The sequence below is a fragment of the Pituophis catenifer genome, unplaced genomic scaffold, assembly GCF_029215685.1.
Source record: "Pituophis catenifer annectens isolate HBS135680 unplaced genomic scaffold, rPitCat1.0.hap2 SCAF_7, whole genome shotgun sequence".
In the NCBI taxonomy this organism is placed as follows: domain Eukaryota; kingdom Metazoa; phylum Chordata; class Lepidosauria; order Squamata; family Colubridae; genus Pituophis; species Pituophis catenifer.
This window is the reverse complement of record NW_027256887.1, coordinates 54051751-54112698: the sequence shown is the minus strand read 5'-3', so window position 1 is coordinate 54112698 and position 60948 is coordinate 54051751. Positions and strand designations below refer to the sequence as shown.

Genomic DNA, 60948 nt, shown 5'->3' with positions numbered 1-60948 from the left:
ATAACAAACTTTTGTACATGAAGATCCAAATCAATTTCCATTCCTCTGAGAGACCAAATGCATGTCACTGAAGAGCAAGTTTTGATCTACATCTTAATTCTACAAGAATATTTCAATACTTTGACAATTTACAGAAAACCATGCTCTTTTTATTAGTTATAAAAGATTTTATCTTGCAAGAGGTCTTTCCTATTATATCTGACACAACTATTGCCCTGCCTATACTTGCAAATTAGTAGAGTACAGCTAAGGGTTTCTTTGGATTCAGTTTAGAAGAGGTGCTTTGGAACACAAGCTGAACACTTGTCTGGCAGCCATATATTTTTCGTAAACCAATTTCAAAGCACTGCACAGCCTGCAAATTATAGAATTAAAGAATGTTTAACTTTATTCAATGAACTTGTAAATTCAAGAAATTGAACGATGGATATTTCTTATCCTGTGTATCATGTTGCAAGAGAGATATCAGAAATCTGAGGAGGATGTAATTATTTTAAATTGCATAGGCTAAAGAGATCTGTACATCAGTGTAACTATGTGGCACGGCAGCCTGAAGTATTTATAAGCACTCACCTTTGATTTAGTTAGCGTAAACTGTACATTTTTACATAGTATATAATGATGAAAAGCAAAATAACCATGCATTAGTAATCTGCGATTTCTATTAGCTTAGATTATATTCCAAAAATGTTGAGATGAAGCTGTTAAGAACTACAGACTTGGCTTACTGTTCTGTTCATCACTGATAGTGTGAGACATTTTCTCACTTTTACAACTATATGGTCAATAAACTATTGAATAATAAATAGAAACATGGGCCTGAACAGCCAATTTAGGATTGTACATTACTTATAACTAATCACTTTCCCATTCCAGTTAATACAAGGTTTCTGTATTAAGTCTGCGTTCTCATTTTGACTTTACATAGGGCTCTTTGAAACTGATTGCGCCCTATGATTCCCACCATCATCTAAGCTACTAAAATTTCAATGTTCTTACCTATGATAGAACTTCATATCAATCCTCTATTACTACTATTACGTTCTTCTTAAATGAAAGCTCACAACTGTTCTTATATTTTACAGATGTTCCTTATTTAGATTCATACATATGGCACATTATCATTTCCATTTTTCTAGAGGAAAAATTATGACACTTTAAAAAAATTGCCAACAGTAAGTGGTTATTTCATAGCAGCATTACATAGTGTATAGTCCCCACCTGTTTTTAGGCATAACTGTTGTCCCTTTAACAGCTGTGTAATAAAAAACCAGAAAAATCTGAAGGTATATTAAAGAAATTGAGCTATTGAAATTCCTGCTTGTTATGTCACTATTAAGACATGAAAGTCATAGGTGGCAACCCAAATGGCTGAACAATTGTATTTACATTACATTTACTTTCCACTTTACACTTTACATCTGTTGAATTATTTACAGTGAATGTATGTTACATAGAAAGAATGAGAAGAGAAAAATTTTTACAACAGAAGTGGTTGTTTACCTCAACCAAAACTGTCTTTACAGAAAAATGGAAATTTAGTGATGTTTTTTTTTAAAAAAATGTGAAATTACAACTTGTTACTGTTTAGAGAAAAAACATGCATGTTTTAGTGGCAGATATGAAAACATTTCAATGTTCTGATATGACCTTGCCTCCCTTTAGCCCCCCAAACAGTTATCTTCCAAATAATATGATTCACATAATCTATAAAACGACTGAAAAAAGTTGGAATGGTCTCCAGTAATTAATTAAACCTGCTGGAACTGCAAAGAAAGTGAATACTAACTTTGGCAATAAGTAGCAAAAGTGAAAAAAATTTGGCATTTTGTGATATCTGCCTATTCGGCCAAAATCTTTAACAAGAGCAATATGAAGAAACGATAAAAGTTAAAAAAAAAACATCAATATGCTCTGATTTTTCTATGGAACATTTTAAAGGAGGAAGCTTAACACTGAAGGCACTTTGTTGGTTTCATTGCCTTAACTCCTCCAACTAATTTAATTTTGACTTTGGGAAACAACAATGAATGGGATAAAGCAATATAATTATTTGAGAAAGTTTAAGAAACTGAATTAAGTCAAATGTCAAGTTTCAAATTCACTTTTTAAATTAGGTACTATATTTAAAAATGAAAAAGGACCATTTAAGGCATCTTTAAAAATCCCTGTATGGCTTTGATTTGCCAAAATACATTGCTAAAAAGAGAAAAAAGTAAGACTGAACGCAAAGTATTCACGGACTCAAGATTTTGATTACAATACACACAGCACAGGATCACTAATACATTTCCACTTGTGATGGAAGAACATGAAAAAAGTAACTTAAAATTTATCTTATAGTAGATGGTAGCCCAGAGGTTTGTGCTGAAGTAACATAGATAGAACTATTATCAGGGTGGGAAGAAACTACAGGATTTCCATTGGTAGAGGGACACCCAAGTTTCAATTTTTCCAAATACTCTGCATGTACAGGCTTGTGACACTGAAGGACCTTGATTGCATCTTCAACTTTAAACCATTCTCTCTTCCTTCCTGTGAAGAAAGAAAGATAATATTTTAAGGTTCAGCTTGTTTGAAACTCCACTAATACTATATAACTTCAGTCATTTAGGTGAGATGGCTGGTACAGAAATTCATTAAGTAAACAAACTTCTGAAAGTTCCTTTATTTCATTATTTAACAATGTTGCATATAAAAATGACTTTAAACATTCCAGAAATTTCAGATCTATTCTTAAAATACAGGCAACACCAAGGTAACATAGTCTAATACAGGTAATCCTCGTCTTGCAACTGTTTATTTAGTGACCAAAGTTATGACAACATCAAAAAACGTTTTGACTGTTTTTCATACTTAAAGATTGTTGCAACTCCCCATAGTCACATGATCAAAATTCATACGCTTGGCAACTGACTCTTATTTATGACCAATGCAGTGTCCCAGGGTTATGTGATTACCTTTTGCGATTCCTAATAAGCAAAGTTAATGGGGAAGTCAGATTCACTTGACAACTGTGTTACTAACTTAAGAACTGCAATGATTCACTTAACTTTGCGAAGATTGTAAAATGGGGCAAAATTCACTTAAATGTCTTACGTAGCAACAGAAATTTTGGGCTCAATTGTAGTTGTAAGTTGAGGACTACCTGTATTCCACAGAACGTGATGGCCAAAAAGAAGAAGCCTTCAAAAAGTTATCAAACTTGCTTGTGAGATAGCTAGCCCTTTCCATATTCCGTAACAGGTATATATTCTGTATGATTCAGGCTTCAAGATCCATAGCCATTGATCAGCCAATCCTATTTAGTCTCTTTTAAAACTTGATGATACTCATGAAATGACTGAATTCTATATTTTAATAGTATGTTTATAATTAATTTTCCTGCATTTAGGTTTAACAGATAATTAGTTCTGATATTGAGGGAAAATGTTTATTCTTTAATGATTTTTTTTATTTGTCTTGTCCTTTTATTCCCAAGTGATGTTCTGAATGGCTAATGTATTTTAATAAATTACCTAAGACAACAGTGAAAAGCAGAGCTGTTTGCCGAATGACTGGCAAACAGTACAGGTAGTCCTCAAGTTACAACATAATGGAGCCTGCCAATTTGGGTCAGAGGTTTGGCCAATGTTAAATGAAGTGCCTCAATTAACAACCAGCTATCCCTCTCTTTCGAGTGCCTTTGTCAAGTGTTAAACAAATGCACAGATCTATAAGTGGAGTTCAGGGGTGGGGGAGATCCTGGGAAGCCTAGTAAAGTACAGGCCCACCTGCCTCAGGCCTTCCAAGGCCTCTCCCATCTAGAGATACTCCATACTCCTCTTCCCAAGCCTTGGGTGCCTTATATGCTGGCCTACTGCATAGTTGTCTTACCAAGGAGAAATGATGGGAAACAATGCTGGATACACTTGCCTTTCCTAATTCTGCCCCTGCCCTTCCTCCTGTCAAGGTGCTCTGCCTTTCTGGGGCAAAAAAAAAGAACCAGCTCCCTAGCCTTTTGCAGCTTTCTACCCCATTAGCTGGCCACTGAAAAATTCATCTCCAAAAGTGTAGCTGATTACAGGTTTGTGCAACAAAATAGAGGATGTTGAGCCTTTGCAAGCTTTAGTTGATTGCCTGCCTATAAGAGACAGTATACAGTCTAGCCTTTAAGTCCTAGCTAGGTTCCACAGGTGAACAGCTAAAGCTCGCAAATACTGCATCCTCCATTTTGTTGCACAAGTCTCTAATTGGCTAAACTTTTTCAGTTCAAGGGAAAAAGTTGCAGATAGATTTTTTCTTGCTTGCTTCTGTTCCTCTACTCTTCACCCTTGAGTCAAGATAAGGTTTTTAAAAGGGATGGGAGATTGGAGAGCAGAGGCAGGGAGATCAACAAGTGCTCCCTCCCAGCTTTTTTTTTTTTTTTAAATTGAAGAACTGTGGCTTTCTGGGGGAGGGAGGGAGTTAAACCAAGGGAAAGGTTTAACTTTCCCTTGAAGTTCATCCAGAAGCTGCAGCTTGTGTGCACACAGAAATTGGCTTCCTAAAACCTTGCAAAAGATGTTCAGACTCCTACTGGCCAGCTGATGGGGCAGAAAGCTCTGAAAGCAGCTGCTATTTCTACAAGGAATTGTTGAGGTGCTTCCACAAGAGAGGCAGGGGAGCACTACAGCATCCCCATGATCTGTTATAAGGGCAAATAATGTGGGAGCACCAAAGCCCTTAACTTTGAAACAAGGTTGTAAGTAGTTTTGGGTGTCGGTCATAACTTTGAATGGTCATAAGTGGCTTGTCTTTCTCGAGGATACCTATGGTATTTGCTAAATCCTAACCATATGGCCAGATTCTGGTAAGAAACTCCTAGAAGATGTATATATATTACTTATACTTTTACACACACACACACCTGTTAAATGTATCATCAACAATAAAAAAACAAAGCATGGAAAAATGATATAATCTACAAAACTCTAAGAAAACTTGATCAGTTTGTTTCCAAGTCTTTTTCTTTGACCTTCTGTCAAAACACATACATACTTTTCTCATTACGTTTTTCTAAACCTCTTTCAATGTCGCATGCTCAAGACTTTCTTATTTCATCAAGCTGGCCTGGCCTAAATCTTCTCCCCTTTTAAATGCAAATTTTAAATTTGTTTTTAAATTATTGGGTGTTTTAAATTTGTCTCAGCCAAATTATTTAATTTGTTTTTATTCTATTTTAAATTTTTGTATTTATGTGTTTTATTCTGTGGCTGTTCACCACCCTGAGTCCTTTGGGAGTAGGGCGGTATAGAAATCCAATAAAATAAAATAAAATAAATAAATAAATGTTCTACTTTTTCCTGAAGATTCTAGTGAATTTTTGTGCTCATATTTTGCAAGTCAGCACACTTATCTATGTGAGATCCATTCACTACATTTGGAGAAATCCTTCAGAGTACTACATAATGCCCCTTTTAAACAATTTAGTACCATCAGGAAATTTGGTCAATTTATTGTTTGCCTATAAACTTAGATAACTTGTAAACAAGTTTTACAAAAAGGTAAGTAACTTTTTCACACTATTTTGCTATACCAGGGATCAGCAACCTGTGGCTCTTTCACTCCTCTGCTGCAGCTCCGTCACTCAAAATATGTGTCACAACCGCTAATGTGCGACACCTGCTGGCATGCGATTTATTGAACTTTTGAACCCCCAGTAGGCCAACAATGGATAAATCCAAGAAAAGAAAAGTTTCAGAAGAAAACAGAATGTTTAGTTCAACTACATATGCTAGTTTTATGGCCGCTTAAGAAAAAGTCAGGCATGGGAAGGGTTTTGTGGCTCCTGGTGTTTTCTTTTCTGTGGGAAACAGGTCCAAATGGCTCTTTCAGTGTTTAAGGTTGCAGACCCCTGTGCTATACTTTTAAAATAATTTTTATTTAAGTATTTGTATTTTAAAATTTAAAATTTTAATATATTTAAGAAAAGCTTATAAATGTGAGAAATAAGGTTATTGCTTGCAAGCTGGCAAAATCTTAATCTCTATATGAAATGTTTATGTATATCTTAGCATTTTACTGAATAAGGATCTTTAACATTTGGAGTTATAAACAGACATACTATGAAAAACTAACCATTTGGGCTGTGTATGATTTAGGTTGCTTATTTGCTCCCTTGTCAGTAACACACTTGTACATTAGACACACACACACACACACACACACACTGCTTATAACTTAAATGACATAGTATCGTAACTTGAATGAACATTTCCTAAAAATAACATTCCTAAATGTAACATTTTAAAAACACTCATTTTGTTTTAAAAAGTTAGCATATATAAGGTAGAAAAAGTCTTGCCTATATTTACTGAATCTTCCCAGTCTTCCAGGATTTCAGTCACTGTGAGAACATAAACATAAGTCCTATGCTTCCGGTCTTGATTCTGCTTTAGTATGAAAAAAGATAACAGAAATATGTTTAATTTACATTTGCAACATCAGAGATATATTAACATTACTAACATCATATTTCTCCACGGTAAAACAATACTCAAGGTGACTGACATTCATGAATTAGCATAATTCCAAAAAAGCAACATTATTCTGAATTTGTATCAGGATAGCTACAATATGGAGCTTTTAGCTGGTAGGATGCAGATTTTGATATGATTAGGAATCGAAACTTTCATAGAATAGTATGAGCATGCTTGGAGTACAACTGAATTGGAGCTGAACTTGTTGTATATTACCAAAATGTGTCAAAACTATGTGATGTTTTTAATTTTAATAATGAGCGCTACATGTTGCACCAGTATGATTAAAGACAGGCCTAATCTATATGTACTACAGCATTTATGGGCCCCTTTGATGAAGGCTATAGAAGACTGTGACTGCAAGCATGAGAAATGTTAAACAGCATGAATTAACAAATGAAAAAAAATAGGTAGGTTGAATGTTTATGAGACTACAAGAAATGGGAAGAATAAGCCTGAAAGATACTGACCCATCTGTATAGAACAGAGTTGATGAGTCATGTTGGAAAGTGATGGCATAACTGTCCTGAATGAGAGGGTCGTTATGAGATATTATATAGATTATCTGGTGTGTATACAAAAACAGAAATCCACAGGTTGGTGATAATTACAAGTTAAGGCCCAGTGGGCAGTCATAATAGAAGAACAATTATTAGTTCTGTGTATCATTCTGAGGAAATTATATAATGTTCTGAGTTAATATAATAGGGTGGCGGGCAGTTTAATTAGATGATTTAAGTGAGTGGATAAGAAGACAAAAGTAAATAGGCCATTTAGAGGCCCTACAATGAATGAGAATGAAGATTTTTGGGGTAAATGTTTGCTCAGGGAAAAGTCTGAACGCGATACAGACTTATTTGGAGAAAAAAATAGATATGGAAAGAAATGAAAAAAAGCTAAAGTGAAAGAATGACTATTGAAAGAGAAAATTTGTGTCCTGTATAGAGAAAACAAATTGATAAAAATAAGAGGGATGAAATGTTAAGATAAAAGGAACTGATAAATATTGAAATGAATTTTATATACAGTAGTGGCCAAAATTGTGGAAACCTTTTGGGAAAAGTATTTTTGAGGTTTGATGGCTAATAATAGGAGCCTTGGTAGTACAGTGGTTTAAAGCACCCTGTAATTAACACAGCTGCCTGCAATTACTGCAGGTTCGAATCTTACCAGGCTCAAGGTTGACTCAGCCTTCCATCCTTTCTAAGGTAGGTTAAATGAGGACCCAGCTGACTTTGCATAAATATACAAAAGTATGAAGGCTATTGCTTAACGCATTGTAAGCCGCCCTGAGTCTCCGGAGAAGGGCGGCATATAAATCAAATTAAAAAAAAAATAACTTTTTTTTTGAGTAATACCATAAAATTATATATGAATGGAACGATAATTTAATCAAGAATGTAATGCAATCTTTTATGAAGGATTATAGAATCCTTCAGTTATAAAGAAGAAAAGTGAAACACGTAGAAAAAATGAGATAAACAAATATGATCGCCAAAGAAAAAACGAGATATACAAAAATTATCACGTCAGTTAATATTTAGTCGGGTAACTTTAGCATGAATTACGGCCTTACAACATCTTTCCATGGAGTGAACCAAGTCTTTTAGTTCTGCAGCTGTTATAATGTGAAACCAAGATTGAATGATTGCTTCTATTAAATGGGGTTTATTGCTGGGTAGCTTCTGACAAGTTTCTTTAGGCTCCATAGATTTTCAATTGGGTTAAGGTCTGGGCTATTCCCAGGCTACTCCAGCAGTGGAATATGATTATCTTGAAAGCACTTTTTGCATACAGCAGCAACATGACATGGAGATGAATCCTGTTGAAATATAAATGCTTCATTGTCTTGGAAAAGATCATGTGCGGAAGGCTTCAGTTGGGCTCAAGTATTTCATTCATGTATTTTTGTCCATTTATATTCCCATTAATCACACAAATTCTGCCCACACCTTTTGATATCATACAGTCCCAGATCATAACACTGACTGGGTGTTTCACGGTACATGTAATGCAGTCAGGATGCAAATCTTCTCCGATTCTTCTCCTTACGTATTTTATGCCATCACTACCAAACAGGGAGATCTTGGTCTCATCACTCCAAATAACACTGCCCATTGTTTCTCTGTCCAGGTAACATGGATTTTAGCCCAGTTTAGTCTTTTCAAGCTTTGTTTGAGAGATAAAAGTGGCTTTTTTCATTGAGTTCTAAATTTTAGGCCAAATTCCTGCAGTCTGCACCGAACAGTCCTTGCACTCAACTTCACACTGAATTACACCTTTTCATCTTGTATACACCGAGATGATTTTCTTCTGTCACGTAGGCACAATCTCTTAATTCTTCTATCATCACTGCTGTTGTGTACCTTTTCCTGTCTTTACCAGTGTGGTTTTGTAGTGACTGAATCTCCTTATACCTCTTCAAAAACTTAGAAATACCACCTTTGGTTAAGTTTCCAACAATTTTTCTTCTAATTTCTTTATCACTGTAGCCTTGTTCACCTAATACTACTATTTTACATTGCTTTCTGGGCGACCACTCAACTCTTTGCACCATCACTTTAATTTTATTACGTTTTACAAGCTCACTAAACGAAAGAACACAAAAAAAACCCAATAGTGGGTTAGACACAGTAACAAATGTCCTCCTCTCAGCTTCAATACATGACATCAATAACTGAATCCTAGTGTGATCTGATTGGCTCATTGCCAAAACAAGATGATACCTGATTGGCTCTCTAAACACTCATGCTCACTGGGTACAATCAGATGAGGAAAGCTACCTGATATTTACCTAAGCAAGTTGTGCTTCCTTTTTCTGGTTTATTTGGCTGAAACTTTTCATAGAATACAGATAATTAAACAACCTTTGTTGCATTATATTACTGATTAAATTATCTTTCCATTGATATATAATTATATGGTACTACTCCAAAAAAAGTGGCGTTATTAGCCATCAAACCTCAAAAATCCACTTTTCCGAAAAGGTTTCCACAATTTTGGCCACAACTGTATATAGGAAATGGTAGTGAAAATGGAATAGAAATAAATGCTATAAATGTTAATGTTCAGAAAATGATTATGAAAAATATGACAAACTGTGAGAATGTCTAAATATTGTAAGGTTGCAAATATAGTGTAATATAAAAAATTAAAATATGTATGCTTTTTGCTTATAGAATAGCTATGTTACTTGTTTATTAGGTTGTGAAAAATACATCTATGCCTGATAATTGTATAATGAGAAAGAATGGCATTCTTCCAAAAAGAAAAGTAACAAATCTGTATCCAAAACCTACAGTAAAATTAGTTTGTCAAGTGTGCCTCACAGAATTCTGGCTGAAAGGGTAAAAGAGAAAAGAATAAACAAAATTGGACCAGAGTACTGAAACTTTATATTGGGTGTATGATGTACATTCATATATTTGTTCTTGAAAAAGTAACAAGAACTGTACGAACATGAGGATATAATAAAATAAATAGGCATAGCAGGGAATAAAACATGGATGTGTGATGAGAACTTGACACTTTAATAAATCAATAACAATGTTTGTGATGTTAGAAGTATAAAGCATTTAACATAAATGCTGGTAGAAAGGTAATTGTTATGGTATTTGATAGAAGGAATGAATATTTGTCAAAAGAAGTAGAAGGGGCGTTGGTCCTACCTGACACGCACCTTCTCGTTGGGTGGAGACAGCAGCCAGAAATGGGTTCAGCTCGTGCAATCAGATGAAGGACTGAGCCTGTCAAAGCTAAATCCCACCCCCGTTGCTAGGGGCTCCCAGCTTTGTGAAGGATGAAGACAGGCTAGACGTGTGGAATAAAAAACAGGAGAATAAACACATTAATGTCCAGACTGACAGGGTGGGACTGGCTGCTGTCTCCACCCAACGAGAAGGTGCGTGTCAGGCAGGATCAACGCCCCTTCTCCATTGTGGGGTGGAGACAGCAGCCAGAAGTGGGACATACCCAAGATCAGCGTCCCAAGTCTAGGGAGGGTACAGTCTGGGCAAGCAACACCCCGTCCCCTCGAACTCCTTGGAGAACTCTCCGCCCGAAGGCAGCCTCTGCAGAAGCAAATTTGTCTATCTTATAATGATGAATAAAGGGGGAAGGAGAGGTCCAGGTAGCCGCTCTGCAGATTTCGAGTAGCGAAGCCTGCATGGACCAGGCCGCTGAGGTTGAAGCACTTCTCGTCGAGTGTGCCGTTACCGTGGCAGGAGGCGGTAAGGAACGAAGTTCGTATGCTGTAGCAATCGTGCACCGGATCCAACGGCCAATCGTCGACAACGATACCTTGGCACCTAGCGAAGCAGGGAGAAATAATGACTCAGACCGACGAATGTCCGCAGTCCTTGTCAAGTAGATCCGAAGAGCCCTCCGGACATCCAGCATGTGCCATCGACGTTCTAACGGATGAGACGGATGAGGGAAGAAGTCTGGGAGAACCAGTTCCTGTAAACGGTGAAAAGGAGAGTTAATCTTAGGCACAAATGTGGGGTCAAGTCGAAGGACAACCCGGTCCACATGAAAGACACACAAATCGTCCCTCATAGAAAGTGCAGCAATCTCCGAAATACGCCGAGCAGACGTTATAGCCACCAGGAAAGCTACTTTGTATGACAAAAAACGTAGACTGACCGTCCGTAACGGTTCATATGGTGGCTCAGTAAGAGAGTTCAACACAAGGGAAAGGTCCCAAGTGGGATATCTATGAAAAACCGGGGGAGACAAGTTGGTGGCCCCCCGTAGGAAACGTCGTATAAGCGGTTGGTGAGACAAAGGCTGGAGAGAGTTGGAAGTCAAAACAGACGAAATCGCTGCCACCTGCCTCCGTAAGGTGTTGGGCGAGAGCCCCTTGTCCAAGCCTGCCTGAAGAAATCTCAGGACTTGTATCACTGAAGCCTCCAGCGATGAGATGTCCTGGGAAGAGCACCAAGTACAAAATGCCCGCCACGTTGATGAATAGATTCGATTCGTGGAGGGATAGCGAGAAGCCTGGATAGTTCGGATTATTGAAGGAGGGACGTTGTCTCATTGAAGATCGCACCGCTCAATCTCCAAGCGGTTAGTCTCAGCCACAGTGGGTCCGGATGCAGAATCTGTCCTTGACTGAGGCAATCGGAGGGGCACGGAAGTGTCCAAGGAGGAGCCACTGATAAGTGCATGAGGTCAGCGAACCATGACCTCCGTGGCCAATGAGGGGCGATGAGAATGATCTCCACCCATTCCAGAACAATCTTTCGGAGGACCCTCGGAAGGAGGGGAATCGGCGGGAACACGAAAAGCAGACCTGGAGGCCACAGGGAGCGCAGAGCATCCACTGCCTCCGCCTGAGGTGTCCGGAAACGGGAGAAAAATCTGGGGAGCTGTGTATTCTGAGGTGAAACGAATAGGTCCACAATAGGATTGCCAAAGTGACTCGTCAACTTCTGGAAGATACAGGGATTCAGATGCCACTCGGAATGGTCTATCGACTGGCGACTGAGCCAATCCGCTCGTACGTTCGCCTCCCCCGAAATGTGTTCCGCCTTCAGGGAGATCAAGCGGCGTTCCGACCAAAGACAAAGTCGTCTGGCTTCCAACATCAACAACCGGGACCTGGTGCCCCCCTGGCGATTTATGTGGGCTTTTGTTGAAACGTTGTCGGTGAGAACCAACACGTGTGTTCCGGCCACCAGATGACGAAAGGCCCGGAGAATGAGAACGACAGCTCATAGTTCTAGCCAGTTTATACTGCGGGAGGCTTCGGTGGCCGACCACGTGCCCTGAGCCACCTGTGTTCCGCAGTAAGCGCCCCAGCCGACCATGCTGGCATCAGTGGTGACAACAACCTAGCGACGGTCCAGGAAAAAACAGCCCTTGGCAATGGCCTCGGAGCGCCACCATCGAAGGGACGCCAACACCTCCCTGGGAATGGAGATTCTGGTCGACGAGGTGCCTTTCCCCGCCTTCTGCAAAGGCAAAAGAAACCACTGAAGGTCTCTCAGGTGCAGTCTGGCCCAGGGAACAATATCAATGGCCGAAACCATCTTCCCTAACAATTTAGATAGAAGCAAGGGTGAAGCACGTTTTTCCCGACTAACCTGAGCCACTAGAGTCTTCAGCCCCTCCTGGCGTTCCCCGGATAAATAGACCTTGCCCTTAACAGAATCAATGATTGCCCCCAGGTGTGTAATTCTAGTAGAGTGGACGAGATGACTTTTTTCCACGTTAATGGAAAAACCGTGGGCAGCCAGGGTCTGAATGGTGAGACGAAGGTCTGAATAGGCCTGAGGAGTAGAAGTGGACATGATAAGGATGTCATCCAGATAACACTGGAGACGAATTGACCTAAGCCTAAGGGAAGCGGCTAAAGCCATCAATATCTTGGTGAAACTACAGGGAGCTGAGGAAAGACCAAAGGGCAAAGCCCTATACTGAAAATGATTACCTGCGTAGTAGAAGCGTAATAATTTTCTATGGGAAGGTCGAATGGGTACATGAAGGTATGCTTCAGTTAAATCAATTGAACAGAGGAGGTTGCCCCTCCGAACGCCGTCTAAAATAGAACGTAAAGATTGCATTTTGAACCTTCTATAGATAACAAAATGGTTCAAACATTTAAGGTCCAGAATAGATCTCCACCCACCTGAAGACTTAGGTACCACAAAAACCCGAGAGTAGAACCCCTGACCCAATTGATTCTGGGGCACAGGTTGGATGGCCCTGATGGAGAGGAGATGATTTATAGCCGAATCCATAAGGGATCTACGCTCGGGGTTACCCGACTGGTCACAGCGGAGAAAAACAGAAGGAGGGGTGGAGACAAATTCGATGGGCAGTCCAGATCGAATGGAAGCCCGGACCCAGCAATCTGATGTAGTGCGATCCCAAAGAGGCCCAATCTGCCGCCCACGGGAGGATCGGGAGCACTATTAATGATGGCGATGGATGGAACGACCCCCTCCCCCTCGAAAGGGCCGTCTAGTCATAAAGGATCTGCCACTCCCAGGTCTATCCTGAAACCCCCTCTGCCTGGGAACAAAATTATTCGTACCACGAGAGGATCCCGAACCCCCGTCTGAAGGACGAAATTGGGTGCGAGAGGAATAAGGTGAGTATCTGGACTCCCCCCTATGGTAGGCCGTGGGTAATACTTTTCTCTTGTCCTTGGTTTCTATTAGGAAGGCCTCCAATGGATCCCCAAACAACTTCTCCCCCAGAAAAGGAACGGAGGCCAACCACCATTTATGCCAGGCATCAGCTGGCCAATGATGCAGCCAAATCAGGCAGTGGGCTGCCACAGTAGAAGCTAACGATTTGGATGCGAAGCGAGCTGCATTCAACGTCGCATCAGCCAAGAACTGTACTGCCGCCACAATTTTGTTGATGTCTTGTCTGAATTTGTTGTCCTCGGCGGATAGCTTGTCTTGGATCTGATGAAGCCAGAGAAGGGTCGATCGGTTAAAAAAGGAGGCCGTCGTAGTTGATCGAATGGCCCAGGCGGCTGCAAGAGGAGCCCGTTGGAGAACTTGGTCGGAGCGACATTCTTCGGGGCGAAGGTTTTCTTCAGGATCCCCTGGAACTGTAGAATGAGAAAGCAATACTGCGACAGGGGCATCCACTGTTGGAACCTGAAGCAGGGAGGCCAATTCAGATGAAACGGAGAAGTTCTTCCTATCTGTGGTGGATGGTACGGAAGCAGTAGCAGGAGAGGACCATTGCCTCCATATAACGTCCAGAAAGAGAGGGGGAGTAGGCACAGCTGTTACAGGTTTAGGTGGTTCTGTAAATAAGGGATTTAGCGTGCCCTCAGACGTAGGCAGAGTTGGTTGAGTGGAAGTCCCAAGTTGAGCCGTATTCACGGCTTTAAACAGGAGAGACTTATACAGAGCCTGCGGAAAAAGGCCCGTAAAGGGAGGTTGATCCGGAGGGAGACCCTCGTCTTCGGACAACTCTGGTTCTTGGAGATCAGCATCACCAAAGGCTGAAGGTCGGCTTACAGAGGACGGAGCAGGAGAGTGAGATTCCGCTGTAGACAACAGCTCATCCTCCTCTTCCTCAGCCGAGGAGACGGAGGAGTATGATGCTACCGACAAAGATGCAAAATGTTTGGATCTGGAAGATCTATGTGCAGCCAAAGACTGTTGCACAACTGCTGCAATCATCTTTTGAATGTCCTCAGCACGAAGAACAGTCTGTATATGGTCAGTAGCCGGCCCGACTTCCGTAGAAGTACAAACCGGAGCAGAAATTGAGACAGGAGGAGACTGAGCAGGTGGAGCCTGGGATGAAGGAGCAGGTGCCAGAGAGGAAGCCACTGGACCTGAGCCCCACAAGTCTGCACTATGAATGTCCAAAGGGCAATCTTGAAGTGAGACCTGATCCGATGTAGGAGGAGACTGATGAGGCCTTGCTTCAGGGAGTAGAGAGTGAGGCACTGGTGCTGGTGAATGAAGGCTGCTGGTGTTATTACCTGACTGCTTCAGAACTTTATCCCTGCATCGTTCAGTACGCGATGGGATGGAAGAAGAGCCCTTTTCATGTGAGCAAGCCTTTTTGGACTTGGAAACAGTCAGGTTGTCAGCCTCAGAAAGGGATTTGGTCCCCAAATCTCTATGGATGTCTAGGGACTGTTGTTGTACCAGGGCCTTGCGCCCATGCTTGCTCTTAGCCACTGCCTTAGGCATGTTGGGCAGAAAGAAGGGAGGGCCTCGATTAAAGAGAGCCCTTGGGGAGTACAAAATGGCCGCTTCCGAACTGCCCTCAGCTATGCCTCAATAAAATGGCCGCCAGCCACACAAATACAAATGGTCTCTAAGCAGGACATCTCAGTGTCGCAGCGTTAAGGATATAGAGGGCGCAGTAGTGATATAAAAGCCCTGGAGGCAATAAACTTGGCCAAGCCTCTACAGGGACCAGTGGCACGTTCAGAGACTGGGGACCGCAGCAGAAAAACGCCTCACCAGAAACCACAACTTGCGTGGTGAATTAAAATGGCGGATGCGCCCCAGCAGCAACAGGAGCGCGAAGCTCCACAGGAGAGCCCAAAAGCCGACCAAGCGACAGAGGGGTGAAAACGCTGCTCTAGCTGGTAAGGGCGAGCAAAATAGGCCAGGGATCTGCTAATTAAAGCCGGTCCGACAATCAGCTGAGGCTGCGAAAGCCGACAAGCGGCAATTCAAACTGCAAGAAATTTTCCCTCAGCAAGGGTGGCTCTCAAAATGGCGGTCCGACCAGCGTTAGGGAGCGTAGCAACTCCACAGCGGTAATGAGGCTAGCTCAGTAGAATCAGGGCAGAAAGATGACAAAGCAAGTGGCGAAATCGCCACCTCCCCCACGGGAGCGCGAGGCTCCACAATCCCCACTTACTGACCAGTGGAAGGATGATCGTCAACAGTCCAGGGGGGAGGAAACAGGCAAGGAGGCAAATTTACCTCACTGTTCAAATAAGCAGGAGTCCAGCAAGCAGAAGAATAGTCAGTATCATAGTCCAATTTTTAAAGCCAAAGGAATCCGAATGAATTAAGAAAGGGTAAAAAAACTACGGAGAGAAACTCCACACTGCAGTCCAGTCTGAAGGACTGAGCAAAGCTGGGAGCCCCTAGCAACGGGGGCGGGATTTAGCTTTGACAGGCTCAGTCCTTCATCTGATTGCACGAGCTGAACCCACTTCTGGCTGCTCTCTCCACCCCACAATGGAGAAGTAGCAAAACTGGTGTGTATAACAGGATGTTTTTGTCCACTTTGTTATTGGGAAGTGAAAACTGAGTGTAGCTAAAGAAACATAAAAGTTGAATACTATGGAAATGAAATACTTAAGCAATATGTATAATAACAAGGAAAATATAGGGTCAAAAATCAGAAGATGCAAAATCAAAAAAAAAAAAAAATTTAATTTGATTTATATGCCGCCCTTCTCCGGAGACTCAGGGCGGCTTACAATGTGCTCAGCAATAGCCTTCATCCTTTTTGTATATTTATACAAAGTCAGCTTATTGCCCCCACAACTGGGTCCTCAATTTACCTACCTTAGAAAGGATGGAAGGCTGAGTCAACCTTGAGCCTTGGCGAGATTCGAACCTGCAGTACTTGCAGGCAGCTGGTCTTAATAACCAGCTTAATAACAGGGTGCCTTAGACCACTGTACTACCAAGGCTCCAATGCTCTGAATATAAAAGTGAGACCAGAATTAAAGAAATATGACTTACAACTATAATTGAGCCCAAATTTCTGTTGTTAAGTGAGACATTAATTAAATGAATTTTGCCCCATTTTACCTTTCTTTGCCATAATTGTTAAGCTAATCACTGCAGCTGATAAGTTAGTAACCTGGTAGTTAAGTGCATCTGTCTTCCCCATAGCCAAGCATCTGAATTTTAATCATATGATCATGAGGATACTGCAAAGGTCATACTTTGAGAAATAGTCATGTCACATTTTTCAGTGCCACTGTAAATTTGAATGGTCACTAAAGGGACTATTGTAAGTCAAGGACTATTTGTAGTTTGATCATACAGATGGAATGATTGAGAAGTGAAGGCCAAAGAAATCTACAACCAAGGGTGAAGGAATTGAGAAGAACAGGACTGAGAAAGTCATGGTTGTATGGAGTTAATGAGCTCTTCAGAAAAGAACTGAGATGTTTAAAGGATAAGAAATAAGTGTATGAAACACTGTAGGGGTATAATAGAAACAAAGATAATTTGTAAAGATAAAAACATCTGGAGAGATGAATGATATAAGTGCAATCTAGATTTAACTATTTCATGTTCTTTTCTTTTACATCCGATCTTCAATTTATTTGGCTTACTATTTCTTTCTCCACTTCTGCCCTTTGCATAATACTGCTTACCCTAATCCTAAAGGTAATAAAGTGATGAGAATGTACATACAGTATGTATAACAAAATATAATCAATAAAACTGATATTAATGGTTAATCATCATTATAGAAACAAGGTAACAAACTAGAAAAAAGCAAAATGTATAAATATTATAAAAGTCTAGAATGAATCTGCAGCAACAGAAATATAAATGCTACAAATATGGTTCTGCTTTATCTACTGGCTTTTATTGAATTTGCCAAAGTGGTCTATGGGATTTAACAGAACATGCTATGTCCAGGAATTGGACAAAAATTAATTATCTCTGTTGTATAAGCTTTTCACAGCAAAGCTCTTCACAAATGCGAAAATCCCTTTCCATGAAGATTTAAAAGCAACTTTATTCTGCTTTGAAAGCTGTCCTCTTTTGTGCATATGTGTCTATACCAGACACGTCCACTGAGACTGCCAGCAAAGCAAAGTAGCCATGGATGCATAGAAGCACGGACAACCTTGAACTGCTGTGCAAGTTTTCTAATAGCTATGTCTACTTCATCCAAACATTTAGATAAGTGCTTCCGTTAAATATCCTCATTGCTTTTCAGTGGAAGTACTAATGATTTCAGCCTGAATGAATTTCAAAAATAACACCACTGAAAACTGGAAAAAGTAATATTCCATAGAATAAATATCTTCTCATTTTTGTATTATAATATTGTTCCATTGCTAAATCTGATTAAGAAGTCCAACAACTTACATTATCAATTCTTCACCCGAGTAATTTTAGATGTGTTGCCTCCTGCCCCTAAGAAGTACAAGTACACATTAATTTTCTAGAATATATTCCCAATTTTTTAAAAAAAGGCTCACCTCAAATATTCCCAACAATCTGCCAAGTTTTCCTTTTACTCCAGCCTGCAAGAAGTGAGACAGACTTTTTAGAAGAAAAATATTTATAGACAATCCTTGTATTCCTACAATATAATTTCTAAGAGGGATGTAATTGTGGGGAGGAAACCATCCATTTTGCAGGTCAATTCAATTACAATTTTTCACAGTTTCAGTCACAAATTGACTTCTGTGGACCTTACATCATACTTAAGTGGACAGTAGAGGGGGCATGCATAAGTGCACTAACGTGCCTATTGTCCTTGTCATTGTATTTTTATTCTTGTTCTCATTTTTGTTTGACAAATTCTAATAAAAATAAATAAATTTAGGCACAGAACTTTCCAACAAAGGTTCCTATTTAATTATTTTCATAGGAGTTAAATGCAAAGAAAATGTAACTAATAAGGCAGATGAAAATTTGAGAAATGTAGCACACCTAAATAGCAACCAGTTTTGTTCTTCAAGAAAATACTTGATAAGAATCATATTCTTAAGAATATCATTTTGATTTCTACATCTTGCAAAATCCACTGGCACTATCATAAAAGAATATTATACATTTAGTAGCGGTATAGTATTTTCATTCAGACAAGTCTAGTATGTAACCTATTTTTAGCACACTTATGAGAATGATTCTCTCTAGATTATCATGTTGTGAAGCATGAGTCCTGTCTACCTTATATACCAGAAGGAATGAATTAGTAGTAAAGATTCTGAAAAAAAGAGCCACAAATTATTTCAAATTGGGAACTTTGAATCATTTTACCTCTTCGTAGACTTCTCTGACAGCAGCACCACCTGGTTCTTCTTCAGGTTCCATTCCTCCACCTGGAACAATCCACTGATCTGGGTACCGGCTACTGCTTACTAATAGCACCTATGAATAAAATCACTGTAATTAATATATTTATGTCACCTTTTCATTAAGAGACCAAGTAGCATGTTATTGTATGTAGCATATAATAAATAATACTATCGGAAAAAATAAAGCAAAGTAAGTAATTTAAAGGCCAAGCTAGAGACATGTTTCGATACTTCTTGAAAAAAAAACCTAGCAAAAACTAATTATAACTCCTTATATTCCCACTTTAGAAACAATGATGAAGAAATTCCCCACTTGGCAATAAATAGGTCTTGCAACGATAGCCTCCTCAAACAGTAGAGTGTATCTTAATAATGAGATAGGCAGTCCCTTTGGTAGCCAGGTATAATTTTCAACAACTGAAGGCTTTAATGGTTTCAACCAACAATTTGAATTAAGCCTAATATTCTCATTGTCAAATTAGATTTTTATTAGAAGCTATTAGAAAATCAGACAACCTATGAACTTCTGCTGCTTTGAGACTTAAGTGCTAGAATGGAATTTGGATAGTTTTTAATCTCTTGCAGCTCTTCCATTCAGATTTCTGATCCTAAAGCAAGCCCATAAATGTGCCCAAAAAACAAAACAAAATCCCAGAACGTTTGATTATAAATCCAGGTTACTTAAATATACTGCTCAAAAAAATAAAAGGAACACAAGCAGAAGACATCCGAGATCTGAATGAATGAAATAGCCTTATTAAATACTTTGTTCGTTACATACAGTAGTTTTGTGTTCCCTTTAGTTGTTTGAGCAGTATATAAACTACTGTATGTAACGAACAAAGTATTTAATAAGGCTATTTCATTCATTCAGATCTCGGATGTCTTCTGCTTGTGTTCTCTTTATTTTTTGAGCAGTGTAGTTTTTTCCTTGAGTTAGAAATTTGAAGATACATTAGAGTTCAGGTGTCCACAGCAAAAGCAATCATGCTGGAAATTAGCCAAGTTATTTAAAATTACACCAGATTAATTTAGTATGTGATATTTTGAACCAGTTTGCCTACAAACTTACACTCTGATATCATATTTCACACGACCTTGTTAGACTCAGGTCTTCAATCTATGGGCTGGACTTGACTATTTCTTGTGGACTGAATATCATCATGGTCATGAATATTCTTGTCACTGACCACCTAAAAAAATTCTTTGGTTCATTCTGAACCTATGGAACTAGACAGAAAATCAGTACAAATATTCAATTAGGGATATGCTGTGTTTTGTAATAAAGCTTTAAAACATACTTCAGTTTGGCCATAGGTCTGTACAACCTAATGAAGACTTCTTTAAAAATAACCTGTATTTTTTCCCGGCCTAGCATTGGTAGAGCATCTCCCTCTCATACAATTTGAGTTAAGGAATGTCAACAGGGTATGATGAAGTACCTTGGAATAGGAGGAAGTATGCTGTTAACACTCCTTAACTCATATTCATATTTTTATAAGCTTAAGTAGCTACCCTGTGTGAGCCAAGAAAAAAGGGTGGCTTCTTTAAAGAGATAATTGACAGGTATAATATGGACACTTATGCCTTTCTTGCTTTTTATACAAAGAAGAGCATACTCCTCTTCACTACTAGATAAGATTTTGATACCAGTCAATCTTAGTCTAACTGTGAGATTATGCAATTATGTAAACTTTGGATGTTTAAAAGTAGCACTTCATGTAAGCACACTGCAATAGGCACAGTATAAGCTTGTATATTTGTTTCCAACTCTAATGCATTAAATATAACTAAACAGATACATTTCTTGGTATTATTTCCACTTAAAAAAATAGGGAACAGTATCATAGTTCCTAAACTATGAATTCAGATTTTTAAAAACTCAAATATAATGTTTTCCAAAACAAAACAAGTCTTATACTCAAGCAAGAGTTAGAATGATATAGCCTAGTATTTGGGGGTTACTTCACTCTATATTGCTTTCCAATATTTGCATTATTCACACGTGGTGGGTTGCTACCAGTTCACCCCAGATTGGGCGAACTGGTAGCGGTGATGGTGGGAGGCTCCGCCCACCCACCCAGACGCTTCTGCGCATGTGCAGAAGCATCACACACGAGCGAACCAGTAGCAAACTAAATTGAAACCCACTACTGATTCACACTACTTTGTCTTATCTGAAAAGCAAAGAAGTGATCAGTTCTTACAGAGAAAAATCTATGGAGCACTATTGACCTGTGTCAGTCGTCCCCTAGCTCCACTTTGTGAACATAAGAAGTAAAACTATTGTTAATATAGCATTCCAGGCTTACATTGTATAGTCTGCAGGGACATCAAAGCTAGTGAATCAAAAGCTGATAGATCTAAAACTACTAAATCCCACTCATCCAATTCCCAAGAACTAAGGGAACCAGATCTGTGTTAATTTCAAATATCAGAGGAAATCCTCCTGAGCAATGGGTTCTCCATCACTGGAGATTTTCAAACCAAGGGCGTATGTGTTGAAGATCTCTGCCTTGCTCAGAAAGCTGGATTAGAATGTTCCTTGTAATTCCTTTGTATTTTATATGCAATTAAAGCAAGTCACCAACTGCTCCAGCTTCTCTTTAATATTACGGTCATGGGGCTGCTACACAGTGTAGGAAAGCATTAGCAATCCATCCACGCAGCTATAAGAAGGGCAGAGGGTAAATTTTCTTCACTGTACTTACAACTATGAGGATGCTTCTATCTTTAGAAAGAAAGCTGGAGTCAGATGATAACAACTTATTAAATCAGGAAAATGTTTCTAAACCTGATGTTTTAAATTTAAAATCTGATGGTGAGTTTTTGTAAGATCAAAGCAGCATAAAATAGTATCTAGACAAAAGAACACATAATTTTAAATTAACAGATCTATAAAGAAGCAATATAAACTTCTAAGAATTCAATTATTTACATGTTTACATAGGCTGTCAAGCCACAGAAAATCCATTGTTCCAAATGTACTCTCTTGCCTATGTCAATTTGGCTCTTTCCTAATGTACCAGGACGTATGTCAAAATTCTCTAACCACGTTGATAGAGAATTTTAGGAATTGCCACTTCAACAATTTCATGATACCAGGCTGTAGAAAATTGGTTTGCACCATTAATAATCTCTTTTCTGCCAGGTAGTAAATTCCTTCTTCTCACGAGTTACTATTCTTACATTATATTCTCTTAACAACACCTTAACACCTTAACCCACCTTAACAACAAATTATATCCATGCAAAATATTTAAACTATTGTTAGATACATCTTGCATAAGACCAATGGGAAATAAAGGTATCAAGTATCAACTAATGTCAATGAATTCAGCCATATACTGTACATGGTTTGTACTGGATTTAAATATATATATATAAATGTATGATTTATTTTCTGTTCTCAAATTAAACATTTTTACAAATTAAAATTTACTGTAATGTAATTTTACATTACATTACAAATTAAACATTTTTCCTAGTAAAATGAAGTAGCTTTTAGAAAGATAGCTGAGCATGATTTTAGAATAAACTGGTTAATTTGTTCATAGCATAATTTCTTCATGTTTATAAATTTTAGTGCTTATGAAGGGCACTCATCACATTTAGATACTGTGATCACGGTCAGGTATTTTATAGTTTTTAGACTTCTACTGCCTTATTTCTTCAATTTTAGACACATTATGTCTAAAATTTTAGACACATAAGTTTTTCTCCCATCCAACATTTTTATAGTTATATCCAAAAACATGTATTTCATTAGATGAAACTTTTTTTTTCCAAATGAAGGAAAACATGTTTTTGTATTCATATGAGTGACCACCAACAATAATGAATCTGATTATTTTTCCGGATGAAATAATCCAGTTTAATGAAAAAGTTTCATTCAGCATTTATATTGTTCAGTCTGTGATCAGAGATCCCAATTACTAATACAAGGAAGGATTCATTGTTTGGCTTGCCTGAAGCTTGAAAACACACGTTTGTACTATTATATAAGATTCAAATCCATGAACTATCAAAACATGGCACTTTCAGTAACTGCCCCTAGCTTAATGGAAAAAATGTAAGCAGTGAAAGAAATTATTTGTATTAAAGATTTTTATAAAAACTTAATTTGCATTCCTATGGTCAAAATCAGTTTCAAAACATAAGCAGCCTTAAAGATCAAAACATTAATTTATCATGAAATTCTTATAAAATAAAAACTTAAATGGACCTTTTAAACCACTGAGGCTTTTTTTGCTCAGTGCAGATACCCAATTTAAAGCATACACAATAAATGGCTATCCAGCTTCTCTTGAACCTGTCTAATATAGAATTCCCCACTTTCTTTGAGAACTGGTTCTATTTCTGAACTGTTTTATTGTGAAGAAAAAGCATCGATATGGTGCCCTTTTACATACCTTGGATTATGTACACTTGAATATACTGTTGAAGTTTTCTTTTCTCAAGAAAAAATGTATTCCATTTTCTTAGTCTCTCCTCATAAAATAGTTACCAGACCTTTATTATTCATGTTTTCCTTCCCTGAACTTATTCCAGTTTTTAAAAATCTTTCTTAAAATGAATATTAGAGCACCAGAGGTAGGCTTTGGCTAATGCAAACGTGTTATAACGATAACTACCTGTAATTTGGAATATGATTATCTTGTTACGCCAAATAGGACAGCAGGTTTTTTGTTTAGAACTATACTTTTAATCAAAATAGTTTGAATACAGTGTATTATATGTCTTTCAAAAGATGTTTTGGCTATCTAAGAACTAAATAAAACTGGGTATGTTAAAACTACAAGCAAAAAAGGCGCTTGAATTGATTCCACGTGTACGTAGGATTAATCCTATTTGAATGAATGTCTTGGAACACATTTAAGCAAATTGCTGGTTACTTATAATATTTTGATATAGTCATGTTTAAATGTCTGGTTGGGAACAAAGCACAGTGTGCATATGTAATATTAAAAAGTTACTCACAGTCCCACTGGAGTCAAGTCTAATGAAAACTTTTGTCAAAATTTTACTCCTCAGCAAACTAAAGATTCTTCTAAGAGCGAATAATCACCACAACCCTGGATTCAAGTCACTCATTTGTTGCTCTTCCACAGCAAATTATTTGCACACTATTTTTCAAAGTTTGAGGGAGAAATCACAGCACTGTAAAACACAAAAGAAGCTATGTTCAGTCCACAGTACTGGACATGCCTATCTCTGTGGGAAAGGGAAATGTCTAAGCATTCAATTTTTCTTTTCTCAAACATTTTTCATTTAAAATATTATCTTTTCTCATGACGCTCCCATGTTATAACAGATTAGACACATGAAGCAAATATTACAGATTAGAATCACATGCTATGAATAAACCATAATGTGGTATCTTTGTGCTTTTGTGCAATGCATGAACTTCTATGGGAACATATACTATCTTTAGATTCTGAACATACTTAAACATACTTATTTCAATTAACTCTAGAAATCCAGAACAAAGTTTTAACATTCCACAGAATCTGATAAAAATGGTTCCTTTGGCTACTATGAGGGCTGTACAGTACAACCTCCAAACATAATATTCTCATTTTATTATTATTGATCATTTAAATCCTTTATAGGATTCATACATATCAAAGTAAAGATGAAAAAAATTAATCTACACATTTGCAGCCTAGACAAAATAACCATAGTCATTCCATGTTTTTAAGCCCACAACTATTGCAACTATTTCCAGTTCCATGCATCAACTACTAAAGTATTTCATATTTAATAAATCAATCCAGAGTTTTCACAAGATAAGAGGCAAGGCTTTTTTCCACTGTTACAGAAATTCATACCATTTCATGAAAAGAATTATAATTTAATCTAAATGATATTCAAAGAATCATAAAATAAGCTAATTTGTCATAGCCACAAAAGTTAAATTTAAAATGTTAAGAAGTGCATCTCTATACAAAGATATCCTACAATATGGAGAAGGGGAATACAGTGGGGGTTTTCATATTGTGAGAAAGCACACTTGTCAAGTAGAATACCCTTACTATATAAAATACATATTATTTCAATCCTGTTGGAGATTCAGAAATAATCCTCTACATCAGGGGTCTCCAACCTTAGCAATTTTAAGACTTGTTGACTTCAACTTGAAGTTGAAGTCCACAAGTCTTAAAGTTGCCAAGGTTGGAGACCCCTGCTCTACATTACTAGGAACAGTAAGTTTTAGCACTTCTGCAGAAGTCAAATGAAAACCACAAGGAGTTTCTTACAACAAACAGGCACAATACTGTGATGCTACAACTATTTAGAAAATCAAAATGAAACAATTACTTAAAAAGGATTCAAATTTTTGTAATTTGTCTTTCATAACAAAGCAGTTTGATTTATATTTTTCTTAGCACCTATATTTTTTTTGCTTTCATTATGACTATTTAGACTTATTTTGCAGAAATAAAAAAAAACAACACAGAATTTGCCATGAATAGAACAGAACAGAACAGAACTTTATTAGGGTCATCAACCAGCTATCCACATACAATATATTAAAAATAATACTGACATTAATAATGAATAATAACATCCCTGTTATGAAAATACATGATCTCAAACCTTTAGGGTTACTCCCTAATTTATGTGAATGGAAAGCTGATTAGTATGTGAATAAATGTATTTTCCAAAAATTGTTATAGATATCTCCAAAAAATTGGCACAAGTTGACAGCTATAATTCTGTAACCAATTTTTTTCTTGTGGACATTGCAGTGACACAGAATTTTGCTACTGCACGCATGGTAGCCGGGTTTGAGTCCTGGAGAACACCTACATAAAAGTCGTCTACCCTCCCTGGCAATCTCTCTAGTAAGGGAAGAATATATACTGACCTATAAACTCTATATAACTCACAGCACAATAAAACTTATGAGTTATCTTCGACTGCTCCTTTACCACATATACATACCTGTTCTCGTATACCTACCCTGGAGAAGTGCTGAGGGCAGAATATTAAATCTGGCTCTGAAGAAAGCTATTCTTTGTTTTGGGAAGATCAGATCATTTAGATATCTTGCTGATTCCTACACATCCTGTTTGATTCTGTCCCTACTGTGGAGAGGCAACCTATTTAGTTCTTGGAACCCCATGTTCTTCATACTATCAATTACTACTTGTTTTGCTTTGTCAAAGCCTAGAGGCATTAAGAATACTGGTGAGAGCCCATAAGAGCCCAGCTTGTGGTCTATCGCCTGTTTCCAGTGGGAGGGGAAGTTGTCAGTCAACATTAGCGGGAACAGTCCCTCTGGAAAGAAATGCATTTTTAGCCAATAAATGATCATCATCTTCCAGGCTCTTACCTGAATTTGAGGCATACCTGTCTCAATTCTTAATTGGGCATTTGAAGTTCCTTTGGGTGCAGCTAAGATGGCTCGCAGGAATTTGGTTTGTATAGTTCTAGCAAGTTTTTCTTTACAAGGGTTCCTGTTTGTGCCCCATAAAGAATTTGCGCCAATGTTTTGGCCTCAAAAAGTTTTAAGGCAGCAGGTACTAATTGACCTCTGCCTGTATAAAAGAAATGTTTAATTGCACTTGAGGACCTATTCGCTACTTGCAATGTATGCTCCAGGTGTGCCTTCCATGTCCCTTGCGAGTGGAAAACCACCCCAAGGTACTTAAATGTCCTAATGTGTTCCAATCTATGTCCTTCAATTTTCCAGGAGTATTGGCTGGGTCTTTTAGCAAAAACTAAAAATTTTGATTTATCAAAGTTAAGGACCAACTTGTTCTGTCTACAGAAGCCAAGTGTTGCCCTAATTGCTCTCTTCAGTCATATGGGAGTTTGTGAAATAATAGCAGCATCGGTCGGCATATAGGAGAATCGGGATTTTGCGTTGTGCTAGGTCAGGAGGATGTAGATCAGGGTTCTGTAAAAGATAGATCAGGGGGTTAATATAGAAGTTTAAAAGGGAGGGGGACAGGATGCAATCCTGCTGTACCCCCTTTTGAACCTTTACTGGGCTGGTTAAAGTCCCTTGAGGATTACACCTCACTTTCAAGGTGGAATTGGCATACAATTTTTGTATGAGGAAAAGGAGGCATTTATCGATTGTAGTGCATTTTAGTTTCTCCCATAGGGTGTTCCTGAATATTGAATTAAAGGCCTGCTTAAAATCAAGGAAGGCCACGTAAAGAGAGGATTTTTTTTTGTGCGTATATTTTTGCATCAGATTGTAAAGTATCAGGATATGATCCACCATAGATCTTCCTTCTCTAAAACCAGTTTGTTCATCTTTGATTATCCCCCCCTGAAATTAGCCAATCCTGAAGTTTATGGCTTAGGTGTTTTGCATACAATTTACTAATAACACTCAGAACACTAATGGGTCTATAATTGCCTGGGTCATTTCTATTACCCTTTTTATAGATTGGTATAATAATTGCTAATCCTCAATCTCTTAGCATACGGCCTGTTTTATCCATATATGTAAACAGAGATGCTAAAAGTAGAGCCCACCAACTGGTGTTCTTTTTTATTATTTCTGGAAGGACCTTATCAGCACCAAGTGCCTTATTAGCCTTAAGGGCTCCGATCAACCGGGATCTCTCTTCTGGTGTAACAAGGGCCCAGTAAGCTGGTCCAAGCTAATTTAGCTCTCCTTAGTTATATAGTCGGGGTCTGTATATAACTCTCTAAAATATTCTTCCCAGGCCTGAATCGGTACCTGATTAGTTGAAACAGAACACAGGATTTGGCATGAATTTAATAATCAGTCCCTTATGAAGTTTTCTGACATAGAACATCCTTTTAAAAAGAGAAGTGAATTGCTTAAGAATTACTAAGCTTCTTCTAGTGTTAACATTAGACATAAGATTAGATGTTTTTGTTACATTCCTAAAAACATAATAGAATATTTCCTTATCCCCAGATCTTTATCTTTACAAAATACTTGGTCCCTTCTTTCTTTCTCTAAATTTTATGAAGTTGGTCTGCCAAAATACTCAGAAAAGTAAAACTAGTTAGTGGTAAGGTATGCCTTTATAGTTATGGTGTTTTTTTCCCTTGAAAGTAAATTATTGAAGCTTATATACTAAACTTGCTGAGTAGTTCACTTTTAATACAACAGCAGCTCCCTCTACAGTTTTAAGATTGTCTGTGAAGCTTAACTGTGCAAGTTCATATTGTCAAGACAATACAGGTATGCTAGATTCTACTATCTACTATTTTACTCCTATTTTCTTCAATGGCTCCACAGATGAACTCTTATCAGTCAACTTTTTATGGGTTTCATGGACATACTTACAAATGAAATACAAGTAGCTGCAACCATTCTTAATTTTTAGGTTGTAGGAATATTTTTGATGCAAGTTCCACTCATTCTTGTGGGGGAGGGGGAGGGGGAGAGGATAATGCTGGCATTTTGTGATGTAGCATGTTCAATTGAATAGGTAGGAGTATAGCCATACTGCAGACTAAATTACACAAGATTTTAATTAAGAACATATTGAGCTCCTTAGGCAACCTAATAAAATGTTTTTATAAGAACACCTGTGTCTATTATTTTTGGATGGCAGAGTTCTAAATATTCAAAATATAATATGAATAGGATTTCATGATCATCTTCAGTAGATGGTTTGCTAAAATATCAAAAAATCTAATGTACCCAAGTCCCTTTCAGATTCAAGACTCCTGCAATAGTTGTTTATGTAAATATATCTCTAAATAAGCAATCCCCACAGCCATTTCTCAAATACTGTAACTGAATTTCTTCAATGTATTGTAAATGTAAATTTTAAAATCTACTTTTTAATAAAATCTATATTAGTATGTTAGGAAAGATGTTCAAATGGTCCTGAACAGATACATTATAACTACCATCACTAACATTAACATGTTATAAGATTGGTGGAGGGAAAACATACACGAAAAGCTATAATCCTAAAACAGTTATATACCTATAGTCATAATTTAAATTCTTGCTATTTTGTGCAACTAGAATCTGGCAATATAAAGTAAGATCCTTTAGATCCAGTAAGATATAATAGTACTGGAGGGCTAAGAAAGTGCATTATATGTTGACTATGTAAATCGCTTAGAGATGGCTGTAAAGCACTGTGAAGTGGTATATAAGTTTAAGTGCTATTGCTATTATGAAATTATAGTAACTTGATACAGTTAAAGTTGATACAGTTAGTCCTGCTTTTGTAGATTTTCTTATAGCTTATATAAGAATACTATGTGACTGCTATATTATACAGAAATAGTATATCTTTTCTTCCCTCAACAACTTCACATTTCAACTAACAGTTGCTACTGTGATGTAGAGAAAATATTTATTCATATGCTATACTTGTAAGAAATAGCAGAGACCCAAAATGTTGTTAGAAAATTATCTGAAATTGTTTCTTATACATAGCTTAGATATAAAAAGGGACACACAGTATACAGCTTGTATTTAAATGTATCCCCAGTAGATCTTTATGTCACTTTGAATAAACCTGAGAAGTGACAGCTAAAAGTTATAATGGAAGGAGCTTAATTTTTAAAATATACATTCACTTCAAAAAACAAGAATTCAACAACAATCAAATATTGAGAAATATTTTAGGAATTTTTAAAAAGTACCTTCAGTTATCAATTCCAGCAATACCTTTTTTATGTCAGTGATGGTAGTTCTTTGGAACTGCTAAAACCTTTCTAGTGGTTTGATATATTATCAAGAATGGTTACCACCTCTGGAATGGAAAAAAATCCTGACCTCCAGTAGATTACATGAAAGAGACATGGAAAAGCCTGACTCTTTGGAGCCATCTAATGGTCATCCATATTTCTGCAACCAGTTATGCTATATCTAATTATAGTCAAAGCAATTTTGCTTTGTACTTTTGAAGAAAAATACAGTTTTTCAAAGTGCAGTAAAATTACAGTGCATTATGCATTATTCAGTTTCAACTAATACTTAGGTATATATGAAAACAGATCTATCCATAGATTTTAACCCAGATATTTATTTGAACACTTCATATATATAATCATGCTTCAACTCGGTTTCTTATCTTTGAACTACCTGGTTTAGTTTAATAGGATATAGTGGGATCCTTGGTGCTCTTTGAGCTTTGGTTGTTTGCTTGCAGACATTTCATTACCCACTAGTATATTGATGTTACCTAATTGGGTAATGAAAAGTGTGCTAGCAAACGACCAACCAAATTCAGATATCACCAAGATCTCCACAGAGTTAGTTTTCTTCTTCTATTGATAACAGAAAATCGTTGCTCAGGTATTACAGGTTTTATACCGCCATTCGGAACACATCATACAGCGACAAAAAACGGGGCAGGGAAATCGCCAGGAGCAAGTTTCATAGATTACGGTTGCATAAATAGGAACTACTGCCGCCTACCTGTCTGCTTGAGAAGTCAGGGGAGGAGGAAAGGGGGCCTTTCTGTTTAAAAAAAAAAAAACGGCGGCGGTCGGTCTCGAAAGCAACTTGATCGTCCGACTCTAAAGAGGTCGTTGAACTCGGCCCTTGCCGTTTTCGGAGACAGCCAGATCAGGCCGGCTAGCAAGAGTGCTGAAAGCACATTGGTTCTGACCTCACCCACGGGGTGGGGGGGAAGTTGACCTGCAGCAATCGCTCACACACGTGGACCCTTCGCACAGCTCTCCCCTCCCCAGCCCTCGCTGCAGCCTCCCCCCCCCACAGGGTCCCCTAGCGAGCGCTGCCCGCGGAGAGCTGCTCCTGCCTACGCCCACCCACCGCCCACCCGCAGCCCCTGCGCTCCCACAGCCGCGGCTTGGGCTGGTCTCGGAAAGGGTCCTTTCGCAGGCAGCCACATCTTGGCTCCCCGTCAGCCACGCCGGCGAAGGAGCCGGGCAGGGACAGACGGGGCTCGCAAGGGGGCGACAAGGCAAATCCTTCCGGCAGACACCCGCACACAAAGGAGCCGAATGGACCGATGGCGAAGGAGGGAAGGAAGGAAGGGGCGAGCGGGTCTGGGCGCGGCAGCCCCGACCGAGGAAGAGGGAGCCGCGGGAGGGCGGCCGGGCGGGAAGGAAGGGGGCATCCCCGACTTCGTTCGTTCTCCTCCAGGCCACCCGCCATACGCCGCAGCCTTCCAGACCTCGGCTCTCACCTCATCCTCCCTCTCGCTGCGGAAGCACAAGCATGCCGCCCGCTTCTTGAAACCCTCCCGGTCGTAGGTCCGCGTCTGGTTTGGCTTGAATTTCATCATAGAGGCAGGAACGCCGCCGCCGCCGCCTACTCCAGCCCCCGGCACGCCCGCCCGTGTGGGAGGGAAGCGAACGACGAGGGAGGCCCCGGTGGCTCCCCTTCTCTCTTCGGTCCAAGCCGAGGAGCCCGGTGGGGCGAGAGAAGCCTCTTTCCTCGTCAGGAGGGAGCGAAGGGAGCGCTCCTCAGGGGGACAGAGCGCCGCGCACGGCTGTGGCAGTGGAGCTGGCGACACCGCGGCCACTCAGGAACCCACGCCGCGCCATGGAGCCCCGCCGTCTGTTGTCTCCACTGGCCGCCTCGGTTTCTCCTCAAGCACTGCGGCTGCGACCCGGCCCGAGCGCTCTCCTCCGGCCGCAGCTCCTCCCGCTTCACTCAGTCCCTGTCCTTCATCCGGTCCCCAGAAAGCGCCGCTTCTGCGGCGCTGTATCCACTATTTAACTGAAACGCACATTCCTCCACCCGCCCGCAACCTCCCGGCCTCTCGGACTCAATGCGCAGGCGTCAGGCCCGCCTCCGAGGGGCGACACGAGGGAGGAAAGGGGCTGGATCGAGGTTGGCTTAATTCAGGGAAGCTGAAGGAGGCGGGGAGGGGGCCGGGGAAAGGGCGTGGCTAACAGCCATCGCCCACCCGCTCTTGCTCGGCCGGCCTCAGGCGTCTTATTGTCGTTTGGCTGCGAAAGACCGAGAACGATGCGAGTGAATAGAGGGCGTGGCTTTGTGGAAGGAGGGCCGTTACAGCTCCTCTCTCTCCGATTCCGCCTTTTCCTAATGAAAAGCTCTCCGGGCTCCGTTGCACTTTAAAGATCCATTATCCGCATCCGCCAGGGTAACGCTGTTGTTATTCAGGGTGGGAAAAATCGGTATGGGTAGAGCTGCTGCGCCCGGAGCTAGATTAGCCAAGACTGTATAAAACAATTTATTTCGTAATCTTATTCGCGCTGTGGTTTCATCGCGCCTAATTCTCTGTCGCGTAAAAAGGTGAATGAATAGGAAGAAGTTGCTCTCTGCCAAAGCTTCCCCCCCCCATTCCTGCGCTCATCTTTCGTTGGCTATTTGCACCCCTGATTGTTTACTGAAATAACCCCATTGCCTGGATTTGTACAACACACCAACCAATCGCATTTAAACCAGTGGTGGGATTCAGCCAGTTCGCACCACTTCAGGAGAACCGGTTGTTAAATTTCTGAGCAGTTTGGTGAACTGGTTTTTGGAAGATATCATTAGGGCAGAGAACCGGTTGTTAAATTAGTTGAATCCCACCATTGATTTAAACCAACCTTGAGAGAATCTGATCTGTGGAAACCTAACTCTGCTTATGCTCAATGCTGCAAATTACCCACAAGTTGTGAAACAATTTTTAAACCTTTTTTTTTAAAAAGGTGAAGACCTTTTTATTCCATCAAGCGGGCTTGGCCTGATCTCTTCCCTTTTTAAATATGTAAATTTTAATCTGTTTTTAAATTATTGGGGTATTTTAATTTGTCTGGGCCAAAAAGTTTAATTTGATTTTATCGGGTTTTTAAATTTTGTGTATTTATGTATTTTATTGTTGGCTGTTCACCGCCCTGAGTCCTTCGGGAGTAGGGCGGTATACAAATCAAATAAATAAATAAAATAAATAAAATAAACATCCTTTTGAGATTATCAATTTTACAATTTGAAACTGGGCACCTGGGTTTTCAGCTTCTGCCATCTCAGGTCTTTTGTGTTCCTGTAACTTGCTACAAGTTGCACCTGCAAGCAGAATAGGCTGAAGAGAGGTGTAAGATGTCATGATTCAATAATATTTAGCATGCAAGGTTAGAAAAGAATGACTCTATGCATTTATTTCCTCCTTTAAGGGAAATGACTCTAAATTAGATAACTTTTATACAGCATGGTCTTACACTGTTAGTGGATACATTGAAGTAATTAAATAAGAATTATTACTGATTACAACATTTATTATTATACATAATTACTTGCTTATTACAAAATAAAATGAAATCAAATAATATAATTATGATAAAATACTGTTTTGGGAACTTTAAGAGGCTTTTATTAAAGGTAACATGATGGCCCTTAATCAAGATCTATTTATAGTTATTACTGGTTCCATTATGACCTTTTCCCAACTTGGAACAATGAAAAGTTTCTGTTTTCAAAATGCTGTATCCACCTTTGTTTTTTTATGAATGTACTGCAAAGGATCTAACACAGCAGGTATTTGGAAAGGAAGTCAGTTCTAAGCTGACTTAGCAGAATCATTGGTATGCTGCGTTCACAGTCACAAAAGCTCCCATATGTGATTTTTGGCTTAACATATGGACTCAGACTTTTGTTAATTTATAGTATAACATGCATGCAAACCCAGCCAATGTTTTTTCAGTAAACCCTTGATAATAAATCATGATATAGTATGTTGGACACCTGTCAGTGGCTGGGTTCACTCAGCACAGTAGATAAAATTATAGTTGGTTACCTTGTAGACCACTTTGTGCTATGAATTCAAACTGGGGTTAATTCATTAAGCCACCAGCTAGTATGTGGTGTGAATATAGTCAGTGTGAACTACTTCAAAGAACAAACCCTAAAGAGTATCTAGTTTTGGAATCATTTGGTATATATGTCACTTAACTTAAGTTTATGTGTAGAAACATACTTGGTTAAAATATAGTGCAGAAAGCATCAAGGACAGAATCCTCCTGTATGATCAGCTACCTATATTTGTAGTTTATAAATTGTTTTAGCCTACCTTTTAGAGTAATAGATGTCCCGCATAGAGTTTCCCCTCATTTGTCTTACAAAAACAAGTTGCAGTGTAGGTTAGGCTGCTATGTAGGATCTGATGGACACATATTTCTAAGCAACAACATGGTATTTAGTTTTGCTTTGGTTACTCTGCGAACACAACCTAATTCCGTATATCATGGTTTATGCTGTGCATGAACCAATTTGTTACCTCATACAAAGTCAACCACTGAGTTCCAAGGTTCAGCAGGGAGTTCAGTAGGGACTTAAATATGCATCTCTCCAGTCATAGTCCAAACTCTTAACTACTTCCTATTGAGCTCATTCTCTGAGAAAGAAATTAGTCTCTTACTAGAAGAATAATTGGCAGCAAGATACCTAAGACTGACTTCATTGCTACAATAAATGCCTTTCATATATGTGTAATAAAAATTAACTACATTACATTCCTGTTAAGTTTGAGATATTTACATGAACATAGGAAGCTAATTATGAATCAAAATCTGAATGTATTTTAATGCACGATAGGCCACCACTAACATTACAAAATCTTTAATTTAGCACAATCATTAAAAAGAGATAGCAGTCAAAATTGCATAGGGTAAACTATACAATGCAAACTCATAGATATATTATTACTAATCGTTTACATCATGATTCTGTACTTGGAATACTTAGTCTGTAAAACGATTACTGTATTTTATAAAATATTTCTTTAATAGCTTTGGAAGATAAGAAATGTTCTCTTCAAATCTATGGTTAAGCCTAGCCATATTTTAGAACCTCTTTGCTGGAACATCTGTTTGGTTCAACATTCTGTTCCTTTTGAGGCTAATCCAAGTAGGAAATGGATGTCATCACATCTTTCTGCCTTGTTCTACCACAGTTTGAGGTAATTTATAGCCATCATGCTTAATGTATATTGGTAGTTGCATCTGGATAGCCATCTATGAATTTCACTTTCTCAAACTGAAGCAAGCCTTAAGCAACTATGTTTGTGCCAATTAATCTGTATGTAAACAACATGGGATGCAGTGTTGTCCAGTAAAGCCTAGTGATGGGTATTCATGATGTTTCTTCATCAGGCTCCTATAGCTTGTAAAAACTCCCTGTATGTCACCCATATGAATAATGTCAATGAATGTAATTAAATTAGATGATTATGGAAAGCATCCCAGACTTCCCATTCCTAAGCACCTGATTTAAATAAAACAAAATCAGATGTCATGCCCTGAAAATATTCTTTTGGATCTGGGTACTGCATCCAACTAGTCAAAATTTTTCCTTAAGCTGACAGCATGACATGACGTGACTGGAAATAGCATGATTGAACAGTAACTAGGAATTAGGATATACAAAAGGTTCACCCAAAGTTCATATGGAAAAGAGTAATACATGAACAATAATACTTTATGAATTCTAGTAATGCTTCACAAAAAATACTGGGTGCAGGCCCAATATTTAAAAGCAATAAACTCTAGTATGAAGTAATGATATAATGAAGGAATATAATGAACCCTGATAGAAGGTTCAAAAGCCTTCCTAATCAAACAAAAATTTAAACCTTTCAAGCTTTAGTTAAGACTGCAGGTGAAGCAACATTTATTCAAGGGTTACTATGAGGCTGTTGTCTCTGTCCTGTGTCTGAAGATACATAGTTTAAATATTTATGGATGAATGTCTGTTTTTAAAAGGGTTCATTACAATAATGCAGTCATGTAAAGAAATCCAGCATTTGACATTTTGTTTTGGAATTTAATTGCTGCATCACAGTTAAGTGGAACATTAAATATGTGTACGATACATTTATTGTTCACTTGCTATGGCAGAGGTTATCTATGCTTTAATCTTTCCATGATCTATTCTGGTTAAAAGTAGAACGGGAAGCAGTCAAGATGAAATAATATTTGTTTGCTATGATTCTTGTTTGTTTGCTTGCTATAATTTGCTATGATTGATCATATTTGTTTTGTATACTACCTCATGTTTTAATAAAAACAATAAAATATAATAAAAATATGCAGGTTTCTTCATTAGTTATTCCAAATATTCCAAAATGCTCAATACATTTCTAAGATTATCCTTTAACTGCCTTTTAGATTAAAAAAAAACCACATTGATCTCATGAATACATTCTTGCAAAAATGATCTAAAATCAGATGGGATTATGAACAACTTGTAATCATTGTAGTCTGGAGAGAGTGAGATTAGGTAGTACATCTATCCCTGCTCTCCTTGATGGCTTTCAATATTATTAAGCATGGTATCTTTTGGGCCAGCTGTAGGGCTTGGGGCTGGGTGGAGTAGTGGTGTGCTGATTCAACTCCTTTCTCCAAGGCTGGTTCCAATCTTCCTCCTTTTATAAATCTTAAAAAAAAAAAAACCTTTGTATTCCATTAAGAATGATGGCTTATCAAGTCGATTTTTCTTATCCTGCCACAGAGAAAATTTTTAGCTGTAAATTATGTCAAAGTGTTTAAGAAATGAGGCTCTTATAAACAGTATCTCCATACAGCCTATATTGTAGCTGTTTGCTTGATTGAAATTCCTTGACTCTCAGGCTGGTCAACTCATGAGCTGACCACAAAAACTTAAGTGCCTGCAATTTAGTTACAAGGAACAGCTGTCTTGAGTGCAATTTTTGTGTGTGGAGAGAGTGTACTGGTCAAAATTCATAATCTGACCACCAAACTCTGCCTACTGTCCCCACCTCTTCAGGGATATCTAGTTCACATGATACTTCTCAGGAAGCCAAGATTTCTATAAGGCTTACGTTTTGACTTGTAAGCAGCCACTAAAGGCATTACATCTGCACATGTAGCCAAGGCAGCATTGGTCACTTCAATTATTACTTTTGTTAAGACCTGGATGAAGTGAGTATATCCCTCCTTTTGAATCTCTTTCACAGTTCCCAATAGTATCAGTGGTGTAACCTTCTGAACAGCTGTAGGAATTAGGAGTTATGGCTCCACTGTTCTATAGTGGCTGTGTTCCTCAGTGGGTGGTTTTGTCATGGGGAGAGGCCAGCTTTGAGGCATGTCCTGTATGATGTACTAAAGCAGGGCTGTTAAACTTGCATCGTCATGGCGGCATCACGTGACATATTGGGACTTTTTTCCCGTTTGCTAAACCGGGCATGGGCATGGCCAGCGCGTGACACATCCGGTTCTGTACTAAAGGGATTGGTCCTCTCCCCTCTCCTCTTTAACATTTGCACAAAGCAATGGGAGAGATCATCTAGGACAATATTTGACAACCTCAACAAACATTTACATTTATTATTTAACATTTGCCAAATTTAAGATGAGTTTCCCAGCCATCATGAGAACCTGAAAAGTTATGTGATCCATTAGTCCCAACTGGTCTTTCCCCTCTAGAATTTAGTGATGCTGTTAACACTTATGGTGAATAGAAATCTATTTATTTATTAATTTATATAGCCATACATTTCATAATCCCTACTCTCTAATCTGACTGATAAAAGACCAAAGGTGATGTCTTCCACTTTCATATTCGCTCCACTCCAAAATTAATGGAGATCAAGAACATGGCCCTGTGATGACTTAGAACAGTGATAGTTAAGATTATGACATATAAAGTGCCATGCAAGAGTGGAAACATATCCGCCTTCAAGAGCAGCCAACTCCCATCTGTGTTGATTACTTCATTTTAAATTTCATTTAGCTGGTATGATTATGTCATGCTCTGTTCATTTAACTGGTATCGGGTGGGTTCTACTTACTACCGGTTCACAACGGGATTGCGCTTCTGCGCATGCGCAGATTGCCGATGACGACATCCAGGGTGCTGGGCGGGGCCTCCCGCCGGTTTTATTACCGGTTCTTGTGAACCGGTCTGAACCGGGGGCAACCCACCACTGGCTGATATGATTATGTCATGCTCTGTGGTACACTTATGGTACAACTTTCTTAGAGTCGTGTCACTGCGTTATTTTATTTACCAGCTGAGCTCATTATTTCTGGACTGTCAGACTCTCCGTAGCTTTGCCAACTTCTTATCAGTAAGCTACGTGTTTCCGCATCCACCCACATTCCTTCACTTGCTTCACACTTCTCTTTCCTTTGTTCTCCTGCCAGCAAGGTCCGTCTTGGACCGGCAGGAGAATTACTTTCAAAAATGTAACAATTAACTTTTCTTAGTTAGTGAGGTGTTTTATTTTCTTTATAACAAATAAATGAGTTTTATTAGAAACCTTCCTCGAGTTTCTTTTCAGATTATTGACAACTTGGATTAAGCCACGACCCATCTCCTCTAAACCAGGGTAATTAGTCCCAGAGCCAAACATGGGATTAATAAATGCCCTGACAAGTCGTTTAGTTATTATATTTTAATTGTAGAAATGATGAGGGAAGATAAAACTGCTTGACAGAAAAATGCCATCAATCCTGCCTCTAACAAAGTAATTTATTTTTGATTCCATAGTATAGCTCTTTAAATTCAGTTGGGTGTCTGAGAGTACGTTTATTGCAAAGCAAGTAACAGCGACATACACACAAAAACACACACACATATATAAGAAAAATAAAATGACTTGACTTTAAAGCTCTGCAGGTGTTTTGTGTTGTTTTTTGAGGATGACAATTTATTGACAAATAAAAGTTTTCTTTATATTTTTAGCAGAATAATCAGTGAACATAGCAAGTAATGAAGTAACACAGGTAGCAACTACTTTCCAAGTATTCTGTATTGAGGCATTGGTCTCTTTCATAATGTTGAAAGACTGCAATAATCTAGCACTATTCAAGCATCTGCTGATACAATGATATCTTCAAGATGACCGATCCTATAGACAAAATATTCTTGATTATTCTATTTCCTCAATCAATAATAATTCAGAAAAAAAGCCCTCAGGAATTGGAGTATTAACTAAAAACATAATGATAAGCCTAAGATTCTACTACTCAAACTGCAGTAAAATGTGAAAAAGAAATGTGTCAGCTCTCTGGTTATTTATTCAGGAGAAAGAGATCCTCTGGTTTTTCAGCTGACATATATCAGAATAACAGATGCTTTTAATCCCCAGAATTCTAGAGCACAGAGAGTTGATATACTTTTTAAATAGGGAGGACAACCCAGGAAGTGTTCAATCATTCTTAGTTGTATTTTATATATTTAGTATTTAAATTTATTTCCCACCTCACTTCCATACATAGCACTATCTCTTCCAGTTTTCCATAACAAATGTTTTTTCAGATTTCCTCAGAGATAGTGACTGGTCCTAGGCCACCCAGTAAAACTTAATGGGTGAAAATGGACTTAAACCTGGGTCTCTATGATTGTAGTCAAACACTTTATGCTGCAAAATGGCATGCTGTATTGGCTCTTCCAGCCTTCTTTTCAATTGTTTACTTTCACTTAATTTGGTCCTCAATTTTGACTTATGGTCAAAGAACTGTAGTTCATATTTATAAATGAAACAAAATACAATCAAACAAATGTCTTAGTCAACATAACATTTATTAGTGCTGATTCTGTGTTTTTCTGGTCTGTAGTATGATTGTCTGCCTTATGCTTTCTTGAATCTCTGCGGCAAGTCCTGTGGTTTTAAATGCTGCAATCTAAGATTGCAAAGAATTCTGATTAGCAACCTACAGCTGATGCCTTTCTGGAGTATATTGTATCATGTGGTGGATAGCAGGCGATTGGGCATATTGACTACACATTTGGATGAGGCAGATACCACTTTGTTCCTGGGGTTTAGCTTTTAGCAGTTTGGTTTGGAGTTTTATTTTTCTTTTTAGCTTGTCTTAGAGATGTATGGTGGTTGTCAGCATTTTTATGTGTTCTGGAGTCATAATTTGTTCAAGTTGCTACCCGAGGTTATCTATAGTGGGCTGGTATTTGTTTAGCTGAGGTGAGCATCCATGATCATTAACCATATCATTTTTCAGCCACTTGTTGAGCTATTTTCCATCCAGCTAGGTGGTTTAAAATGTATGTTTTACAAATATATTTGAAATATTTATTTAAGATAAATATGTGCAACCTAATTAAATGACAATACAAGGAAAACTTTAATAAATTAATAATTCCCCCCGTTTTAGGTCTTTATTTCATCAATATGTTCTAAAACAGGTATCAAACTTTCATTGTCACGTGGTGTATCGGGAATTTTTTCCCATTCGCTAAACTGGGGGTGGAGGTGGCAAGTGTGTGATGCATCTGGTCTGTGGGCCACGAGTTTGGCAGTTCTGTTCTAAAATAACCCTTTCTTACATATGCATTACGAAGGGTAAAATCTATGATCATGGTAAATTAAAAGGAAAAGGAATCTTAATGCCATTTTGTTTCTTGTTGATTCTCTTTTTCTTTTCTTTTTCTTGGGATCCGGGTTTTATTATTTTGGGCAAAAATAACATTCACTCTATAGGATTGCAAATGAATTTTTAGTTGAGTAGCCGTCTTCGGGTAATAAATATTGCATCTGTTTGCATAATCTGTTTCAGATGATGCCTGAATCTATTTCAGCAGACACCATCTCTTGACAAAGGCAGTTCCGGTCTACCTGCAGGGTTCAGAGAGGTCTCCTGGACTCCTACTGTGAGCCTGGCAAGATAGAAGAGTTTTCTCCGTTGCCCTTCTTCTCATCAGAAAGAAAAATCCCTTTGGCCAGATGTTGGTTTTGTTATAAGTAATAAATTATGTGCTAGTAAACTGATCAGTATTTTAGTGCTTTGTTCCATTACACAGTCTGTTTAGGATTATCTGTACCTAATTTATAGTGTATCTATGGTTGCACTTTATTTTGCTCTTTTTCCAAGCTTGACAAAAATACTATTTTTCAATAAAATTTTACATAACATATTTAAATTAAGATAATTTATGGGTTATACCATAGAAATATTTATTTCCAGGCTCTTAGCAGTATTCTCTAATTGATGAAAATAGTTTTTTAAAAAAATTATCAGCAATTACTATTTCCATGGGCTTAACCTATTTAAAATTATTTCTAGAAGTTATCTAATAAATAAATCATGAATCATACCCTGGGACCAAAACTCTAAATGCTAGAAAATAAATGCTCTAAGAACATCATGCATAGGATTTATTACAAAATGTATATATCCATCCATAGAGACTGGACAGTTTACAACACATGAAATCATAATCCAACCATCAGTTAAAATGCTACAATAAAACAATCATCAATTAAACTTAAGCTAACTGACATTAATAACCAAAACAAATGAACCTTGACAGCAGGCAGTGAGATAACATTTTTGGTCCCAAATTTTTGACAATAGAGTAATTTCTTCTGTAACCTTCTCAGAACTTATCCATGTAGGTGTAGGAACCATCCGAACCTTGTGGGACAAATTGCTCTCTTAATCCAGGGCTGCCCTCAGGAAGAATTGCTTTCAAGCTCTTAATCCTCTTCCCATCCTGAACGGGTGGGATCTGAACTGTCTCCTCTTGGACTGAATACATACGACTGGCAGGTTGTTTTCAGAGAACATAGTCCTGCCAATAACAAGAACATGAGTCATGTGGACTTTATACAGGTAGTCCTTGACTTACAACTGATCATTTAGTAACCATTCCACCTGAGGAGTACTTATGATCCAAATTCAAAGTTCTGACGATTGGATATTCTACCATTTTTTATGTACTAAGACCAAACACTCTTATGGTAATGTTGGCATTATATAGATGTATATTGAGAACTGGTCATAGCTAGATTGAAGAAAAAAAGTGGACATAACACTATTCCCTATTTTGTCAGACACTGTGAACTAAAAGGCGTTTTCTACCCGCTGCCCATTTGTCACCCAAAATATTGCCAGATACGTTCTAAAGAAGCTATTTGTAAGCTCCGGAGTTTTCTGTAAAAGCAAGGTTACCATGTTACCTATTTTTCTGAACAAATATTTTTCAAGGATAAACTTGGTAGGAATACATTCCACAGACAATATGCTTTTAAAAGCAAGACTGAGCTTGTGATGAATGTGTTCAGTTTACCCTGAGGTTGATTTCCATTGCTTTAAATCATTCTAATTTTAGAGTATGTGGCAGTATTCTAAAAAAAGGTGGATCTAACCCTTTTTTTCTGCAGTTTATTTAAACCAAATCTACTGTCATCATAAGAGCTGCGCTGTAGAGCAGCTTCAATGCATTCCAGAATGCTCTGGTTGCAGAGCTGTTCCACTGGAACGGCTGAATAGGGCAGATATACTGTATGGATTAAGTTAAAAGGTGGGATGAGTTTTTTGTTACTCTGAAAAGGGGCTACCAGATGACTCCTGAGTTTTGTCTACTGTTAAAAAGGACATTTTGAACAATAAGGGGACACTATTTACAAATTGTTTTTAACTTTACTCACATGAGAACTTGAAGCATTTTGCAAATCCTCACAGATACTCTATAGAGATGGTGCTTCAGGCACAAACAACACAAGAGCTTATTTTTTTTCAATACAGAACACATCATAAAAGTAAACAAGAAAAGGTGAATATACAGGCAATCCTCGACTGACAACCAGCATTGGGACCATAATGTCTATGACTAAGCATTGTGATTATTAAGTTTGTTGCACCTGATTTTATGACTTTTTTTTGCAGAAGTTGTTAAATAAATCACCATGGTCATTAAGCAAATCTGGCTTCTCCTATTGATTTTGCTTGCCAAAGTTCTCCTGGGAAGGTTGTAAGTGGCAATCACATTACATGGGGACACTGTAAGGAAAATTAATTCACATTCTTCAGTGCCATCATAACTTTAAATGGTCATTAAATGAATGGTCATAAATTGAGTACTTGAATAAGGTGCATAAAAAAACTGCATGGGGCAGCCATGTAAAAATGTATCTGCTTAATGTGGACATCATAATTATCCAGATTTCATTTTGTGAAAAAACCCTTTAGATCTTCAATAATGGACTGTAATAAAAAGATAATTTTCCATTTTCCTTGGGGGAAAATGTGGAAAATCGGAGATAAAAATCAGCTACACTAAAACTGGTTTTTTTGGAGTAGGAATTAGCTTACTGCTATGATATCAGAAAATCTAATGTAAAAGTCACAGAGCTGACAATAGCTACATTTCCTCTTAAACAGTTTTCCATTACTATTCTGCTGTTGCTGAGTAAGTAGCGGCTTGGTGGAACAAGGCCTTATCTGCCAGGGACAACATTTGTGCTCCACACCCTGCCCTTTGAGCCATTCCTGTTGCAGTGACAACTATGTTCAAACTTGTGACTAGAATAGATACTATTTGGGCCAATTTTCCCTCTAAATGATATGCTATTGCAAAAAATTCATGTAGAAAACTCATGAGGCATCTGAAACAAAAATTTGCCTGCAAATGGCTGATTATTGTAGCTGTTGCACATTTTATTTCATTGCTTTTAGGTTCAATTTTTGTGTTGGTTGACACTTGCTGAAGTGAATCATCTTCTCTGAATGGAAACAAACAAATGTTCTTAAGGGAAGGCAAGTAGCAAGATACAGCAATTTTTATATCCAGGTTGAAAATGTGAAATCACATTAATACGGTAATATAAGAATGGTTGTTGGGAGGAGGGTCTGTGAGTTGTTTGAGACTGCAAAACAATTGTGAAGGAATATCTCCAACACGTACACTATATGACGACTTCAAAAATTTTGAACATTCAATCAAGGCCAAAGTAGAAGGTATATTGGTTTCTGCAGTGGATTATGCTGCATTATATTTATCAACTTTTCAGTGGATCATTTTTGGATAGAGGAGGAAGGAAGATACTTTCCAGCAATGTGGTCAAAATGTCTGTTCTTTTGTTTAGGATATAACTCTTCAGGCATTATTTAAATACCGTATATTGTAGTGAAGAGGGAGAACATTGTTCTGGGATTAATATCTGAATCAATCATTTGGGATACTGGACTGAGTAGAATCCAGCAGAGCACAGGAAAGACAAACTCTTAAGTAATCATTTAAGAGCAAGAACTGCCCCCCTCTCCCCACATTTCTCAGAGGCTCCCTTTTCTTCCAGTAGGCAAGGCATGTCTTCCCAAGGGTTTCTGCTTGCTAAAGAAACCAGCCATCTTAAATGGGAATAAAGATTGAATGAGGATCAGAACAATCTTGGAAGCCAGATGCAAATTAGGACAAAGCTGTTTGGTTTCCTATATTCTTATTCATATGTTGTTTTAACTATATGGCGTGTCTGTATGCATATTTCTGCCTGGAAAATAATTCTTGAGTTAAAGTCTACAGGATACATCAGACTTTCCTTTTCCTTGTTCCAACTGTATTTAATTCTTAATTAGCCCTTTAATCTACATAATAAAGAACATGTGTCTTCTGAAGTTCTTACCCTTCTTTCTCACAGAAATATAGCCTACATGCATCCCAACCACTTGATTAGCTACAGAAGCCAAGAGCAGAGAGGAAGTCTTCCTTGTCAGCTTCCAATGAAGATTTCTAGAGAACCTTTTGAATCTACTAGAGAAATGCACCAGCTGATTGTGGGACATTGCAATACTACAGAGTGTGGGGAAAACAACAACAACAACAACATATTAAAATTGTATGCCTAAACTTATATGCCACTTGATCCCCAACTCTGGGCAGCTAACATCAAAGAAATTGCAATAAAGATTATAAAAGTTAAGATTAAAGATGGCAAGAATGACAGAGCAGATGGGAAAGAGGAGTTTCAATCTCCCTTGCCAAAGGCCTGGCTGAAGAGGAAATCCTTCATACCACCTTTGAAGACTTTACAGAAATGATCAGGAAGCTTTGACATCCTTTATATGACAAAAGGCTAGAAAATTCAGAGTTCAAGACTTTAGCTTGTTTTTCAAGATAATTTACAAACTAATGGATATTGGAGAGTCCTTAAACCACTGGAAGTAATATATATATATATATATATATATATATATATATATATATATATATATATATATATATATATATATATATATATATACACACACACACACACACACACAAATTTATATAACTGCCCATGTTACTGAAGTGAATCAAATAAAACAATATAAATATGAAGACATAAGCAGGCTCTTGTATTTTATTGATTGTGGAGTCCTTGGTGCTCTCTGAGCTTGGTTGTTTGCTTGCAGATGTTTCATTGCCCAGCTAATATTATCAATGCAAGTAAGTCTGGAGTTTGCTCCCTGTACAGTAGCTTGCCCTGCCAGTGTTAATGAAATTGGTTTTCTTCTTGGTAGTTCCTTTATTAGGGTTTATTAGGGTATTGTTTTTTTTTTGTTTGTTTGGTATGGCTTATTTAGGTTGGCTATTGGAGAGGATGTGTTCTGTTCCCTTCCTTCTTAACTTTTAAAACCTCTTTTGAATGATGTGTAAATATGGTTTGTCTCTTATTGATTATATTTCAGCTGGAGATATTTTGACAGAGGTTAAATTTAAAAGATTTTAGTGAATTGAGAGAATGTGAAAGTGAGATGATGATGGGAGATTATATGGTATAATTGTTAAATACTGGAAGCTCATCCTCAGCCATGGAGGCTCATTGGGTGATTTCAGGTGAGGTACTCTCTCTCCAGTCACACATGGGGGTCAGGTGTGACTGGAAAGATCAGGCACTCAACACCACAAGATTGTTGTTGTGAAGAAAAATGAAAAAAGGAATATGACATACAATACTGTGGATTACTGGAGAAAAGGATGCAACTCTAAATAATACTGTGCTGTTGTATAACATCAAGAATGTAACTTAAAACAATTGCCCCCCCCCCAAATAGAACAGTCACTTGCAAAGCTTCCCCATCAAGAGGGGAAGAATAATCTATCAATCTATATAAAAGGATGTATGAATGTATATTTGTTCCAGCATAACTCTGGAATGGCTGGAGCAATTTCAACCACACTTGGTACACAGATGACTTACCTTCTGGAAACAAATACTGGGGGGGCGGGGGGGATAAGACACCCCTGGTGTGTGTGTGTTCCAGCATAACTCTGGAATGCCTGGGCTGCTGAAATGAAAAGGAATGAATTATATCTATAGTGTGAAATCACAGCACTTTTGACAGTGATAGTGTGCATTTTGGATTCAAGTTCTGTTAACATACAGCCTGTTGTGCCTTAAAATGGCTTCTACTGTACAGCACCATGGTAACGGCTTCACAGTACTCCATAAGGGAGCTCCCTCTGGTAAAGAGGATTGCTTCTTAAAAAAAACAAAAACAAACAAACAAACAAAAAAACCCCACTAGGCCCTCAGCTTCAAGCAAAGAGGGCAAGTTGTCGGGGGCGGTGCCTGCTAATGCTGATAATCACCTCAAAGACTGTTCCCTGTAGAATATTTCCCAGGCTGTTGGCCAGGGCAATTAGGTCTCTAATTCTCACCACAGTGAGGGATGGCTTTTCCTGTCTAATATAGGATTGGGATAAATAAATACCTAATTCAGCAGCAGTTCAGTGTGAGAATTTTAGTAACTTTGTGAAAGTTAGATAGAATATTCTGTCTGTATTTTGTTGATTTTGGACTTCCAACTGCAAAGTCTATTACTGTACTATTTTACAGTCTTCTATAACGTACAAAGTTTTTGTAATATAAGAACATTAAGTAGATACTTAATTTCCTGTTTTAAAAGAAATACCATCCGGTTAATAATAATTCATTATTATTTTTTGTTGGGGGCAATATGCTGACTTTTTAAACCGCTTACAGAGGCCTGTAAAGCACTGTGAAGTGGTATGTAAGTACTATTGCTATTGCAATGGAAAAGATTTTTTTTAATGTAGTTGAATACATGCATGTTAAAACAAAGCAAAAAAACTCATTCTATGTTTCAACAAATATGCATATCAAATTTTTATAATATTTGTATTTGTTATTTATTAAGATGCCATAAGACATAAGGTTAACACAATTGTCACTCTGGAAACTCTGGGCTCAGACTGAAAGAGTATTCAGTAGTTTCTCATGGACAAAATATATAGTGAATGTGGTCAGAATTTATTTGCATCACAAATTACATTCATCTTGGTATTAACCATTTTTCTTTTTTCATCCACCCCCTGCCTCCCTCCCATCTTAGCTCAGAAATACTTGATAGCAATCTGCTTTAGGGTTGCCTGGCTGGAGGCATTATGACATATAACTTGTACTATTGAAGTACATTTATTATTGGATTCAAATTACTGGAATGGAGACATCATGTCCCAGGCTCTTATATAGCACTGTTGTACCAGACAACAAAACAAAACAAACTAGATGATGATGATGATGATTAGTGTTTTATATTTATCTGCATTTATACCTCATTTGGTAATGAAATGTCTGCAAGAAAACAACCAAGCTCAGAGAACACCAAAGACCCACATGCAGATCTATGGTAATACCAGTAGGTCAGCTCATGCAAGAAAATGACTATTTTTAAGACCTACCATACTTCATGGGCTGCTTAACTCGATGCCAAGTATGAGAGAAGTAAAATATAGTGCATTGTGTTCTCATTGCTCTATTGCCAGGACATTTGTCTTCAAGAGAATCCTACAACACTCTTAAAGAGTTAGCTCTAAACCTTATTGAAATATTGATGTTGGCTTTTGAAATCATATATTTTACAAATGTACAAATAACTTATAACACAGTAGAGCCATACACTATTTTTTCCAAATGAACCCTTGTGGGAATAAGTAATTTATGTACTGTACATGCAATTGCTGATATTCCCAGTGATCTCAGACAGGAAAAGTGCAAAAGACTGTACAATCATAATAGTTTAGTTGTGAATTCGGCTGTGAATCCCTCCTTGTGAAATGGGGTCACGGGGTTCAGATGGGTTTGCTGATCACGTACCTGGCTCCCTGCCATGTGGCAGCAGCCCTGCCCGAGCTACTCAGTGTCATCGCCGCGGTGGCGGTTGAGACCCCTAGGCTTATGGTCATAGGGGATTTCAACTTGCCGTCCGTCGGTGAGGCATCTGAGGTGGCTCGGGAGTTCATGGCTTCCATGACAGCCATGGACCTGACCCAGTTAATTCATGGCCCTACCCACATGGGGGGAAACATGCTGGATCTGGTTTTTGTCTCTGGACAGTGGTTGAGTGATCTCGAGATAGGGGATATAGTCACCGAGCCCTTGTCATGGTCTGATCACTCTCTCTTTCGTCTCGACCTTCGAACCGCTACACCCCGCTGCAGGGAGGCGGAGCCGGTAAAATGGTTCCGCCCCAGGCGCCTGATGGAAACTGACAGTTTCCAGATGGAGCTTGGGCCATTCCCTGAGGCTCTGGCACATGCCTCGACTGGAGACCTAGTGGCCGCCTGGGATAGGGTGGCCGCTGGAGCTCTGGACCGGGTCGTGCCTTTGTGGCCTCTGACCCGGCGCCGATCTCATTTAGCTCCTTGGTTCACTGAGGAGCTGAGGGAGTTGAAGCGCCGGAAAAGACGCCTAGAGAGTAGTTGGAGGGCCAGTCTTTCTGAATCTGACCGGACACTGGTAAGATCTCATATTAGGAATTACCTAGTGGCGATAAAAGCAGTGAAATGTAGCTATTTTGCTGCTCTTATTGCGTCATCAGATAATCGCCCGGCCGCCCTGTTTAGGGTGACCCGCTCCCTGCTCCACCAGGAAGCGCGGGAGGACCCCTTGGAGGGTAGAGCCGAGGATTTTGTTCAATATCTGTATGACAAAATCACTCAGATTCGGGAAGATCTGGACTCTGACTGGGTAGTCTCAGGGGGAGGGACTGGGGCAGGTCTTGAGAATGTTATCTGGGATGAGTTTGATCCTGTGACCCCTGAGGACGTGGACAGGATTCTGGGTAGACTGAACGCGACCACTTGTTTATTGGACCCGTGTCCCTCCTGGTTGGTGCTGGCTTCTCGGGAGGTGACACGAGGCTGGTTCATTGGGTGAGGGTGTCTTTCCTGCCGCCTTGAAAGAGGCGGTGGTGAGGCCTCTCCTCAAGAAGCCTTCCCTGGACCCGGCAATGTTGGTAAATTATCGTCCGGTCTCCAACCTTCATTTTGTGGTGAAGGTTGTTGAGAGTGTGGTTGCGCAACAGCTCCCCCAGCACCTGGATGAAATGACGTATCTGGATCCGTTCCAGTCGGGCTTCAGGCCCGGGTACAGCATGGAAACAGCATTGGTTGCGTTGGTTGATGATCTCTGGAGGGCTCGGGACAGGGGGTGCTCCTCTGTCCTGGTCCTGTTAGATCTCTCAGCAGCTTTTGATACCATCGACCATGGTATGCTGCACTGGTTGGAAGAGTTAGGGGTGGGAGGCACTGTGTTGCGATGGTTCTCCTCCTTTCTCTCTGACCGGTCGCAGTCTGTGTTGACGGAGACAGAGGTCGACCCCGAGGCCCCTCATATGTGGGGTGCCGCAAGGGTTGGTCCTCTCGCCTCTCCTGTTCAACATTTATGTGAAGCCGCTCGGCGAGATCATCCGTGGTTTCGGGGTGGAGTACCATCAGTACGCTGACGACACCCAGCTGTACATCTCCACCCCGGATCACCCCAACGATGCCCTTGAAGTGATGTCCCGGTGCCTGGAGGCCGTACGGATCTGGATGGGGAGGAACAGGCTCAGGCTCAACCCATCCAAGACCGAGTGGCTGTGGTTTCTGACGTCCCGATATAGTCAGTTGATGCCATCACTGACTATTGGGGGCGAATCATTGGCCCCCACGGAGAGGGCTCGCAACTTGAGCGTCCTCCTGGATTCACGGCTGTCTTTAGAAGAGCACTTGACGGCCGTGACCGGGAGGATTTTTCATCAGGTTCGCCTGATTCGCCAGTTGCGTCCCTTTCTAGATCGGGACTCGTTACGCATGGTCACTCATGCCCTCGTCACCTCCCGCCTGGACTATTGCAACGCTCTCTACATGGGGCTCCCCTTGAGGAGCACCCGGAGGCTCCAACTGGCGCAGAGTGCGGCCGCATGGGTGGTAATGGGAGCGACATGGCGCTCCCATGTAACACCTCTCCTGCGCGAGCTGCACTGGCTCCCGGTGGTCTTCCGGGTGCGCTTCAAGGTTTTGGTTACCACCTTTAAAGCGCTCCATGGCTTAGGACCTGGTTATTTACGGGACCGCCTACTACCACCAATAGCCTCCCACCGGCCAGTACGCTCTCATAGAGAGGGACTCCTCTGGGTGCCGTCAGCCAAACAGTGTCGACTGGCGGCCCCTAGGGGGAGAGCCTTCTCTGTGGGGGCACCTACCATCTGGAATGAGCTCCCCCCGGAGATACGGAAGATCCCGGATCTGCACACCTTCCGCCGCGCTGTGAAGACCTTTTTATTCCATCAGGTGGGCTTGGCCTAATCTCTTCCCTTTTTTAAATATGTAAATTTTAATCTGTTTTTAAATTATTGGGGTGTTTTAATCTGTCTGGGCCAAAATGATTTAATTTGATTTTATCTTGTTTTTAAATTTTTTGTATCTATGTATTTTATTGTTGGCTGTTCACCGCCCTGAGTCCTTCGGGAGTAGGGCGGTATACAAATCAAATCAAATAAACTAATAAATCAAGCTGTCAATTATATATACACACCAGTGTTCTGATTTCATCTGAGACTCTTTCCTACAGTTAGCTAAAAGTAATTATGAAAATAAGCAGATTTAAGACATGTGTGCATCATGAATTCAGATGCCAGATTTTCTTACACAGAACATTGAATGGAACAGATGCAGCTGCTTGGCCTTCTAAACAGATCGGTGGAGAAGCCACACAAACTGATGTTGAAATGATGTACTTCAGAGCCTTATATTTGATAATCTGATTTCAACACAATGTTCTGTGCCAAAAATGCTCTAAATAATATTTTGAATATTTAGGGATAAATTAATATTTGAAAACTGCAGCATGCATTATTTGATATCAATTGCACAAATGGTTTTTGCATGTTCAACTTAATTCCCCCATGGCTTTCTTCTTTTCCCCATCCCTCACCCCTAACACATTGAAAAGTATATGCCCCAGATTTCAAGAGAAATGCTGCCAGCTCTTCGGATATCGAGTTTATTATCAAAGAAAACTCATTATTTTATTTGAAAAGTGGGGCATATGGTAAACATGTGATTATGCAGGAAGATTTTAACAGTCAGGCTTAAATTTAATTCTGTGTAGTCAGTTTCAAGTGCTAAACTGTGGTGTGAGATGAACAGGTGTTAACAATTCTGTTCTTCCTTGGCAAGACATAAAAAGTACAAAAGAACATAGCAGGTCTTACTAAAATTATCAAGCTTCTTTACTAATGGACCAGAGCTTCCAAACTTTGCCAGTTCTGTTATGTTGGGTTACTCATTTAATAAGATTTTATGAGGTAATACTATAAACATGAGGTGTGGGAAATTTATATTGAGCCTCTTAAAGCCAGAAAAGCAAACTTTTTTTCACATGTTCTGAGCAATATATAGTTCCCATATTTAACATTTAAACATCACAGTTTAAAATAAGATGCTGAAAAAATGTGTTAGGGGTGAGGGATGGGGAAAAGAAGAAAGCCATGGGGGAATTAAGTTGAACATGCAACTTCCTATATAAATGCACGGGGAACATTACACATACAAATACAGAAATTTTATAGTTCATAAATTTGGGCTGCAAGTGTTACATGGCACTTATGAATAAGAACTTTTAAATTATATGGACCTCTTAGTGATCCAAGCTGATTTTTTTTTTCTAAGCAACCCAGAAAATAGTAATGTATTGCTTATCTATGGTAAAAATATTAGATAACTTGCAGCCTCAAGATGCCACATTTTTAATAACCCATCACCCTACTTACAATTAACAGTGTAATTGCCAACTTTCTAAATGACACGTTCTTGCCTTTAACAAATGTTGATGTTGCCTTCAGGCAGTAAATTTCATTCATTTCAAGAACAATCAGGATGCAATTATTGTTGGAGTTATCCCTGTTCATAAAATTGTTTCTTTTGTGGTGCAGCAAAGAGGAGGGATCATCTGGTGTCCTGTTTCCATTGATCAACAACCCCAATTGGGACCACAACTTCTGTTGCTAAGGGATGCACCCAATTTTATGACCTTTTCTGCTGAAATCCAAGCAGAATTTCACAGTTGTTAAATGAACACCCATTGATTTTCCTTGTCGGAAGCCGGCTGCCAGGAATGTTGCAATGATTCTGGGATGCTGCAACAATTGTAAATATATGCCAGTTGTGAAGCATCTGAATCATAATCATGTGCGAGGACTGATCATATGTTACTTTTTTGAGTACTGTTATAACTTCAAATGTTCGCTAAGTGAATATCATAAGTTGAGGACTACCTGTATTCTGCACCTGTTTTGTATATAAAAGGGCTTGGGGACTATTCATGTTAGTTATCCACAATATTGCTTTCAATGGCTTTGGAAAGTTCTGCCCTTGTTAATATATGGTACTAGTCATACAGTACCAGTAATGTTGATATTAATTCCTCCACTTTTCATCTCTTGCTTCTTGTTCATATAGATCATTCTTTGCTTTTGCTTGTTTTTGTCTTCTTTTACCTGTTAAAAATATTCCATAAATATTGAATAAATATCAAACCATATTTTTTGTGAGTTGAACTGTGCAGAACATGTGCTTGCTCAGATCTGGCTATAGGAATTGACTGTGAACCTGCTGGGCGTGAGTCAAACTGGAAATAACAGTAATTGTCAACAGTTCAGTGGCAGGATCCCTACAAGGGCCTAATAGCATCTTCTAGGACTTTTCCCAACTACTGAGTTATGTTATATAGTATTTACTCATCCTTAAGTCAGCAGAAATTATACTGCATGAAATTTGTATTCCTGACAGCCAAACTATCCTGCCTCAATTGTTTGCAAGCATTGTCATTCAGCTGACTTTTCTCCAATACAGGGTTTCTTAGCCTCAGCAACTTTAAATTGTGTGGACTTCTATTCTTGCTGGCTGGGGAATTCTGGGAGTTGAATTCCACAGAGCTTAAAGTTGCTGAAGTTGAGAAACATTGTTCTAAGATGATGGGATACAAAACTGAAAGTAGTTTTATATCAGTATATTAAGGCTAACCATAGATGTGTCAGAATAAGAGGCAACATATTCTTTTAATATCTGTATAGAAAAGAAGAAATTGAACCTGCCTCATTCCTGGTTAGGATCAAAATAAAATCCTCATAGTAAATTATTGCATCAACAATAACAACAACAACAAAATATGTTGCCAGGGCATATTTGTAACAAATCATCCAACTATTATTATGTTTATATAAAATAATGATGACAGGCTTTATAGTCAGTAATGGCTAAGTGATGCTTGGGTAATTGAAAGTTTGGAGACACCTCTGGGCTGAATGGAGGAATGGTTTGCTACAAAATAAGATAGCTTCCTATGTTTATAACAGAGATGCACTGCCCTCATGTTCAACCCATTTGAAAGCAAATGCCATTCAAAATCCAGTCAGCAAATAACTGGTTCAGTACTGAGCAGATTTGTTGCCATTTCCGCTGAAATTAGAGGCAGCAAGGAAGAACATTGATTAGAGCTGGGGTGTCAAACTCGCATCATCATGGCGGTGTCATGTGACATCCGGACTTTCCCCTCTTCGCTAAACTGGGCATGGACGTGGCCAGCGCATGACACATCCAGCCAATGGGCTGCGAGTTTGACAGCCCTGGATTACAGCAATATTTTTACAAACTGATCCATAAAGGAGATAACTAATAGCTGTATCAAAAACTAAAGCAGACTTGAGTACTTTTCTAGAAATAATAACAACAACAACAACAACAACAACAACAACAACAACAATAATAAGAGGCCACATAACACCCCAGACTTAACAATTGTCGATTAGAAAGACAAAAAAGTTTGGATAGTGGATGTGGAAGTACCTGGAGACAGCAGAATAGAAGGAGAACTGGAGAAGAACTGGAGAACTCCAGCAGAACTGGAGAAGATAACAAAATGCAAAGACTTACAAATAGAAATAGAACGACTGGCAAAAGCAGGCAAGGGCAGCACCAATAGTAATAGGCGCCTTGGGTGCAATCCCAAAACAACTGGAGCACCACTTGAACACCATTGGCATTGACAAATTCGCCATCAGTCAATTGCAGAAGGCAGCTTTACTTGGAACCGCTTCCATCCTGCAACAATATCTGTAACGTCCTGATCTGGTAAGGACTTGATAGGTAGACAAAAATGCCAAACCCAGTCTGAACATTTGGCTGACTGTGCAAATAACAATAACAATAACAATAATAGGGATAGTCAGCTTTCCACATATTTTGGACTTCATTTCCTATCGTGCCCAGCCAGCACATATGGAAGTAGGGGATTCTACAATGCCTTGCTTTAAATATACATTTAAAACAGTGGTGGGTTTCAAATTTTTTTACTACTGGTTCTGTGGGTGTGGCTTGGTGGGTGTGGCATGGGGTGGGTGTGGCAGGGGAAGGATACTATAAAATCTCCATTCCCACCCCAATCCAGGGGAAGATTATTGCAAAATCCCCATTTCCTCCCAATCAGCTGGGACTTGGGAGAGTCAGAATTTTTACTACCGGTTCTCCAAACTACTCAAAATTTCCGCTACCAGTTCTCCAGAACTGGTCAGAACCTGCTGAAACCCACCTCTGATCCAAAAGTCCTGCTTGTTCTCGGCATGTAACAGCCATAAACACAAAAGTGCTCCACTGTCATTGTTTGTGTGTAATAATAATGTAATGGCTGGAATATTAGAAAATAATAGTGGAACAAAATGAACAATTGTATTTGCAGGATAAACAGAAGGAGATGTTAATAATACAATTTTATAGACCATGGTTACTTACTGCCTTTGATGTCTTAAATAGTTATGCAAATCTAAAAGTTCATCCTTCTTATCATCAGAGGATGAAGCTTGGAAATAAATAAACTGCTTTTGTAGATCATGACCTCATGATGCTGATCGCATCTTCCTAGATGGGGTAAAAGCTACCTGGATAGTGTAAATACAGTATGTCTTTAAACTGCATCTGAAGTTACAGAACTTCCCCAATCTGGTTTTAAAGTAGTATTTTGCCTCTTTCCCCAACATACCTTGCTATAGAGCTGATTTGTGACAATTTGATGGCTATGGGGGTTAGGACAGTCAGGGCCTGGTATCTGCCTTGTTTCTATTGGTTACTTTAGACTGCTGTAGCCACATTCTTAGTCTCTATTCCTTGGTCACTGTTTCCCAGATTTTTATTTTTTTGATGATGATAGAAAATTTGGTTCTTTCAAACTGGCCGCTATTCCTGTACCTTTCAGTTCTCCCATTCCATCATCATTTTCATGGGATTGCAGAATTGGCAGGTAAGTGTGAACAGTCAATTTGAAAGAATTGGAGGGCTGGTCTAAATAAGAGCTTTCAAGCCTGGTGGAATGGGGTGCTTGCATGGTAAAACAGGACAGATTCTGTACCACCATATCAACTGCCAATGGGAGAAAGGGTGATTTTAAACATAGATTACTACTTTTCTGGAAGAATACTAGATCCATTCACCGGAAAAACAAGTGGAGAGAGTGGCAGTTGCAATGGGTGTAAGTGTGGGTTTTGCAAGATGCTCTTTGTCTGAAAGCTTCCACCCACCCTGGGGGAGAATCGAGGCTTTTGACAGATGGCTAAACCCATGATTCTATCTATCCAATTTTCTGGATATTTTTCCTGCTGCAAGCAAATCCACCAATTGCTTTCCTGAATTTGTCCTGCTGCATTAAAGCTGAGAGGACAGCAGCACTCATATGCTTCATTACTGACACAAATTAGATCAGCTGTAAGGATAGTGCAATTTATGGCATTATACTTTTTTGCTGACTCAAAGAATGCAGGAATGCACAGGGACACAGTCATAAATTTTTGGCATCTAAAAAGATTTCCCAGTGGAAAATCCCATCCTCTTCATTTTATGATGGAATTCAAATACTGATGGTGTTATACCGCGTTTTCCCTAAAATAAGACCCTGTCTTATATTTTTTTGAACCCTGAAATAAGTGCTTGGCCTTATTGCCATGCGCTCAAAAGCCCGATTGGGTTTATTATCAGGGGATGTCTTATTTTGGGGGAAACAGAGTAGTTACCAATGCCTATTCAATAGAACGGCAGTCTTTTGCAAAGGGTTGGAAACAAAACAGTCAGATTTCTTCAACCTTGCATCATCCTATTAAACAGCAGCAGTTTTTGATTTATATCTTCTTCAATATTGCTGAAAGGGAAATAGGACCATCTTTCTGGCCTACTTCTAAATTCTCAGCATTCTTGCTTTCAAGGAATTTTAATAGATCTATAAGCACACTTTTCTGTGTCAGTGGCAGATATTGTAGTTTCCCTTTTTTGTTGCCAGAAGAGAGAAAAAATAACTTGTTGGAACATCTCACTCAAGTATACCTTGCCTCCAGGCAGAAATTATCTGCACTTCTTATGGTGTGATGCACCAGATATATTTGCTTGCTAAATAAGTACAGGTTATTGTCGACTTACAACAGTTCACTTAGTGAGTGTTTGAAGTTAAATGGCACTGAAAATCATGCTAGTGACAATTTTTCACACTTGTGACTGTTACAGCATCCCCATGGTCACATGATCAAAATTCAGATGCTTGGCAACTGATTCATATTTATGATAGTTGCAATGTCCCAGGGTCATGTAATCACCTTTTGGGATCTTCTGACAAGCAAAGTCAATGGGGAAGCCAGATTCACTTAACAACCATGTTACTAACTTAACAACTGCTGTGATTCATTTAACAACTGTGGCATGAAAGGTTGTAAAATGGGACAAAATTCACTTAACAACTGTCTCAGCATCAAAAATGTTGGGCTCAACTGAAGTCGTAAATCGAGGACACTTATAAAGGCTTCCTTATTCTGAAGACAGTACAGAAATAAGAGTTGCTCACTTTACGTATGTATTTGATAGCAGTATGAAAATAATAGTATTACTTTACTTTTTAAAATTATGTCAGCAACAGAATAGTGTTGATGTTGTCCTTTGGTCAAATGATCCTTTCCAGTCCATATCTTATATACTTATTGGAGGACTTTCTATTCTGGAAAGTAAACAATTGGTCTTATTTCCATCTCATCTCCATCTGTGAAGAAGGTAGAGGTTCATCAATTTCTCACCATCCTAGATGAAGCAGATGATCTAACACCAATTTCAGCTGGTATTCATGACTAGGTCTGGGACAGAAAGCACAATGGTTGCTATGATGGAAGGCCTGTATTAATACTTTGAGGGGGGATTGCAGCCTGGATTCAGTCTGAAGAAGGGATACAACACGGAAGAGAAGAATCAAGCTTTATTGCTTTATTGGGTGCCTGCTTTACAAGAAATAGGGTCAAAAAAAGCAAAGAATTGTATAGAAGTTGAGGGTGAGAAATCCAAGGGATGTGATTTGCTGGTCAAGGGAAACTAGGCAGATTCTTATCAGTTTACCTGTGGGATTAGTCCTGTTGTTAGGCAAAGATAGGCCTCTCAGGAGGCCAGCAGTGTTGAGGAAGTCCATTGTTAAGGAGGTGGAATGTTCAGGGAATCAGGTTTATTGAGGATGGAATGTTGGAATTTCTCTGAATTGCAATTTCATCCTAAGGGCTGCCCTTGGGCTGTACTGTAAACTGATAAAGAGGCTTCTATTATTTGGTCTAGGGGGCAGGGAGGATCAATCTGGGTTTGATAGGCAAAGGGAGGAACTGGATTTGACCTGGTCATATCTAAACGCTGGGGAGGAAAAGGGTGCAGCCTCCATTTCCTTTGTAAGGTTTATTTTCTCCACTCTATGGTCATTTCAGACTTCATGGTATTAATCACCATGTCTCTTGTCTGCTGTTTAATAACTACAGAAAATTAGATCATGGAGAGAGAGGCCAGTTGTTGGTACTATAGATTTGGTGGAGGATTGTGTTTTTGAGACACTTTTGACTCCTAGCGACTGTCTGGACAGGTCCGTGCAATTTTCTCGGCAAGATTTCAGAAGTGGTTGGCCACTGCCGGCTTCCTAAGACTGAGAGGGGAGTGACTGGCCCAAGGTCACCCAACTGGCTTTGTGCCTAAGGCAGGACTACTGTGGAATTCAAGCTCTCCCAGTTTCTAGCCTGATGCTTTATCCACTATACATCCTGTCTGATGATACCTAGTTATATATTGCCACAATGAGCCAAGCTGGATATGCAGTGGATGCTTTGATCCAGGTCTGAAAGGACAAAAAAACTGAAGCAGAATCCTTTCAAGACAGAGGTTCTGTTCATTCATTACCCATTTCTATCAATTCTTATTTTGACTTATTTTGATAGCTGTACACTACTTGAAGGAACAGGTGAATAATCTTAGGGTAGAACAGATTTTTATCCTAATTCAGAAGATTCTTAAATTAAATATAAAAATGAAGTCAGACGCTTTCCTCTGGCAATGAACTTGAAAGAAAACCTGGAACTTTATTACTATATATGTTAAGAGACTCTTATATGCACAAAGATGGACAGATACATGAATTCACATGTAATGGAAGAATGGACAGTAAAGGTGATGGAGTTGGCAGAGATGGCAAAATTGGCTGCTTTAGTTAACAAGAAGAACTTATTTAGTTTTAATTCTATTTGGAAACCACACCTGGATTTTGTATTCAAAACAAAACTCTTAATTTTAGGTATTGATGATTAGGATGATTTTGTTGTTATAGAAATGGCTTGAAAAATCTAGAAAATGTAAAGCAAAAAGTTGAGGCTGTTATTCTTTGCTATTCTAAACCCCCAAAAAGTAGAAAGTCATGACTTTCCTTTTTAAACCCTTCATACTTCTCTTTGCCCCTTATAACTTTCTTAATTTGTATTTGTATTTACCTTATCATAAACTTTAATAATTTCTTAAAATAATAACAATCTTTTTAAAATAATAACAATCATCAGACCTGGATGAACTCACAGATACTGTAACATCATATGTCAGCTTCTGTGAAGACCTATGTGTACCGACCAGGAACTTACGAATACACAGTAACAACAAACCTTGGTTCACAGCTAAACTTAAGCAGCTACGTCGTTCCAAAGAGGAAGCCTTTTCTGTTTATCACAGAAAAGGTGATAAACTGTGGTACAATCAGGCCAGAAATGTATTAACAAGGGTATATGTATTAATAAGGGCAAAAAGAAGCTGCTCTGAAAAGCTAAAGAATCAGTTCTCAACAAATGAACCAGCAAACATGTGGAAAACTTAAAAATATGGCTACAGCAAACCTCCTTCCCAGGGTGAAAGAAATCAACAACTGGCATATGACCTGAACGTGTTTTACTGCAGGTTTGAAAGGAAACTACAGCCACCTATCTCCACAACCCCCATCTCAGACACACCAACAACATCCAAGCCTCCTACAACTGACCCCATTCCATTGGGTTTACAACTTTTCTGATCACAGAAAAGGAAGTGCAAGACCTATTTCACAGACAAAAGCCAGGAAAAGCTCCAGGCCCAAACAAGATAACTCCTTCTTGCTTAAAAGTCTGTGCTGACTAATTGGCCCCCATCTTCACCCGTATTGTCAATAAATTGCTAGAGATGTGCTATGTTCCTTCTTGCTTCAAACTCTCTACTATCATCCCAGTGCCGAAGAAGCCCACCAGCAAGGAACTGAATGACTACAGACCAGTTGCTCTAACATCTGTAGTCATGAAAACCTTTGAAAGGCTAGTGCTGTCCCACTTGAAAACCATAATGGATCCGCTGTTAGACTCCTTGCAATTGGCATACTGAGAAATAGATCAATAGATGATGCTGATAATATGGCTCTACAACATCTCGATTCTCCAAAGACCTACGCAAGGGTCCTTTTTGTAGACTTTAGTTCAGCATTCAATACCATCATTCCAGACACTCTTCTAACTAAGCTAAACCAGCTACAGGTACCTGAACACACTTGCAAGTGGATCATAAGCTTCCTAACAAACAGGAAGCAACAGGTGAAGCTAAACAGAATCACATCAGATACTGTACAATTAGCACAGGACCCCCCCCCCAATGTTGTGTGCTCTCCCCACCTCTCTTCTCTCTGTATACCAATGACTGGATCTCTAATGATCTATCTGTTAAACTACTGAAGTTCGCAGATGACACAACAGTAATCGGTCTCATTCGAGACAATGATGAATCCGCATACAGATGGGAGGTTGAACAACTAGCCTCGTGGTGCGACCGGAACAACCTGGAACTGAACACACTCAAAACTGTAGAAATGGTGGTAGACTTTAGGAAAAACCCTTCCATACTTCTACCTCTCACAATACTAGACAATACAGTATCAACAGTAGAGACCTTCAAATTTCTAGGTTCTACCATATCGCAAGATCTAAAATGGACAGCTAACATCAAAAACGTCATCAAAAAACCACAACAAAGGATGTTCTTTCTGCGCCAACTCAGAAAGATCAAACTGCCCAAGGAGCTGCTGATCCAGTTTTACAAAGGAATTATTGAGTCTGTCATCTGCACCTCTATAACTGTTTGGTTTGGTTCTGCAACCCAACAAGACAGACATAGACTTCAGAGGATAATTAGAACTGCAGAAAAAACAATTGCTACCAACCTGCCTTCCATTGAGGACCTGTATGCTGCACAAGTCAAAAAGAGGGCTGTGAAAATATTTACAGACCCCTCACATCCTGGACATAAATTGTTTCAACTCCTACCCTCAAAATGACGCTATAGAGCACTGAACACCAGAACAGCTAGACACTAGAACAGTTTTTTCCCGAATGCCATCACTCTGCTAAATAAATAATTCCCTCAACACTGTCAAACTATTTACTAAGTCTGTACTATTATTAATCTTCTCATCGTTCCCACCACCCATTTCCTTCCACTTATGACTGTATGACTGTAACTTTGTTGCTTGGATCCTTATGATTTATATTGATATTGTTTCCTGATTGCTTATTTAGCAATAATGATATGATAGTCATAATGATATGACTGTGAAATGTAAATGCCTTATTCCCTAATGTGTAAATAATGTATATATGGGACATCGGGGGTTAACTTATTCTTTGGTTCCTAATGTATTCATAATTCAC

General features: G+C 39.0%; 1 protein-coding gene across 5 annotated transcripts; it reads right to left on the bottom strand.

Annotated features, from left to right (window-relative positions):
* Positions 1–362: 362 nt before the first annotated feature.
* On the bottom strand, positions 363–31687 carry NUDT4 (nudix hydrolase 4). 5 transcript variants are annotated; one of them, XM_070947175.1, is made up of 7 exons: positions 31122–31191; positions 23986–24165; positions 20078–20235; positions 18968–19078; positions 18181–18225; positions 6326–6413; positions 363–2535 (listed from the first exon to the last, which is right to left on the bottom strand). In XM_070947175.1, the coding sequence occupies exons 4-7, from the start codon at positions 19019–19021 to the stop codon at positions 2333–2335; spliced, it is 390 nt and encodes a 129-aa protein (XP_070803276.1). In that variant the 5' UTR covers positions 19022–19078; positions 20078–20235; positions 23986–24165; positions 31122–31191; the 3' UTR covers positions 363–2332. The 5 variants fall into 5 exon arrangements, with proteins under 5 accessions (XP_070803276.1, XP_070803277.1, XP_070803275.1 ...); XM_070947176.1 differs by lacking the exons at positions 20078–20235; positions 23986–24165 and adding an exon at positions 30389–30430 and having other exon boundaries at positions 31122–31687; XM_070947174.1 differs by lacking the exon at positions 20078–20235.
* Between the last annotated feature and the right edge of the window lie 29261 nt (positions 31688–60948).

Bases quoted from the DNA above. Each gene is read 5' to 3' on its own strand.
- NUDT4 (XM_070947176.1), bottom strand. From the start codon at position 31,220: ATGATGAAATTCAAGCCAAACCAGACGCGGACCTACGACCGGGAGGGT. The intron at 30,431-31,121 runs GTGAGAGCCGAG...TTTTTTAAACAG, and splicing joins GCAGCGAGAGGGAGGATGAG to AAAGGCCCCCTTTCCTCCTC. The intron at 6,414-18,180 runs GTGAGCCTTTTT...TTCATACTAAAG, and splicing joins GATTGTTGGGAATATTTGAG to CAGAATCAAGACCGGAAGCA.